The 72,089-nt window shown below is 38.4% G+C and overlaps 1 protein-coding gene and 1 long non-coding RNA gene across 3 annotated transcripts; both read left to right on the top strand.

The window, feature by feature from the left end:
* Nucleotides 1-14,292: 14,292 nt before the first annotated feature.
* Nucleotides 14,293-48,880, top strand: cdh26.1 (cadherin 26, tandem duplicate 1). Of its 2 annotated transcripts, XM_082145079.1 has the most exons (20): nt 14,293-14,548; nt 17,910-17,993; nt 22,075-22,128; nt 22,894-22,989; nt 24,486-24,641; nt 24,790-24,937; nt 25,558-25,733; nt 25,815-25,943; nt 29,007-29,192; nt 29,671-29,951; nt 30,506-30,648; nt 34,921-35,145; nt 37,915-38,136; nt 38,754-38,881; nt 39,538-39,594; nt 41,480-41,548; nt 42,264-42,323; nt 44,413-44,448; nt 44,701-44,775; nt 46,282-48,880. In XM_082145079.1, the coding sequence occupies exons 2-20, from the start codon at nt 17,958-17,960 to the stop codon at nt 46,489-46,491; spliced, it is 2,487 nt and encodes an 828-aa protein (XP_082001205.1). In that variant the 5' UTR covers nt 14,293-14,548; nt 17,910-17,957; the 3' UTR covers nt 46,492-48,880. The 2 variants fall into 2 exon arrangements, with proteins under 2 accessions (XP_082001205.1, XP_082001204.1); XM_082145078.1 differs by lacking the exon at nt 14,293-14,548 and having other exon boundaries at nt 17,459-17,993.
* Nucleotides 48,881-57,800: 8,920 nt separating this feature from the next.
* LOC309480721 lies at nt 57,801-67,946 on the top strand. The gene is made up of 2 exons (XR_014199755.1): nt 57,801-57,995; nt 66,886-67,946. It is a non-coding gene; the product is annotated as an uncharacterized lncRNA (long non-coding RNA).
* The last annotated feature ends 4,143 nt before the right edge of the window (nt 67,947-72,089 follow it).

Genomic DNA, 72,089 nt, shown 5'->3' with positions numbered 1-72,089 from the left:
TCATTCTTTAATGGGCTATAAGGAAGTGTGGCAATCTAATCTAATAAGGGTGAACCCGCATACATTTCCCATCATCATTGCCGAGAGCTATTTGACAAGTTCAGACCGCAGTATGTGACAAATGCATTTTACAAATCTATCAGAGTCATATAATACATGTTTTAATGATAATCTCATAAGATATCTGTGTAAAGTCAAATGCTGGCAAACATGTCTGTCCCATATGGAAGAAAAAAAAAAAAACACGAATCTGCCTCACCCAGGATCTCTCAACATATACTGTAGGATGTACATTATGTTTCAATAATGCATGTTTTTCCAGGCTATAGTTCTCTCTTTTGTTTAATTTTCCCTTGCACTGATGCCGTGAGAAGGGCAGTGCAGACATTTTCTAAAGGTGGAGTTAAAAAATTAGACATATTTTATCCCAAGTGTAACAGCTAACACAATGCAACAGGTGTGTTAAAATACGTTCCTTAATGCTATATGACCGGCCTGTGTACAAGCACATTATACACTTGAAAATATGTTGACCCAGGAATGCGTCTAACCCCTGCGAAATCAGGACGTGACTATGTATTAGTTTGGAAGTGGCATGATTACCATGTATTTTAAACCATGTAATTTCCATTAACATGAGCGACGGCCCTGTTTGTAGATATACTGTAGGATAAAAAGGTCACGTTTGGACTATTGACTGAATTTCTCATAAGTGTGCAGAGCTGGAATTTAGACAAAAAAAAAGCTAAAATTTAAGATGAACATTTTTGTTTAATGCATATTTTCCATTTGTGTTATTTTAGAAGTACAGAATGTACAGGTGTCATTTGACTCACAGGGGTAATTATGTGTGTAAGCATAATTGTTAATTGCGTAACTGAAATATCAAACAACTGGTTCAGAACAGGTTCATTTAACGATGTCTCTGGCACCATATGAATGCAATAATTCAAAACTATTTACACTATAATGCATAAAATGACAACTTTAACATGTAAAACATGACACATTAAGACAAAGACAAATGGCATTTTTATGTAAAGGAAAACGAAAAGCTACCAGAGTAACTGTTGAACAAACTCTCATTTTAATGGTATTGTCAGGGATCCGCCAATGACAGGCAGGAGCAATGAGTCTTTTAATATATACATCACACATATTAAAAGCATCTTTGTCTGTTTCTGTATCATTAATAAAAATGCAAGAATGAAATGAAATGAAGGGATCTAGACGACTGTGCCGATTGAATTCAATTAATTGTAATTTCATGACTAATGCCATTTGTTTTTTTGCCAGGCTATATTTAACATGATACTAAAACCTACACCCTACAGTTTTGCTAGAGGCTCAAGTCAAACAATAAACATGCAACCGATGATTATCAGAAAAAAAACATCATAGTGAGAAGATGCCTATTTTGTGGTGTGTATTGTCCTTAAAGCTACACTGTGTAATTTTTTGTTGTTGATTCTTAGCAAAAAACACTTAGTTCTTTCAAAAAATATATGTGCTCATTAATGTATATTTACTTCTTTCAAGTAATAAAGTATTCTCGTAAGTTTATAATCTGCCATTGAAAGTACATACGGGTGAGGGGTTCGAATGCCGGTCGCCATGTTGCCCCTCCATCTTGAAACTACATTAGCCAAAGAGGGACATACCTGTAAATTCAAGCTTCGCCTTTCGCGCTTTACACTCAGTGACACAGAGACGAATGCGAGGGGGAGATTACTCGCGACTGACGGCAGATTTGAAAGATTGCTGATGGAGGATCACGCCTATTCTCGAGGACATGTAGCAGAGTCGCCAAGGAAGCGAAAGAGAGAATTAAAACGTCAACGCGACAGGCAAATCAGCAAGACCAAAGTCAATACTGGAGTAACTTTTCCCAGATGGAAAGAGCTCGAGGAGCAAAGATTTTAAAACGGACGCCGAAGTTGCCTGCTTTCCTCTCGAGAGGTAATCCAGCCTATTTGTGTAAATTTGAAGTTTTATAGTTGGTTGTCTAACCATAGGATGGTTGTGCATAACGCCAGAACGACCTCTAGTATAACTTGCGTTACTTTTCCTCACGTCAATGGTGAAAAAGTATTGTTTACCTTGTAACATAAATCTGTGCTGCGACGGATCACAGGTGATAGTTTTAAAGGCGCAATTGGACGAAGTCGAACTGGAAGCCATGTTAATCGCTTAGTTAAAACACCCTCGAAATTGAAAGGAACAGAAACTAATATTCACTGGGTAGTCATATACAATTTCACAGCTAGATGGGGGAAAATATCACACAGTGTAGCTTTAAAATACATTTATTATGCATTTAGGTTACATTGTGCCGTTGGAACTTTGGAGGAATTTCTTTTCCGGCATGACATTACCTGTTTTCTATCCTGTTCAGAGTTTTTATTCCTTTATTGATGCACCCACACCAAACTAAAAACTAGCTGCAAATTGTTTCAGGATAGTATATTTAGAGATGTCATTAAGATTATTGCTATGTGTATTGATGTTTTTTTTGTGTGTGTTTCTTATTCCTCCATGCTTTCAGCAAAGTAAGGGATAATGACGCGAAATATTGATCTGAGTATAAATATTTTATAATGTCTATGCAAAGCTTCAGCGGAGAGAGCAGTTGCTAGTAAGCGGCAAGTTCAAACTAGACGGACATTTAAGAGATATGGTATACAGTCATACCTCTCATTACACAGCATTTCGACACAAATAATTATGGGGATAAGAGATTAATTTGAGATTATCTATTATTAATGGATTACTGCAGTTATTGCAGTATGTGCTGTTTGATGCTCCAACTTTTAGGAACACATGAGCTTGCATTATATGTATTCCCAGAGATATATTTTTTATTTTTCAAAAAATCTTCATTTGTGTTAATCTGAAGAAGGAAAGTCGTATATATCTTGGATGGCATGAGGATAAAACATGAGTAAATGGTGAGGGCGTATTTCTGGGTGTACTGCATTGTCTTTTAATACATAATACAGAATAGCAAGAGACATGATTTCTTCTTCATATTCATCAGTGAAAAGAAATAAAAAGAAGAGGAACAAAAGGAAGAAGCCAAGCAAGAGAAAAAAGGGGAGACAAAAGGTGCTAAAAATAACCATGCAAGTTCATCATATCTTCTCCATCCAGCGGAGAAGAAAACGATTGCAACTTGCACAGTAACATTTGACACTCACGGATCCATCAACGACTTCCATTTTCGACCGCTTCAAGAATTGTGTCCACGGCACAGCCATGAAAGTATCAATTTAATGAGGTGCTCTGAAAATGATAAGCTGATGGTTCTTTTCATAGTTAAATAGATCTTTTCCATAGTTCCATTTCCTGCTTCCGGTTCCATTCTATCACTCACCATTTTACCTATCCATGTATGTATGTATGTATGTATGTATGTATCTATGTTTGTTTAGTTTAGTTATGTTTGTGATTTAGTTAATAAAACTTGTGCACAATAATTATGTATTTGGTTCTGATTCTCTGCTTGCAACAAAGTCCATTTTACGATCTTGATCTTGTTACAGGCTCTAAGCGCTGTACATGCTAAGAAATAATTATTTTTCGGTGGCCATGAAAGATACACTTTTCTTAGAATAAATGAATAATCAAAAGAGTTCATTGAAACTGATTAATTGATTGTAATATTAATTTAGCTACCTCAAGTTAATCCAATTAACTGACCCAAATATTAACTGGGTGATGGTTTTCGGCTTGGGTGAGGAGGGGTGAAATAGATTTTGATTTAAAATCCTTCCACTTAGTTTTTTTTTTTTTTCGTTGTAAAAAGAGAGCTCTGCTTTTGATTGCGACTTCTTTAAGGTCAATATTCTGAAAGAGTTTACAAAGCAAATCATTAAAGTGGACTTGTTTGGAAAACTTGTGAAAGCTGGTATTTTGCCAGGACATGCAGATGGCAGTGTTGAGGAACAACCTGAGGCTACAGTTAAGACTGTAACCAAAGAGGTTCTTCCCAAAACTGGGACAGAAAAGAGGGGATGAGACACCAGTGGTGGGTACTGCCCAACCTACTCGTCTGTATCTACCATTCCCCTGTGAACACACGGGGAAGCACACTAATGCAACCCTTCAACTCTCATGGAGGGGGCGTCGGATAAAAACTGCCTTTCTCCTCGGAAAGTGTATTAAATGTAGTATAGTTCCTTTGGATTCAGATGAATGTGATTCTTTCTCCAAGTGCAAATACTGGAGAGGCAATCGATCAAGAAGTGGGACACGAGAAGGACTTCCAGCATGTTTAGTCTTATGAGTAGTTTGCCCAACACTGACAGTATTATGCCATCTTTTCTGTCTATTAGAAAATAAAAAGTCAAAGTTTACATATGTTGCATACATTTTTTTTTTTTTTTCTGGGTATGTGTATGTAACGGGTCAAATATGTGCTTCACTTGCTACATTTATTCTCATGTATAGCCCCTTTAATTGCACTCTCCGCCCAGATCTGGTAGTATGATGAACTGGTTCCGGTAGGGTAATTTAGATTCGCGCCAGCCGAGAGAGTGAATGGCTGCGTTGAGTGAGTGCTCCATGAGTAAAATACAGTATATTGTAGTAATTGTATAACCATTTTATGGGTTAATACTGAGTTATACGTATGTTTAGAAGTATGTTATATGATTTGGGTTCGTGCCACTGCTATATGTATTGTAATATCAAGTTTAATGTTCACCTCCATTATAGAATATACACGAGGGTGATTCCTGAATCTGATCACCGCTGTTCTATGTTATCAACAGAATAAAAATCCATCATAAAGCATCAATTGGTGTCCATCATGAGTTAAACACAACACAATGCAGAGACAACACTGTTACATGTAGATATCCACAAAGCACAGCTCTTTGCACCCTAATAGTCTGATGAAAAGCAGAGAAATGCCATTTGGATTCCACGGGAGAAGACTGGGGAATAGAGCTTGTGTAATGGTCTGGATTATGTCACATTAAGTGTTAACGATAACTAATATTATCTTCATAAAATGCTGTAAATGAAATGTCTGTTAGGAGTGAGGACAGGGTGGTTGTGGTGTTGGCTACACCCACAAATATGTTATACATATTTGACATATTTGACTTCAATTATTATGGATAAATGTCAGCAGTGCTACGTCAGCCTGTTTTCCTTTAGTCAACTGTGAAGACTAGTAACCACACCTCAATAACTGTCAGTAGCTTGATTATATAATGGATTATGTTGGATGCTTTACTGGAGTACAAGTATTTGATAAAGCCAATCTTGTCAATGCCAAGCCAATGTTCTTTTTTTTTTTTTTTGCATTGAAGAAATTGACATTTCATTCTGTGTAAGCTTAAGAACAATAAGTAGCACAGCCATAATGCCATTTTTTTAGATCAATCATGCTGCTACTAGGCCAACATCAGTCAGTTAACAGGCCCTTTTGTGGAACGACCCTATCAGAGAAGCATCTAAAATAAACTAGTACAACACAATAAGACCATTAAGAAGTTTTCAAATCAATAGACTCGACTGCCTACGTATTTCCGCTAAAATCTCAGTGTTACTGTACGTTCACACCGCCGCCGACTTGAGCTTCCAAAGTTACCGGAAGTCATTCATTTTCAATGGAAGCTGGCTTCTCTCAGCTGCAAGGAGCGTCAAATCCATCGGCGTCGCGTTTTGGGCGTTTTGAGCGTCAATCAGAAAGTTGAAAGTAGCTCAACTTTATGGTAATGAGCTATGACGCGGTTCAGCGGCAAGCAGCGGCAAAACGCCAGAAACCAATCAGAATATAGACGTCCTTCGCGCTGGCTGATTCCGGAGAAACATACGATGTAAACTTTCGTTCCTACCAAAACATTAGTTCCGAGAAAATGGAGGAGAAGTTGATCATCGCCGTTGCTGGGTTTCTTATCATTATCGGATTAATTGCACAGTTTAACCATAGAGTGATAGTTTATCATTTGCATGTGTTTTTAAGTCCTGTCAGTTTAACAGGGCTTGCTTGACAGGGCATATATGTCACGTAACAGATGAATATGAGACGAGGATTCAAATGCAGAGGAATTTATTGATGACATGCAGACAGGGTAAAAACTCAAAAAACACAGAGCTCCAGGAACACGCAACAAGGACAGGTAACTCGGACAACGAACCAGCACAAGACTACAAACACAAGGAGGCTAAATAGGGGAACAAACAAAGGAGGGTAATGAGACAGACAGGTGGGACAAATTAACCAATAATCAGATAACAAGATGGGAGGGGCTAGACAATAGACACGAGCACATGGCCCAAAATAACAAAACGGCCATGTGCAGCACAAGACAGGACAGGCATGTGACATTACCCCCTCCCTACGGAGCGGCTACCAGACGCTCCATAAGACCAGGGCGGGAAGGGAGGGACAGACCAGGGCGGGAAAAGGGGAATGGACCGTTCAGAAGGCCAGGGAGGCACACAAAGTTCGGGAGTCCAGGGCGGAGCAGACAGTCCATCGGGCGGCCAGGGCGGAGCAGACAGTCCATCGGGCGGCCAGGGCGGAGACGACAGTCCCTCGGGCGGCCAGGGCGGAGACGACAGTCCCTCGGGCGGCCAGGGCGGAGACGACTTTCCCTCGGGCGGCCAGGGCGGAGACTTTCCCTCGGGCGGCCAGGGCGGAGACTTTCCCTCGGGCGGCCAGGGCGGTGAAGACCCCTCGGGCGGCCAGGGCGGAGACTTTCCCTCGGGCGGCCAGGGCGGAGACTTTCCCTCGGGCGGCCAGGGCGGTGAAGACCCCTCAGGCGGCCAGGGCGGTGAAGACCCCTCAGGCGGCCAGGGCGGTGAAGACCCCTCGGGCGGCCAGGGCGGTGAAGACCCCTCGGGCGGCCAGGGCGGTGAAGACCCCTCGGGCGGCCAGGGCGGTGAAGACCTCCTCGGGCGGCCACGGCGGTGAAGACCCCTCGGGCGGCCACGGAGGTGGCACTGGAACTGGCACCACCGGAACTGGCACCACCGACTCAGGCACCGGAACTGGCACCACCGACTCAGGCACCGGAACTGGCACCACCGACTCAGGCACCGGAACTGGAACAGACACCACCGGCCCAGGAACTGGAACAGACACCACCAGCCCAGGAACTGGAACAGACACCACCGGCTCAGGAACAGACACCACTGGCTCAGGAACAGGCACCACCGGCTCAGGAACAGGCACCACCGGCTCGGGCTCAGGAACAGGCACCACCGGCTCGGGCTCAGGAACTGGCACCACCGGCTCAGGCACTGGAACAGACACCTCAGGCTCAGGAACAGACACCACCGGCCCAGGAACAGACACCACCGGCTCAGGCTCAGGAACAGACCCAGGCTCGACTGCGGCCATCTTGTCAGGGGACACAGGCTCGGCGAACATGACGTGTACACTCTCGGCGGTGGCCATCTTGTCCGAAGACCCAGGCTCGGCAGGCGTGAGGTGAACAGGCTCGGCGGCGGCCATCTTGTCTGAAGACACAGGCTCGGCAAACGTGACGTGAACAGGCTCGGCGGCGGCCATCTTGTCTGAAGACACAGGCTCGGCAGGCATGACGTGAGCAGTCTCTGGCTGGGCAGACGTGACGTGAACAGTCTCTGGCTGGGCAGACGTGACCTGAACAGTCTCTGGCTGGGCAGACGTGACCTGAACAGTCTCTGGCTGGGCAGACGTGACCTGAACAGTCTCTGGCTGGGCAGACGTGACCTGAACAGTCTCTGGCTGGGCAGACGTGACCTGAACAGTCTCTGGCTGGGCAGACGTGACCTGAACAGTCTCTGGCTGGGCAGACGTGACCTGAACAGTCTCTGGCTGGGCAGACGTGACCTGAACAGTCTCTGGCTGGGCAGACGTGACCTGAACAGTCTCTGGCTGGGCAGACGTGACGTGGACAGTTCTGGGAAACTCTAGGATCTTGTATAGTTTTTCGAAGTAATCCAACAGAGTCTCAGCTGCTCTGTCTATCTCAGACTGCACCGGGACCTCCGAGACTGGGACCACTGGAACTGGGATCACCGGAACTGGGACCAACGGAACTGGGACCAACGGAACTGGGACCAACGGAACTGGGACCACCGGAACTGGCATGGAGGAAGTCTTCCTTCTCCTCCTCCGTTTCGGGACCACCAGAACTGGGACCACCGGACTCGGGGCCACTGGAACTGGGACCACCAGACTCGGGACCACCGGAACTGGGATCACCGGAACTGGGACCAGTGGAACAGTCACGGAGGGGTTCTTCCTTCCTCTCCTCCGTTTCGGGACCAGCGGTGAAGGCTTGCCTTTCTGCTGACCATCATCTGCCATGGTCCTCTCCTCCTCCATAGTCCTTTGAGCACATTTGGCGAAATATTCAAACAAGGAAATTGAAGATCCCTTATCCTCACCAGAAAAAATTTCACTCCGCTGAATCCACATATTTGGCTGGTTCGTTCTGTCACGTAACGGATGAATATGAGACGAGGATTCAAATGCAGAGGAATTTATTGATGACATGCAGACAGGGTAACAAACTAAAAAAACACAGAGCTCCAGGAACACGCAACAAGGACAGGTAACTCGGACAACGAACCAGCACAAGACTACAAACACAAGGAGGCTAAATAGGGGAACAAACAAAGGAGGGTAACGAGACAGACAGGTGGGACAAATTAACCAATAATCAGATAACAAGATGGGAGGGGCTAGACAATAGACACGAGCACATGGCCCAAAATAACAAAACACCCATGTGCAGCACAAGACAGGACAGGCATGTGACAATATATAAGAACGAACAGAGAGAGAGAGAGCCCCGGCCGCGCGCGCACTCACTATTAATGATAATAATAGCTCATTATTATTTTTTCCCGACCAAATGTGACCAAAACGGTTATAAAAATGCTGTCATTATAACATTTCATGGTGTGACACAGACTTCAGAGCGGCCAAAGCGTCAACAAGCTTCCCCGTACTTTTTGACAAGCGTCCTTGACAGGGCGGCCAGAGCTTCTTTGCAGCTCAAGTCGGCGGCGGTGTGAACGTACAGTTACGCAAGCTTCCGGTATAGTACTCTCCCATATAGCACACTGTGGTAGCAATCTCTTTCTGTCCTAATTATAATAACTCTCAATCACAACTAATTGTATCATAATAGAGTATATTGTATAGTATATCATTAACTATAGTTAACATAACGTTTTTTTTATTAATTTATTTAAAAAAATAAAAGGTTATTAATGAATTCCAGAAGCTCTAAATACAGTACCTTCATAAAGGTGGATCATATCAATATTGCTTTGTCCTGTTGTGTGATTCATCCTCAAGCAGAGCCGATCAGCCCTATACGCACACTACGCAAGGTGCGTAGGGCCCCGCAAATTACTCAAGGCCCCGCCTCCCCTCGTGTCAAAGCGCGTCAATCAATGTTTACAATATCGATGAGAAAAGGAAGCGGAACTATCTTTCTGGTCACGAAAAGAGAGAGAAAAAAACACCATGAGAGTTAATTGCGGCAACAGTTATCAGGTAGACTTGTGTGCTCTCCTCTCAAAGTTTGATGTCAGCAAAGAACAGTAGGCTAAAGTTAAGTTGATGTGCGTTGATTTATTATGTTTAATAAACGACAAAGGACAACGGTGTTTGTTTATAAACTGCAGCTCGGAAAAGATAACCGCGTCGCGCGTTAACATGCGATCATATGAACGTGCATGAAATGAAACGCGCACTTTCCAGCAGAAACATCTGTTGTGAGTTGGGACCAGTACAATATGGGCGTGATGGCACTCCTCATTATAGTTTTAAAACAAGACGATGATTATCTAGTCGCTAAGTCAAGGTTTAGTTACAACTCTGCACTAATGCAATATGGAAAGCAATGTATGACATTGACTATTGATAGGCTCCATTGAATTTAAAATGTTGATTGGCTGGAGATTCTGGTCAATATGGATGCACATCCCTCAGTAAATAATAACCATCAAGAATCAAGAGTATCAAGAATTACTTTTATCATTTAAAAACACAGTGACATGCTATGGCGCCATTTTAGCTTTTATTCATTCACAGGATATGCATTTTTGATATCAATAATTCAATTTGTACTATTTAAAATGTGAATTCTTGATATTAAGAATGAACTTTTTACTAGTAACAATGTCTTCTGATATCAGGAATTACATTTTCACTAGAACTAGTTAAAGGAGGGATTGTAGTGGGAACACTGGGGTGTCAGGTGTGACTGTGTGGCAATGGCAAATAGTTCATGGGTCACGGGTCAGGTATAAGGGCCCCTAAACAGAATTTTGCTTAGGGCCCCAGGGAGGTCAGGATCGGCTCTGTCCTCAAGATTTAATTTTGCTTAGTGATACATTTTTTCACAATTTCCATACACTGCACTGCACCGGAAGCTACGGTGGCCAATGAGGCTAAATGAAGAAGCGGTGGTGTATTGTACAAATTTTACAAATTTCAAAAATTCAAAAATATTTTTGCCTTTGAATCAATGTAGCCCATTTCTAAATTGCATTCGAACATCAGCAGAATACAATTTTCAGTTATTTTAGATTGATAGATACATGAACATTTCACCAAGAGAGGCAAAAGTCAAGTTTCTTCCCCCTCCCAGGGAGTGATAGTTTGATTAATATTCATCTTGAATGACACTGCTGTCAAAGGAGACTACTATATGTTATTGTTTGGTTTGGGCATAGTTTTGTAGGTGTGTATGTAGAATAAAGGGCATGTGTGACACTGCTGAGCAGCTTCGTGTTGTGCATGTAAAGGCAGACTTGTGATGTTTGTGAACGTGCTTCAGAAATTATGGAAAATGGTTCAAGGTTTTAGTTACAAACAATTGTAAAACCTATACACACTTAAAGGAACATATAACTTTTAATCTCTTAAATTTTTTATTTATTTTATGCCATTTGTTATTGTTTTACAACACTTTGGTCTAGTTTTTAAAGCTCTTTATGAACTTTAAACTCTTAAAGGAAGAATATTAAAGAGTCCAAACATCATTGGGCCCCATTGACTTTCGTTGTATTGTTCAAAATATCTTCTATTATGTTGCACAGAAGAAAGACATACAGGTTTTTAACGACAAGAGGGTGAATAAAGGTCAACTGGATTTTTCTCTTTTTTCTTTTTACTCCTTTAATGGTGTAGTCCTTTAATATCAAGAGGGGATAGAAGTTTTTCCAGCTCGTAATGTTTGAAATAGCCTCGTGTGGTTTTTACACTTTCTCTTTTTAACTCAAGATGGAAGACTCATCCTTTTTGTCTGGGTTGGGGTTGAGAGATGAGGCGATGGGCTTTTTATTTAAACATAACATGAAACAAAAAGAAACAAAAACTACCCTGTAGAGGAAAATTCAGGATCCAGAAAACCAGCAGGGTAGTGCAGAACAAGGCACGACAGGAACAATGTGAATGTTGACAATGAACTGGAATAGGACTGCAAACACAAGGAGAATAAATAGGACACAATACATGCGGACAGAATAAAGTAATTGGTCGTGCCAAAAAATCGGAAATGGTCAAAAGATCGGATCTGTGCTTTAAGACTTGTAACACAGGCTCACTGTACGACGTAGGACTACCGTTTAAAACCACGACCACAGAAATCGCCACGATTGGTCATCTTTCGTCTGGGACAGACCAAAATTGTACAATGTGTACAATGCATTAGGCAAGCTTTGCAATTTTTGGATTTGAAAAGAACAGACTCCTAATACTAAATTTTAGACTTTGGCACAGTTTTCCCACATATACTGCCCTACAGATATTTTACTTGTTTAGGGCTTGCTTGTTTTTATTTCCAAAGCGATCAGACATTCAATTTTCACTTGTTTTTATAGGCTTTCTTGTCAGTATAATTGTCAGCAAATACGCAACACAAGAAAACCACTCAAAAGACCTAAGCAGTGACATAGCAACACCCTGCTATCACCTACACCTTTTTTCACACGTTGTGGATGTGACTTTTTTATGACTGCATAACTCAACTCAATATCTTTTACTAGCAACACCTTGGGACACTTAGCACATTTACCATTCACTGTACATTACATTTGCAACATCTAGTCTCATCCAGTGTGATCTTTTAATCCCTAACCACAGCTTACATCCCTCATGTCACTGTTGGGCAGATTCCTATTTTACCAAAATATTCCAGAATACAATACTTCATGACATATTTAGATTGACAATTTAATTAGTGCTATAATTGCAATAACAAATGTTATTTATTTGTTAGGGATGCCAGACTGATGAGATGGGCTTTCCCAGCAGAGTCTCCTCCCAAAGTTTCTGCCTATCTACTTTAACATCTCAAGTAATCAGTTTTCACTGTTGTCTTTGGCCAGTTTAAGGGGGGATTCGTAAGGCTGGTTTGGAATGATTTGGATTATGAATCATGATGCACACTACAAATACATTTGAATAGAGTTTAAGCATTATTTTAGCTGCACAAAAGTTGATGAGTTATTAGGTTATATGGAAAAAAGCAATGCCTGAGGTTTTAGCTGTTACACACAGTTAATCACATCATCTAACGCCAAGTGTCCAATCCTGTGAAGGGCGAATATTGCAGAGTTTAGCACTAAGTTGCCCTAAACACACTAAGTTTCAAGTAATCCCGAAGACCATGATTAGCTGGTTCAGGTGTATTTAATTGGGGTTGGTGCTAAAGAGTTTCGAGTTCAGCTCATTACATAACTTTTTTTCAGAAGAATCTGAAGTCACGTTCTGAGTCACAATATCTGTTTGTACCAACCTTAATTTATTTTAATTTTTTATAGTTTTTAACTGTCATAATCACTCTTTTGTCAGTGCTAAGGTGTGCACATATATAATTACTTGTGTAGCAGTGCAGAAAAGTAATTAAAAAATAAATAATAATAATAACAATTAGAGTGCATTAGGGTCATATGACCTGAGTTAACTGCCAAACATCTATCCAGTAAACAATATGACTATAAAAAACAAACTCAAATAAACCCATGTGACCAGAAATACAGGTGTTCTCAACCTTTGTTCTCAACCTTGAAGGTCCACCCCATTGTCCACAGCAATATTTGAAGGCCCCATGGCATGACCTTTCCACTTGTTTGTGATTTACTGGATAAGGCTTAAGGATAAGGATAAAATTGTACTCACAATTTCTAACTGATAAAATACTTTAGAGCAGTGGTTCTCAACTCCAGTCCTCGGGACCCGCTGCTCTGCACATTTTGTATGTCTCTCTTATCTGACACACTCAAATCAGTTCATGGAGTCTCTCCTGACGAGCTGATGATCAGGTTCAGGTGTGTTAAATAAGGGAGACATACAAAATGTGCAGGGCAGCGGGTCCCGAGGACTGGAGTTGAGAACCACTGCTTTAGAGTTTGGCATAAATACAAAATGTTTTATTCATAAAGTGTATAAAAATGCCCATGGGTTTATACAAATTTACTATGACTTTTCTAGGTCTAGAAATCATACTTTTAAATTTCCTCAAAGCAAAAATAAATTATTTTTATGCAGTTTTTGGGTTATTGCCTAAAAAAATGATAGGTGGAAACACAAAGATGTGCATAAATTTAAAAAATCCATATAAAACTTAAGTGCTCAGTTGAGGAGCATAATTGTTTTATTCGATTAGGCATGCACAAAACCTATGATGGAAATTTACCCAATAATTCCCTTGATCCGCATCAACAGAGGATGTGATTGTCCAACTGGACTAACCAGAAGGCCAAAGTCTATCATCAAAATGGCTTGGGTAAAATGACCTCCCAGAATGTCTCAGGTTACGTATGTAAACCCGAGACGCTGCGTCATGGCTTTCATGCTATGGGAACGCTTCCGTGTGAGCCAGTGTCCGAAACAGGTCTACACACACCAATATGATTGGCTGAACGTATGGATGTATTGACGTAGCGCAACACAAATTTCATAAATATGTGCCAGAACATGGATCGGGGCAGCGAGGGCTGCCTGGTACAAATATAACATACAAACATGCATAGGCCCATATGTATGCATGTTTAAACATTAAAAGATCAGGATCTAGATTCAAACACACACGCAACCTTATTCCTAAATGGCAATGATTCCGCTATGTCTATTAAACCTTTGAAATTACCATCACACTGGAATATCACAAACACCACAGTCAACGAGAACAATCAGACAAAGACAACACACGAAAAGGCTGCTTATAAAGGGAGAAGAAATAGTGTGCAGGTGTCGCATTAATCAGACGGTGGCGGGAAATGAGTAAAAAGTGTTAAAAAACTACAAAACATGGCGGATATGCGCGACCGACGGTGAGAGGTTTAGATACAGGTTTGAGTGACTAATCAAAGTTTAACCTGATAAAAAAAAATATATATATATATATATATATTTAATGTTATCCATGTTATATTTCATCTGCAATAACAATGTGGACTTTTATAAAGATCCGTTTGACCATCAACTTTTAAATGCATCATTATGCATTAATATGAGAAGAGTTCTCCACATGTAAGACCCGCGACTGCAGATCAACGTGCTACTGCATTTCTCTCCGATACGGTAGGAAATAAAAATGAAATGAAATCTTAACTGTCAGAAGATGATTGACAGGCCAGTTTACTGTGACAGGACGCGACAGAGAGCAACCGTTAAAGACGCAATTGTATGACGTGATAGTATGTCCCAAAGCTTGTGTACTCTTTCGCTACACACTCAAAAGTTATTTTAGGGTGTAGTCAGAGAAAGTCTAATGAGGGGAGAAGTGCCACTCAATAAACTTCCGGTTGCAGTTCCACTCTTGTTCCATATGAGGGCGCTCACAGGATGAGTGCAGAATGAATGGAGGTCTATGGCGCTATACCCCTCAAAATCCACTTTTCTCAGGATATAATTTTTTGTCTAGTAATTTGAATGTTTTTTTCGAAAGGGGATGCAAAGAAATTACACATTGCTTGGTGTTAGATTTTTTTAGAGTCACTTATTTGCTTTAAAAAGTCTTTCAAAATGTCAATGACGTCATACACATCGTACGACCAGAGATACTGTTTCACGGCAATCCTTCAGTCACTTTGGTGCTTTCGTGCTCTGCACTTTCTTTTCTCTCGAGGCATCGACAACACAGCTGACACAGGTAAACACACAACACAGCCGACACAGGTAAACACACAACACAGCTGACACAGGTAAACACACAACACAGCTGACACAGGTAAACACACAACACAGCTGACACAGGTAAACACACAACACAGCTGACACAGGTAAACACACAACACAGCTGACACAGGTAAACACACAGCTGACACAGGTAAATACACGTGCTAGAAGAGTTTTTGTTTGTTTCTGGTCCCGCTTCGGATGCCACGATGCCATCAAGCGGCATCTCTGGACGTAATCAGTCCTTTACTGACCATTCAGCGTTCATTAGCAGAATGCTAGCGTGTTATGGGCAACAACAACTCAACCTGTAAGAAATCGAAAGGACATAAGTAGCCTACTCGTTCATTCAACTTTCGACCTATAACCCATGTTGAACTTGCAAAACCTACAATCAAATCTGAGATTTCTCAACGGCAATCGGGTGAAAGAGACAAATTTAGCCGTCTAGCTCCATAGACTCCCATTCATTTTGCACTCATGGCGAGCACCCCCAGTGGAACTCTGATTGGAACTACAACCAATAGGACTTAATAGGGTGTTGGAGTGAACAGGCTTTCCGTAGACGGGCTTTGGTGTAGTATAAGTAGGCGAATTGAGACACAGCATGTGTAAACCATACTTGCATACATTCTTATTGCATATCGCCACCTATTGGGCAGCTGTGCAATAATCTTATCTTTTAATCTTTAATCAGTTGTTTATTACGTAATTGAGAATGTTTAAATAAGTGAATGGAATGTTTTAAAAACGTTTATCATAATCTTGGAAAAACATTAAGAGAACGTTTATATAACGGGAGAATTGAACGTTCTAATAACGTTTGAATACCGTTCCTATAACCAAGTAAGAATGTTAATACAATTTTTGTATAAAGGGAGAATTGAACGTTCTAATAAGGTTTTGAATAACGTTCTTAAAACTAAGAAATAACGTTAATACAACGTCTAAAAAACTAGATGTTTTAAACGGTCCTAGAACCAGGGTTCTCAAGTTTTATCAAAAGCTTGGAGTGAGATCACATGCGGTTAGGGGAGGAGCCCTAATGGAGGCCCGCCCCCGCCCCCCAATTTTACCCATTGTTCATAATTAACCAGCACAAATTGAAATTATAACAATTGGTAAATCTGATAAATGACAGAGCAATTCATCACATCAAATATACTATTTAATGTTATATTTCAAATTACAAATATACAAAAATATAACAAATTGCCCCCCATGAGAAAATTTTGTGCATTTTAATGTTAAATCCATCAATCTGGTGCACTTTGAGAGTTCAAAATTAAAAGCTCCAAACTATATTCAGTGTGCAAATTAAACAAAGAAAAATGTAAACCTCTTTTAGTTACAGTGTCTATTTACATTACACCTACTACATAATAATAGTTATAATATTAATCCTATGACCGTAATAGCCATATTTTGTAAAAACAAATGCACAAAAAAATAAAGGAAACTTTCATAATTAGATTTGTACCTATTTCTATACTTGAAAGAGATAAGCACATGATCTTTTATTTTGACGCAAACTGCATCAAGCTTTTATTTTGGCGGAAAACATGGTTTACAAACGCCTCTCATAAAATTTCTAGTGAATTGCGGTAATCGTCAAATATGCAGATATGGAAATAATCTGTAACTGGGTTATGGGTTCCTACACTCATGACATGGCCTAAGTGTTTTGAAAGTAGTTATGCTTACCGCGGATTACTCATCTCTCTCCTGATCCTCCTCACTATCATCATCATCACAGGAGCTGATGAAGGGCAGAAAACATACTGTATATAAGCAGACAGTTTACAGTGTCTGCTTTAAGGGCCAGTTTCTATTGTTTCACGCTATTTCTCTGCACATTCCTTGCGTTTCTTCTCCATATCGCTGAATATTTTGACAGATGCACACTGACACTGCTGCACGCTCGCTCACTCGTTTAAAGTTGTGATTGGGCCAGCCCAGTGTCAATCAAGAAAAGAACCAATGGGCCGCTGATCTACATGTTTCATGGGCTGGTCTGTCAGAAAAAAAAAAAACTACTTTTTTTGACCAATGCATTACACCAGCACAAACCCAGCGCGTTCGCGCGATGTTGTTGGTTACCTAGTAACGAACGTACGGTGCGTGTGCGTGTGCGTGCACACTTTGTGTGGGTGCGCCTCGTACACAACGTTATAAAGCTTGCAGGACAACTTGGTTGGCATTGCCTTTTCAGCGTGAGAAATACATGGTGTGGCGTGTGAGCGTGTGAACTGGTTGAGTTGCGTGTGTCTCACGGCCAATGCGTGAGACTTGAGAACCCTGCTAGAACATTCAGAAATCATGTTTTTATAACTTAATGGGAACGTTATGGAAACGTTATTATAACCTAAAATTGTTAGCTGGGATTTATTAAGTTGAATGAGTTGATCTGCACACATTTAAACAGTGGATTACCTCCAAAAGCACTGCTTATTTTCTCTTGGCAGATGGCAAGCCGAGCCTGCTTGTCCTCTTTTTTTTTTTTTTTTTTTTTTACCTCTGAAGGTAGGCTATACATGAGGTGGAACCTAACTGGCTGTTTTCTACAGAATAGCCACTCCCAGGCGTCTGCCCTAAGGGCTTTTGTGTTGGTAGATGACTCATAGCATTCAAAGACACTGTTTACACACACACACACAAACACACGAACATCCCCATAGACGCTCCAAATTGCACAAACACACACAAAAGGTGTGAGATGGCTGTCTCGTTTTACACCTAATCCAAGATAAAGTGGTTGCAACAGGTGCTGATCTGACATTTCGAGAGCACCAGCTAACAGGAGTTTAGCAACATGACCAAGGGCACTTTTTTCCTGTTTCTACTTGCGGTGAGTAAACCTGAGTCAACTTTAATCACCACAATCAGCTGTAATGAATTATTAACATCATACTTAATCATTTTATTTGATAATGGTGACTACTGGACTTAATCTAATCTTTTTTTAAAAGTCATTATTTCTTCTCTTATTGATAAAGTTTTGAGCACTGTCTAATTGGAGCTTTTACAAATCTCACATAAAACAGATTAATAATATGATGTTAGATTGGGAATGACGTTAAAAATATGACCGCACGCGTATCATGCAAAGTCGAGGTATAAGAGAAATTGGTAACACTTTATTTTGATGGTCGCTTTTGAACATTCTGATGACTATCTGATGACTATAAGTAGCCTAATTTTGCAAATTGCAACTACATGTAAACTAAGTATCATTAGAGTATAGTAGACTGTCTGCATAATATCTTCTAACTCTTTATTGTGATGGTCCTCCAACAGACATTCTACTGACTATAAGTAACTTTGCATAGAAATTCACATTGTGATCTGTGTGAAATATAATAATGGTGATCCAAAAGGTAGTATATGTCATGCAGCAGTTAAAGTGTGCAAGTGTCATAAACATATTAAAGAGAAAGTAAATTACAGTCATGTACAGTATGAAACACAGATTAATCCGTAGTTTATAAAACACATTTGTTGGTCTTATCAAGTGGCATTTCTATGGTGACAGATGACGTTCTTAGGTGATTTGATTACCTGTCATGTTGCTTCCGTGTGTTTTCCATACTGTAGATAGTTAGTGCAGTGTGAGTCTTTTAGTTTTTATGAATTAGCATACGTTTTTCTAAAGACTTCTATCTTGTAGTTCGTCTTTTGCAGATGGTATAAACACAATAGCATTTCATCTGAGGGAAGCAGACTGGTGTTGTTGTCTTGCGGGCACAAACACCATTCTCATTGTGTCACCTATTTAGCTTTTTGAAGGCTTTACCAGTATTTTCATGGATTAATAGGGTATGCATTGATGGCATAGATGAGTCTTAAAACAAAGACCACTCTAGCGATAGAAACATAGAGTCCGTAGCCATTTTCAAGAAATTGATCCATTAATTAAATTTTCCAGAAATTGATCCGACACTTGATCCATTAATACTAACACTTTCTTTTCTTTTCTCTTCTATACTCTACGTACAAATGACGCATGCTGTGTTAGACTAAAGGGGGAAGGGTCACAGCACTTGCTTACTGTTGTCCTATTGTTAGTTTAATTCTCTTCTCATTTGTGAGTCTCGTCTAATAAATTATTAAATGTACATGTAAATGGAGCAAGAACCCTTGATACAAAATGTGTCAAATAGAGCAACAAATTTAACGTACACTTTGATATATCAATATAGATTTACCATACTATGATTACGAATAAGTTATATTATGATAAGACAGTGGAGCAGAACTATGCACATTATTGTTGTTAAAATTGACATTTATGCACATAACAAACAACATGTTATGATAAAAATCACAATTCATTAGTTGTTTGCAGTTTTTGTAAATAATTTTAATGGATTTGCAGTGTCATACATTTAAATTTGTACTAATCAGACGGATAAAAACATTCACCTAAACTTTAGCTACAAGTTTATTAAAAATGCACATTTTAATTTGACTGTCAGTTGGACAAATAAAAGATATAATGTATAACCAAAGGCTCCACCATAACAAGAACATCAATGTACATGAAACATTTAAAGGTCCCATGACATGCTACTTTTTGTAGGCTTTAATATAGGCCTTAGTGGTCCCTAGTACTGTATCTGAAATCTCTTTCCAAAAATTCAGCCTCGGTGCAGAATTATAGCCACTACAAGCCAGTCCCAGAATGAGCTTCCTTCAGACGGGCCGTTTCGGTGTCTGTAGCTTTAAATACTAATGAGGAGGAGAAAGGCGGCGCAAGGTGGAGGGTGGGTGTGGCCTTGACCATCTTGCGCAACGGTAACGTGGCGTGCATGTTTACGTTGGATATAGAAATGGCACGAAGACACGCAGTCGTTCAAGCATTTCAGTTTGACCCAGAATCTGATCCAGATGGAGAAGCAACGGATGAAGAAGTTGCAACTCAGCGGCTCCAGCAGGACGTTTCCGAATGGTTAGTTTAAAATATTATGTCTGGATACGGTACTTTATTCGGATGGTTCACAGTTATCATCATGTAGCTAACGCTAACCTACTGTTGCCTTTTCATGAGAGATCTGTAACGTCTGTATTTATCTTATTACAATTACATCAAGCTCTGCGATCTTGAAATGCGGATATCGCGCACGCCATATAACCAACAGGAAAACGGTTATCCAAATAACAAAGACGTGTACAACACTCGCGTTACAGTGTGTGTATTCACACACATAAACTGCATAGCTGCATAGCTAATGTTACAGCCACATTCTACGTGTAAAATCTAGGTAACCATAAACAGTAAAGCAACACACTTATATATCATTAGTTGACTTACTTGTCCGAGGTGTGTAGCTGAGCCAAAGAGAGTGATCCAGACTTTAGTTTCAGACGTTCAGCAAGCCCAGCTCTGTATTAACCCTTCGGTGTTCATTTGTACATCCAATTATTGAGCAATTATTATGCTTCGCTCGCTCAAAAGCCATGATCTCTCGTGGACAAACTAAAATCGCGCGCGCGCATTCGTACTTCCTAGCGCATTTTCTCATGGGCGGAAAATATTCTCTGGGCGGGCAAAGCAGAGACAGGGGAGGTAACATTTCCTCCTTATGACGTCATAAGGAGGAGATTCAAGATCAGCCCGGTTGAGCTTCCATTTTCTCAAAGGCAGAGAAAGATAGCAAAAGCTCGATTTACACCGATTGAAATTTTTAGAAACTTGGGGACCATATACAGGCTAGGGGAACTCATATTAATGTTAAAAAACCTCAGAAAGTGAAAATTTCATGTCATGGGACCTTTAAGATTATTTACAAGTCATTACTTTTACAATTCATTTGAATGAAATTTCAAAAATATATTGATATGAACCTAGTAATATGAGTATGAGTCTGCAGTTACATTGCGCGTATTTTGACAGGCCATATTTTTGTCTCATGCTATGGTTATTATCACTACGTCAATTGCAATTTCGAGAGTGAATCACGATTTTATATGTGGATGTCACTTCCAAAACTTTGCAGCGTGTAATTGGCCATCGGTCCTCTTAGCAGCATGAAAACAATACTTTTATTTAATGGATTAAAGCTACAGCCTCGAAAGCGAAAGAGCGCTAACAGCCTAATACATATCCAAGTCTGTTTTTGAGTTGGCTACCTTGACTTTGCATATGCAGATATGTCTGAGGTCATAATTTTAGCATCAGTTCTAATCTCACTGCATATTATTTACCTGATTTGTTACGGTTTTGATATGTGAGATTTCTAAAAGCTCCAATTTAAATGAATCAAATCCAGTTCAAAAAGTCAAAGTGAATCAAAAACAGAACAAGCTGTAAGTGTCCTCAGTGCTCTTGGTGCTTACAATGTAAGTGGACTTAAAAGGGAACATCACAATCTGGCAAACTAATGAACCGAGACCTCACCCCATCAACCATTTAGGGGGGTCTGAGACCATTTGTGTTCACATATTGACGTTATATTGGCCTGACACTAACCTAAGTCAAAGTCACCCAAAACAAGTACATACTGTATTGCCATAATTTTTCACTCACATTATGTACAACGAAACTGGTAATGCTTTTTTAAAGCCACATTTAAATGCCATGTATAAATGTTAAGCACTGGGTGTGAGCATTTTTTTATAATGCCACCTATGTGAGTAAGGCATTTGGCATGAGGTTGTTTATGTATTGTTGTTTCTCATGTTGGCCCTGATTCTCAGTCTTAAAACAAGCTAGGCAAGGCAAACGAGACACAGTGTTAAAAGAAAACAGAAAAAAAGTCTCATTTGAAACAGACAATTTTTTTGGACATGGAACAGTTAAGTGGATGTTAACAGTATTATGTAAAAATATTTACACAACAATCATTCCTCAGACGTTGAGAGGGATGCTCTATCACTATTGATTGTATGTTTTTCAATTAGTATAATCCTGTTTTTTGTCTATTCATCAGCTTGTTGAAGTGACCGCTACCAGCAAAAATGATGCCGGCAATCGTGAAAAGCGGGTAGGTAATCTAAAAAAAACTAATTCGAAAGTTATGTTTCAGCTCACTGTCTTGACACAACATGTCCCTTAAAACAACAAATTCCCACCTGTCATCAGACCATAAAACAAGACTTCATTTAGAATAGAATACATATGTATTACATCATGTAACATAAATACAGAAACGTATACAGACACGTAGAGCTAGAAATATGTATTTTTGAAAGACACATTACTATCAAACAGGAGATTTAGAAAATCAGACAAAATCATCAGACTTCATCCATAATGTCTTCCCATATTGGGTCCAATGAGTTCTACAAGGTCACTCAGGATCTGTTGAGCTTTATGTTTTTCTAATAATTTTAAGTGATTGCACTGTATATAAAAAATAAAAAACATCACATTTTCAACCATCAAAAGATTCAAAACAATGGAATTTTATTTTAAATGTATTTTTAATTTCCTTATTTATTTATTTATTTATTTATTATTATTATTATGATGATGATGTAGCATGTTTTATCCCATTTTATATTTTATAAAATTTTAGTTAAGTCTACTTGCCTTTTAAGTTATCTGTCCTTAAATATTTAAGTTAATTCAATAGGAAGACCACATTAGGCGAACTTGGTAAAACAAGTTTTGTTAGGCACTATTACTGAATTAAAATGGGGGAACGAGTTTCCTCAATTAATTTGAGTAGACTCAACTTTTAAGCTTTACAGTGCAAAATCAGAAAGGAAACTGATCATCACTCAGTATATCTCTTTCTATCTCAAAGGAAGCTGTTCTTATTCGTTCAAAGAGAAGATGGGTTCTGTCCACCGTTGATCTTGAGGAGAACCGGCCTGGACCTTATCCCATTGAGCTAACACAGGTAACTTTACACAGTCACTGATTCCAGTGTGGTGAGTTCAGCCTGTTCACAAAAACGTAAAGACCTCATGAAATCTCTTGATGATAGCAGTTTTCTTTTCTGTGTTACCATGCATGTTGGGGGGTTTGGGTATGGATATTTCATAGCTGGACATATTTATCTATAGGGTAATGGTGGTTTCACTACAGTGCTTCAGACTGCAGAATTGCTGAATGACTAAAGAAACGTTAACAGCAAGATGGTATAAAACAGTTTTTGGTTATGGTTACACTTGAATAAAATCGTATAAAACACAGTTAAATGTACCCAGCATATATTTTACCTGAGAGATAGAATGAGAGAGAGAAAGAAAGTAACGAGAGATGGAAGGCAGAGCTCAGGTAGAGAGGAAAAGAAAAGCCCCCAAGAAGAAGAGCCCAAGAAGGGGACCCATGCAGAGGAAAAGAAGAGCCCCCAGTTACAGTTACACTCTTCTTTTATTCCTTCCTTGACCATGTGACTGAAACCCAAATGTGAGACATTCAAACTAACCAATCAGAAGATTGCAGCTGTAATCTAAAGGTATGACAATTAGCAGATCCCCGAGGCCTTGATCACTATCAACACCTCATGAATTCCAAATGCTTCTTTGGAAAGAAAATGTCTTTCTTCATTTTCAAGCCTACAATAGATAGCCCATAGGCTTTAGTTACAGCACATGAATATGCTACTTGCTGATGCTATTAGGAGGAGTAACATTTGGCAGGGCAATCCTGCTCCTGGAGGGACAATTTCCTGCACAGTTTAGCACAAACACACTCGTCTGGAAGTTTCTAGTGATCCTAATGCTAATACTATACATGACCTTAAAGCTAACAGACTTGAACTAAAAGCCATAAATCTCCATTTTGATTTGATAGGATCTTTAAAGGTGCTGTGTGTATTTGACTGTACTAAAGCATAAAAATACCATAATATGTTTGCAGAGATTTAGGAAGCATGCTTAGTACACATACTTGTTTCTCTGACAAACAATGATACAGCCAGTTATTCTGAAATGTGCCGTGTCGGAATATCTGTTTTTGTTTTAGTCAGCGTGACTCCGCCCACTGCCAATTTACCCATTAGTATTTCAACTAATAATTCAACTAATAATTCAACTAATTTCAACTTTGGCAGTTGCCGGAAAACACAGGGTATTGTAGCTAAGGAAGACAGCAAATAAACAGTGTCAATCTCCTCAATCTGGCAACCCATGTGAGCGTCAAGTCTAAGGAGGGAAAAACTCTAATTAATATTTTGAATGTGGACCGCAGTACCCATTTCAACTGCTAGCTGTCAATATTACAGACTGGTCTTCTAAGTAATATCGTGTTATTTGGTTTATTTAAATAGGCTTGATTATCAAAATGGATTTATTTTGAATAATGCATGTTTTGGCTAAAAAGTGAACAAATATATAATCATAAATGGTACATGAATCTAATTTGTGTTTTTTTTTTTTTAATTGATGCTAGATGTTCAATGACAAAAAGGCGGACAACACGGTCAAGTTCCGCCTCCAAGGAGACGGGGTGACAAGAGAACCATTTGGTTTGTTTACCATTGACGAAAACACTGGGGTTGTATTCGTACACCGGCCCATCGACCGGGAAATTAATGCCCTCTTCCATGTAAGATCTCACCTGTGGCAAAGCAAGATTTCAAGGCGGGATTTTGATATGACACTAATGCTAACAAAATAATACAAAGGAATTCAAAGAATGGACTGATTTAATTTATGTTGATGTAGTTCAGAGTGGCATTTTGATTCTTTTGCAGGTGGACTTTGACGTGCTGGACAGGCAGACTGACAAAGAGGTGGACAAAACGCTGTCATTCAACGTGGACATAAAGGACCTGAATGACAACAGACCTGAGTTCTCGCCGGACACTATCCGTGTATCAGTTCCCGAGAACACTCCTGAAGGTTCAGAGAACACGCATTACTGCATATGCATATATTTTTTTTCTGTTAAAATGCTTTCTATAAAGAAACTATTATAAGTTAGCCATTTGTAAAGTGACTTCTCCTGAAAAGTGTAAACATTGACAGAACATTGCTCTAATTGTCTGAGCATCCAGACCAGCTCAATGCAATAACACTGATTAAACCAACGGCGTGATTTTGGGGGAAGAATTAACTATTTTGCTGACCAATGGCAGATTGGGGAGGGGTGGCCTGGAAATCTGTTTGAAAACATGAATTTCATTTGGCAGCACAGAAATTACACACTTCGGCTGTAAAGAAATTGGATGTTGACTCTAGTGATGTTGTGAATTTTAGAATTATGGAATGCAGTTTATTTTTTCTCTCTGACCTTTCTTTATAGATCTTTATAGTCTTATTGATCTTTATAGTCTTATTGATCTTGATCTTTTCATTTGAGATAAAATAATTCACTGTAATTTGCAATTGAAGACAATAACTTAAAAGTCAAAACTTCCTCCCCAGTTCAAAAGGAGCAGTTATTGAAACTAAACTGTTACCATTAAATGCCAAGCATAGATACAGTATGTTCTCTTTTTTAATCATCCTTGTTTGAACAGGCATTCTGCAAGCAACATTACAAGCTCATGACAATGATCAGGCGGATAGTCCTAATTCCCAGTTCACCATGACGGTGGTGTCACAAGAACCTGCATTACCAAAAATTTCCCTGAAGGACTTGCCTGGGACCACTAAAATCAAACAGCTCGCCTTCACAGGATGCTTTGACTATGATGTCAGTAACTAATGGAAAGGCAAATACATGTTTTGAGCATTTTTCTGTATTTTTTTATCTCTTCTGTCTCTTGTATTTTAGAAAGTAAAAACATATAAATTGCTAGTTGAAGCGAAGGATAAAGGGACACCTGCAATGTCTTCAACTGCAACAATTTTTCTGGAAATCAAAGATGCCAACACCCATCTACCAGAATTCAATTCTACCAAGGTGAGTCAGGCTGAACAGTCTTTGTAGATTGATGTGCCAAAAAAAGTGTACACACTGTGACCAGGGTTGCCAGGGGCCCGTACCATGATGGTAGTTGAACAAACTCTGTAACAAAGTCGAGTTGACAAAACCAAACCAAACCAATCCATTCATGCTTTGTTCATTTCTCAATTCATTTCATCGATTCAATTCTTTCTTCTGCAGAAGATTAAGAGATTGAAGAATATGAAGTATATAAATGCATTACACAGCAAGAAGGAAATATGTTGTTATATCAGTGCAAGTGAAAGTTGTGAAGTTAGTTTATATAGTTGATAATAAATATAGGTATGCAGAGACTCGAACAGCACACATGTAGTCATTTTTAAAGCTTTATCTATTGGTTCCAAATCTTATTTTTTATATTGTCAGTAGCTATATATTTATATTCATTAAAACTAAATGCTTAATAATAATTGTTAAACTAAAATTGCTAATGTGTAATGGATTAGGGATATGATAATTATATAAATCATTTATAAATCATATAAATAATTAAATAATCATCACTAAAAGAAAAAATCTTTTACTCTGTAGTGACCTTTAATTTGGATCGAGAGAAACTGGGGGAGTAATTTATACATACTAGTCTTAGTAGTCATTATGCATCTAGTCATAGTTGGGGGCGTGGTCTGGCGTGGTGAGGGTGGAGTCGGCGTGGCCGCGTGGGGGAAAACACTGCGAACATCGCGTGTATTTGAATGACAAAAATGTCGTATTGCGAGTCATTGACGCCTGCCGACCGGCAACGGTACATTGCAAAATTAACTGCAATAGGTTATGATTGCCCTTATTTAATTAAAAACTGGGTCAATGACCCAACCAAATGGCCGGAGGTGTCGTTTCCAGACATATTTTGTTATCTGGTTGAATCTCCAGGTAAGACATCGCGGCAGCTGTAGCGGTAACATTAGCCTATAACTTTCTTATATGTTGCATACTATAACTCCATAAAACCTTGTCACTTACCAATTGTACGTATGCTTCACTCCAAACTATTAATCCTTTTGTAAAACGGTGATCAGAAGTACGAAGTTGCCGAGGGACTATGCTGACAGTTATCCCAAACTCACAGACTGCAGTCTGTATTGAGTGTAGACCTCGAACTACTGAAATGCCGACTGCACACATACACATGCTTAGTCTTGGGATTCCACAACTTCCCTTGATCATCCTCACGCCTTATTGCTTGTAGCCATTTTGTCCTCCTTTCTGGTTCTGTGTGTTTATTAGGAAGGATGTAGAACTTCAATTCATAATTTGTTTGTTTATTGGCGGTACAGAAAACGACACAGCAACTCTTCGGCATGATTGTCCCGTGTATTTCAATTAGCGCCAAGGCAATGTTTTCCCCCACGGGCTAAATTCACATCACGTGACGGGGCGTTCCCGGGGGCGTTCCCAGACCAACCGTCTGTATGTATTGCGTCATGAATGTGTCACTAGGCTTGTTTGATATGCACCTTGCCTCGCCTGAAATGTATGCGAGCCTAGGCGGCTGCAGTGAGGGGAGGAGTGAAAAAAGTGCAGGCAAGACGGACAGATCTCTCTTCTCGCAGTGGATCTGACACCTGTGAGATCAAAGGCGGATATCGCGGGATTCACGATATTCACGCTCGTGCACGGTGTTGAACTGGATGTAATTTAAGTTCTGTTGCTTTTATATGAAAATAAATATAATGAACAAGACACCAAAGTACTTGTTATTTAAGCACATACCAAAGACGTGTTTATCAATCATTTTTACTTTAATTACAGACATATTATAAATATGACAACAATCAAATAACCCATAGGCTATAGAGATCACACTGTTAGAGAGTTTGGGAATACTCACACATAATTTATCCACATAAAAACACGATATCAGAGTTTTAAATTCAAACATTTTAAAACAGAACAATACATCACGGTTGTTTAAACCAATGAGCATTAAGCTGTGTCGTCAGCAAGTCGTTTCCCATCATGCTTTTGATCAGCGCAGTCGGTGGAGAGCAACTGCGCTCGCCTGCGGAATCCGACACATCTGCCTTGCGATCGCGAGAGTTTTTTGACATACGTCAGCATGACATTGGAGCAAGTCGGACCGCACTAGGACACATTTCTAACCGGCATGTATCTCGCGGTGATCACCGGTGATCGGTTCTGCGCTGATTTTACTCATCTCAAACAAGCCTATTGTCACGTTGTGGGTTTTGTTTCTTGTTCCTTGTTCTTGTCTGTCATGTGATCCCCTGTTCTAGTCATGTGATCCTGCCATGTGTTCCCTTGTCTGTTGTGTCATGTTGTCATTGGGTCATTGTTTAATTGTTCACAGGTGTCCCTTGTCCTGTCATTAGTCTTTTGTGTATTTAGCCCTCATGTTTGCCCTGTGTCTTTGTCGAGTACTGAATGTTTCCAGTTTCATGCCTTTGTTTTATGTTTGATTATGTTTTGGAATTAAAGTTGCATTTGGGTTCACTTCAACTTGCCTCCAGTGGATTAATGATGAGGCATGAAACTGGAAACATTCAGTACTCAACAAGGTCCTTTGTCTTCTCAGGGAGTGGTTGTTCTTCAACCAGATTGCCCGACATTTTCTAATTTCTTAAGTCTTACATGCCTAAAACCCTGAGTTGGCGCAAACTAAACTGAAACAGGCTAGCTACCTAAACCGGCTTCATGGTATAGGCCCCAGGTCAGCCAATGGCATGAGTTTAGGGCGGAACAGTCTGTTTCAGGCTGACCAATGACAGAAGGGCAGTGTGTTAAGGAAACCTGTTTGTAAACAGTCAACTGGTTGCTTGTTAAGGCAAGGCAGCATAGCAACTCAAAACCAATCAGAATTCCTCAGCAACCGCATCACACCCATGGGGTTTTTGTCTGGGAAAATCAAGCAAATATATTTTTTTTACAGTTCCAATTGATGCTGCTTGTGGTGCAGAAATGACACACTTTACCCTTACTAAATAGACATCTTTATTGAGTAATTTGGTTTCAAAGCTTGCATGGTATGATATACATGAATGTATCTGTGTGAAACAGTACAACGTTGAAGTGATGGAAATGGCATTAAACAAGGAGCTCCTAAGAATTGGCGTCATAGACAAGGACACTCCGAACACGCCTGCATCAAGAGCGGTGTTCTCCATCCTGAAGGGCAACGAAGATGGAAATTATAAGATCGAGACAGACCCCAAAACCAATGAAGGTGTGCTGTCTGTTATCAAGGTAAATGCCACTGTTCCCTTTAATATTTCATTCACTTCTAAGAAAAGTCTATCGGGTGTATTCAAAGAGAAGACAAGTCGTCACCTCTATTTATATATTGCTAAACCAGTAATGATCAATGATGCGAACAGAATTCAATTCTGCTGTAAAGCAGCTCTAGAAAGACAATAGTGTCATTGTTCAGTTGAAATAAGTTCAGTGTTTATTTGGTTAGGTTCAATAACTGAGTTCACTTCAGCTATAAAGCAGCTAGAAAACATTGATGTCATCATCCAGCTCAGTTCAGTTCTCATCCAATAGTGTTAGTGCTATCAAATCAATAATTTTGCTGAATATTAAGTCATATAAGAATATAGAAGTCATCACTGGGAACTGGTTTACACAACTTCTTATTACAGTAATTTTTTGCCATGCATGTTAGTTTTTTACATTGTGTTGTTGAGCTAAAAAAAACAGGACTGAAAATTGTATTTCACAGGGGAAGGATTTTGAGAAAATTGATATCGCAGAGCTGGAAATAGCTGTCGAGAACGAGGAGAAATTATTTCAGTGTGTCGATGGAAAGGCCCTAAGCCCTAAGCCAGGTTCCACACCAAAGCTTAATTCTGTCAAAGTGGCAGTGAAAGTCATTGACGTGAATGATCCCCCTGAATTTAAGAAGTCTACTGAATTCATTTACCGAAATGAAAATGGAGCTCCAGGAGATGTGTTGTTTGTACCTGAAGTCAAAGATGAAGACTCGAACATAACCAAAATCAGGTGTGGTTGATGCGCAACATCAAATTACACATCATTAAAAAAAATATTTTTTGTGGATTTTATTTTATTTTTTTTATCCTGCTTTCATTTCACTTTCATGATACTATAATATAATTGTGTAAATGTTTGTGGTTCACAAGATTTTTAGTGTTTTTATGATTTTAAATGTTAAGTCTCTTATGCTCACCAAGGCTGCATTTATCTGATCAAAACCACATTAAAAACTGTACAAAAATATTTCAATTTAAAATAGCTGTTTTCTATTGTAATATATTGTAATAATAATAAAAATATATATATATATATATATTTTGTGACATTGTAAAAGTGTTTACTGTCACTTTTGATACATTTTAAGCATTTTCTTTAAAGTAATCTTATTGACACCAAAATGTTTAAAGATACTGTATATGACATAATATATATTATACAATTGTATTATATAATCACACACATACACTGTATAAACATAGAGGCTTATTTAGAGATGGGAAACTAGATTTTTTGGATGATCACAAGCAGATGTATTATAATATCTGTATATATGTATGTAGGTATGAGTTAGTTCAAGACCCAGCCAAATGGGTGAGTGTTGACCCGAAGACAGGAAAGATCACCACAGTTCAGAAGATGGACCGGGAGTCTCCATCTGTCAAAAATGGCACCTACACTGTTGTAGTCCAGGCTATAGATGACGGTAAGCACCAAAATATCTGTTCTCAGTATGTTCAAACAATTCGAATACTATTCAAGATGTGAACTATGACAACATCGAGAATATATCCATAAGATACAGACGTTTTTATTCAAAGTGATGCCAACTAATTGGGTAAAGAGGAGGAAATGTGCAAGTAACGAGGTAAAAAAGAAAGACACAAGAATAGAATACTAACTTCTTTATTAATTTACAGAATACTGCACACTGCACAGTAGGGGACAAAAAACATGGGGATGGTAAAAAAACAAACAAAAAAAAAACATGGAATTCTCTTGCAAAACTTTGCAATCCCCTGAGAAACGTTGTATTCGCTCATAAAATTTTGATATGGAAATATGACAATGGAGAGAAAACATGACATAAACATGAGCACTTGACAGTGACCAAAAACAGACTTGATAAAACTCACCAACTGCAGGTTACAAAGCTAGAAAAGAGACAAAAAATTAAATAAAAATACTTTAAAAAAAGGAATACGGAATCACTTTATTTTGATGGTCCCTTTTGAACATTCTGTTGACTATAAGTAACTTTGCAACTACATGTCAACTTACTCTCATTAAAGTTTTTTTAAAACGTTTTTTAAATGTAATTATATTATAAGCAATATATCTCATTACAACCAATGTTATTATACTTTTGCATTTTTAAATTAGTTTTTATTTTAATATCATTTTCAAATGTCCTATAAATGTCAGTTTAGTTTTAGTTTGTATCATTAATGGTTTTAAAAGTTTTAGTTTAGTTTTTATTTTGTGAACACATTCCTATTTAGTTTTTATATATTTATTTTCGGTTTTAGTAATTATAGTTTATATTTTAGTAATTATTAGTAACAGAACACTTCCAGTTAAAGAAATTTAATTTCAACAAAGTTTAATGTTTGCAGTTTACAGTTAACTCTTGTGCAAACCTCTTAGTAATAAAATTATAATAATTGTTTGAGATTGAACAAAGAACCAAACAAATGCAACTTAAATTAAACATTATTTATTAATTTTCATTCATATTAAAGATGAAATCTTGTTAAACGTGGTGTATAAGAAAAAGAAAAGAAAAATATGCGTATGATTAATATGATTATTCTTATATGGTTATTTATAGGATTAATCCTTTTATGATATGACTTATACTCATATTCATGTGTTATATTCAGAGCAGACATTTAGTTTACTTCTAATCTGAGAAATGCAGGCTACGTATATTTGTGGGCTAGACATGCTATTTGTTTTTGTCCGTTTTCTGCTCAGTGTGGTACCCTGCCTTATATGTGTGGTTTCTTGTTTAGTTTTCACATGAGATGATTATCTTACTTGGAATTAAGGTACAGCTGTAGTTGCATGATGGAAATACTTATATGGCCATTTCTGCTTCTTAGGGCTGGTTCACACAGAAAGCGGTTTTGCTTTGAAAAACGCGACACAGGGAGTGACATGGGGAAAAAGCACAAAGTCTTCAGTCTTTTAAAAGTTGAACTTATTTTAACTTGAGGACCGCGTGTTTAGAACGCCGTGTCATGCGCGAGACTTGATTTTCCAGTACAGGATGAGAGCTTATTAATTACGAAATCGATTATTTATTTTTGCTAATCATTATTCTATTTCAGTTAGGTTTTTAGTAACTGTGGTTGGTTTCGTTTCGTTTTTCATTTATGTTGAAATTTCTTTTCTTTTTTCAGTTTACGAAAATGTTTTTTTAAATTGTTTTTGCTTTATTTACTTTTTTTCAGTTGGTCTGCTGCTAGCTTCGTTGTTTGCTTCTGTTGTGCTTGGCCCAGATAATTGCTGCTTGCAGCTATATTTATTATTATTATTGTGTTCTTATTTGAAAGAAGACACTTGGAAGTTTACTAAAAGCATAGAAAACATGAGTCCAAAGATGCTAGAAATTCAAAGTCATATTTAAAATTAATTTGTTTAAGAATTAGAATTTTTTGTCTTAAGAACAATCTGAAAAGTTTGGTTCCAAAACGCGATGAACGCGAAAGAATAATTTGGCAGGTAAACAAAAAAAAAACATGGAATTATCTTGCAAAACTTTGCAATCCCCTGAGAAACGTTGTATTCGCTCATAAAATTTTGATATGGAAATATGACAATGGAGAGAAAACATGACATAAACATGAGCACTTGACAGTGACCAAAAACAGACTTGATAAAACTCACCAACTGCAGGTTACAAAGCTAGAAAAGAGACAAAAAATTTAATAAAAATACTTTAAAAAAAGGAATACGGAATCACTTTATTTTGATGGTCCCTTTTGAACATTCTGTTGACTATAAGTAACTTTGCAACTACATGTCAACTAACTCTCATTAAAGTTTTTTTTAAACGTTTTTTAAATGTAATTATATTATAAGCAATATATCTCATTACAACCAATGTTATTATACTTTTGCATTTTTAAATTAGTTTTTATTTTAATATCATTTTCAAATGTCCTATAAATGTCAGTTTAGTTTTAGTTTGTATCATTAATGGTTTTAAAAGTTTTAGTTTAGTTTTTATTTTGTGAACACATTCCTATTTAGTTTTTATATATTTATTTTCGGTTTTAGTAATTATAGTTTATATTTTAGTAATTATTAGTAACAGAACACTTCCAGTTAAAGAAATTTAATTTCAACAAAGTTTAATGTTTGCAGTTTACAGTTAACTCTTGTGCAAACCGCTTAGTAATAAAATTATAATAATTGTTTGAGATTGAACAAAGAACCAAACAAATGAAACTTAAATTAAACATTATTTATTAATTTTCATTCATATTAAAGATGAAATCTTGTTAAACGTGGTGTATAAGAAAAAGAAAAGAAAAATATGCGTATGATTAATATGATTATTCTTATATGGTTATTTATAGGATTAATCCTTTTTGATATGACTTATACTCATATTCATGTGTTATATTCAGAGCAGACATTTAGTTTACTTCTACTCTGAGAAATGCAGGCTACGTATATTTGTGGGCTAGACATGCTATTTGTTTTTGTCCGTTTTCTGCTCAGTGTGGTACCCTGCCTTATATGTGTGGTTTCTTGTTTAGTTTTCACATGAGATGATTATCTTACTTGGAATTAAGGTACAGCTGTAGTTGCATGATGGAAATACTTATATGGCCATTTCTGCTTCTTAGGGCTGGTTCACACAGAAAGCGGTTTTGCTTTGAAAAACGCGACACAGGGAGTGACATGGGGAAAAAGCACAAAGTCTTCAGTCTTTTAAAAGTTGAACTTATTTTAACTTGAGGACCGCGTGTTTAGAACGCCGTGTCATGCGCGAGACTTGATTTTCCAGTACAGGATGAGAGCTTATTAATTACGAAATCGATTATTTATTTTTGCTAATCATTATTCTATTTCAGTTAGGTTTTTAGTAACTGTGGTTGGTTTCGTTTCGTTTTTCATTTATGTTGAAATTTCTTTTCTTTTTTCAGTTTACGAAAATGTTTTTTTAAATTGTTTTTGCTTTATTTACTTTTTTTCAGTTGGTCTGCTGCTAGCTTCGTTGTTTGCTTCTGTTGTGCTTGGCCCAGATAATTGCTGCTTGCAGCTATATTTATTATTATTATTGTGTTCTTATTTGAAAGAAGACACTTGGAAGTTTACTAAAAGCATAGAAAACATGAGTCCAAAGATGCTAGAAATTCAAAGTCATATTTAAAATTAATTTGTTTAAGAATTAGAATTTTTTGTCTTAAGAACAATCTGAAAAGTTTGGTTCCAAAACGCGATGAACGCGAAAGAATAATTTGGCAGGGGGTTCGAAATTCGGCACAACACCGGCTGTTGCTTGTTTTCACACAACTCACAGCTCACAGAAGCTCACAGAAATCCATAACATAATCCTCTATGGGGTGATTCCCCTGGCATAAACACAGACTCGCTGGTCAAGCTTTCTGTAACGCTATTACGTTGGAGGCGAGTAGAGTTGAGAACCCATGTGCAGTTTTATTGATAACCATAACCAAAATAAACAAATACATAATAAACCAAACTAAAACATGACAAATATGAGCACTTGACTTAACTTGAACAGACTTCAACGTGACCGCAAAACAGTAGGTTACAATAGCAAAGCTAATCAAGAGACTAAGAAAAAATCAGGAGTACATAAACCAGTGGTTCTCAAACTTTTGTGGTTGTGCTCCCCTTTAAACCTGAAAATATATATATTTTATAAAGTCGTATTTTGTCGTTCTTAAAAATCCTAATTTAATCTCTGTACACAACTTTTTGTCTATGCTGTTCACAGGAAAGCCTCCAGCTACAGGGACATGTACTGTTGTGATCTTCCTGGGTGACGTGAATGATAATGCCCCCTATCTCACCTCCAAAAACGTGGTCATGTGCGGGAACAAGGTCGACCGTGTCAATGTGATTCCAGCAGACCTTGATGGTCCTCCATATTCAAGTCCTTTTACCTTCTCTCTGGGAGAAGAAAAGCTTAGGAAACTCTGGAAGCTGGAACCCACCACAGGTCAGTCACATGCATTTACTTTATTTTAGGGACGTCCCAATCAAGTATTTGGAAACACCCGATCCAAGTCATTGAATATTGAGTATCTGTCAATACCGAGTCCTTATCTGATACTTTGTAGATGTAAACATTTGTTACAATTGTGGACATTGTAAACAGACTGTGCGGTCACAATTATGAATATGGGACTACTGATGTAAACTTGTTATATTTTATAAACTTCTTGTATTTTTACTCGTTAGTCAAGTCAGAAGCAAACCATATAGCAATGCGTTATGCCAATGATGTCTCAGAGTCTGACGGCAGATAAAAATAACAGTAAATAAATAACTTTCGGGTAATTCCTTACAAAAGTGCGCATTAAATATGCTAAACACGAAAGCTTGAACGTGCATGTGTGGTGCACGTGTGGTACTTTTAGACATACACTCGCAAACTTCCCTAATAAGTAAAAAATTGTTAATAAGTTCCATAGCAGATTCCAAGTGATCAAGCCTAGTGCGGCCCATTCAAACACATCGCAAGGGTTAGTAGTGGGCGCTCGTGCAACATAAGCAATAACGTACATCCGAGTGAACGAGACGGAGGGAAGTTAGCGAGGGAAGGGCATAAAACATTGGACTTAAACGCAGTCGTAATTAATGAATGCATATTGAGCTTCTTCTTTTCCTTTTAATGGCGGTTGGCAAACCCCCTTGATGGTGCACACCGCCACCTACTGCACGTCACCTGCGTGACAGCAGACATACAATAAAAAGGATAGGGCTTAGGATAGTCGATAACGATCAGTAAAAAAAAAAGCTAAATCAGCCCCGATATCGATCCTTGAGTTTGGCTCGGGACATCCCTAATTCTTTTACAGTTACACGGTTAATGGTTGAGGATGTTTCACTATTTATCTGGTCCCATCTGTTGTCAGACAGTTGCACTGTAAAAATCATTCTCTTAATCAGTGTTTATGTCCTGTAAAAATATAAAAAATGAAAAATTAATGGGAGAATTGCATAGCTGGGACTTCCTTATCCAAAATATAATTTAGTGAGGTGAATGCTGTAAGATCTCATAGTTTGACACCAGTGTTATTGTAACATAATTGATATGCGGTTATAATTTGTATCAATAGTGTGAATAAGCTTTTTTTTTTTTTTTTTTTTGCTTCGTAAGCACCACTATTACTATATCTGACATACTTCTTCTTCTACTTCCTTCCATTCAAATTTCGGCACCTAACTTGTCACAGACCCATGAATGTGGTGACAAATCGTTCGTTTTATTGAGGACAACACTGCTATGACTTTTATAAGTGATCTGGTGTACAATTTTCATCCAGCAGGTGAAAAATCCCATAGACTTAAAGCAACACTAAGTAACATTTTTTTACCTTAAAATAATGTTTCCAAAATCGTATCAGTGGTTCATCAAGTCGTAACAGGGTGAAAGGCACTTCTGGGTTCGCTTTGCAGCCCTATATCTGCTATAACCACACTATGCAAGTTTACCAAACCGGGTCGCGTTTCTGTAGTTCGAATGAGACATAAGAAAACTACAAATTTGACTTGCTTTCCATCAAGCACTACAATAGTCATTATTTAGTTTTTCTCCGTTTCTGATGTCGCAATACATCATGCTTTCATGAAATCATGCAACATACTCTACCTTGTCTGTGGACATCGTTCATTCAAAGCCGGTGCTTGATAAACAGCGAGTGTGCGTGTGACAGTAGACTGCGGGCGCCGAAATTATTTACGACAGCGGTAATGGACAATTCCGCTTCCAACCTGTATGGCGACCGAAGAGGAAAAGTTCCGTAGTGTTGCTTTAACATTGGACAGAACTTTGTGACATCATATCTCCGCATCAGAGTGTTGTAGAGACTTGTTTTCAAATTCCATTTCAACTTCATAGCCACGCCCTAGCAACCAGGTACAGCACCCTAGAATACACCCCATAGACTTCCATTTAAAAGAATGAGATGGATATCTCTGGATCAGAACATTATAGAGAAATGGGGGTGGGCTCCTTTGTCTCAGACTGCCATGTAGTCTTTAAATGTCACCCTGCCAAGCAATGATTTTAAGGACCCTAACCACTACATAGCAACATAAACAAGTCAAATCTCAGCATCAGAACATTGTATACACATAGGAGTTGGCTCTCTAGCAAACACGCAGAATACCGTAGTAGCTGCCTAGTGCTGAGCTTTGGCACGGCAAGCACCACTCACATTCTCTTCAGAAAATATCAATATCTAGTTTTAGATAAAGTTGAAGTTTAATTTTGTTGTGCTTTTGTTTTTATAAAAAAAAAATGTGTTTAGTTTTAGTAGATCAAGCTAAACTAAATTAAAATGAGAAATGTTTCATTGGCAAGTAGCTGAAATAAAATAAGCTTAAAGTCCCTCTGTAGTCAATAATTTTATCCCGTAAAACTCCAAACCAAAATTACATATTTAAAAGTAATTCCACTCGTTGACGATCACACGTTGATCTGATTGGTTACAAGGTAGTTTGTGACGTCAGAATCACCAGCGATTTCAAACTGTGTTTTTGAGAGTGTCTTTGGTTCACTGCAGTTTTAAGGAGAAAATACTATGAATTTACACATGGTTTGTCTTAAAGCATATTAAAAACACCACATAGACAAACAATATTAAAAACGTGATTTTCACCACAGGGGGACTTTAATGTTTTTTTTTTAGTTTTTTTTTTTTTACTGTAATAACCCTGTTTCACACTATCATTAAAGTTCTGCTGGGTTTATTTCATATAGGAGCAAACACCTCTCTGATAAGTTTGACGTCTCTACCATATGGAAACTACTCGGTTCCTTTGAAGATACAGGATCAACAAGCGGTGGAGTCAGAAGAGGTTCTGCAGGTGGTTGTGTGTGAATGTGTGGGAGGAACCGTGTGTCGTGGGCGTCTTCCTCTCTCCTCAAGGCTGGGTCCAGCAGCCATCGGTCTCCTGTTTGCTGGACTTCTCCTTTTTGCCCGTGAGTTTTCAGACTAAATAACAACATCAAACGTGCATCCTCAACAGACAAACAAATCAAATACAGCCAACTACAACAGTTATAGGTGCCGTTTACACAACACCACTCTCAACTAAATACTTTTTATGCATGTTGGCCATTCATTTATACGACAGCAGCGTATTGGGGGCCTGAAAAGGCAAAATTTAAAAAACGGGTTTCAAAGTGCAAGTTTTAAAAAATTATACCATTATCATCTCCATGTAAACAAGCAAAAACGTGAATTTGTGAAAATGGTGACGTCCCAATCAAGTATTCAGTGTGTTCAGTCTATAGGTGCGTTGTGTTTCTTTACAAAGTCACATCGCCAACTACTGGCCTGGCATGAATAATACAGAGTTTTTAATAGTTTTCACAGATCCTTGTGAATGTACAGATGACAATATTTTCAAAACAATCCCCAAAGGAAAAACGTCACCATTTTTAGTACATTGTTCTCTTGTAAACATACCCATAGTCCACTTATTTGATCATTTAAACAATGTGTAGTTCATATAATATCACTTACTCTGAAATCTGAATGTATGCAGATTAATGTAATACATAATGACACACCTTGTTTGTTTGTTTTTTTGCAGTTCTACTCTTGTGTTTAAAATGTGACTGCCGAAACAAGAACTTTCAACACATACCTCTGAACCTGCAGGACGAGGGCAACCAAACCCTTGTCAAATACAACTCGGAGGGAGGAGGCTCAATCTATAAGGTGTGTGAAACTGGTCTTGTTCAGAGTTCAAAGTTAGAAGGAAGTAAAAACTATCAGCTGTGTTTCTGACTTCTATTTCTTAATAAGAAGTATTATTTGGTATTTGGTGATTGTTTAAGATAATTATTTTAGAACAAATCTAATAAGTATTTTTTATTTTATTATTAATAATTATTTTTTATTAAGAACAATACACAAGCTCATTATATTAATGCACTCTCCGACTACAAATAAACTGGTTATTTGTATGTAACCACAGCGAGTTTTAGGACGCACGTCCTGATTTTGCAGAGTTAGATACATTCCTGGATCAACACATTCTTGCCCGAAAATGTAATACTAATCATCCCTGCCCCTACCCATACACTATCTCTAAAATCAGCGTATAACACTAATGTAGAAGCATCTAATGTTGTAAGCCTAAACTTGACATAAACTGTAAACTTGTCACTCAAATCTGATTGGTTGATTGGAATGTTGTTCCAGGATCAACAAAGATGTTGATCCAGGAACTTGTTGCACTTGGTGAAAGCAGAGTACATTCCAAAATATCGGCAGTTATATTTGCATCAACTTGTTTACCTGAGAATACGAGGAGCAACATCTGTGGTTTAACTGTGATGATTCATTTTGCCTGTCATTTTTTTTCTCCTTAGCTCCAGCCCATGCTTAAGTATGGTCAGATGGAAAACATGAAAATTGGATCTGCACCAGTAGGCTACATACATGTTTTTCTCTTGTTGCTTTTCCCATATCATCATTTATAAATGACAGAGAAATTGCATTTAAAATACAATAATAATATTCAAGCAAAAAAAAAAAAACAGTTTAGTATTATCATATGACATCCCCTTCAGCCAATAATGTACTTGACATTTTTGGCAACACATGTTGAAATTTTCACATGTTATGTCACATGCTGTCAATGCTCTATTATGAGTTAATTTTAGACTAGACTTAAAAAAATGTCATTGTACATCAAAATGTGTTTGTCATTTTTATTAATGCACATTTAGTAAAATCAATGACTCAAAGACCAAAAAATATGTGCGTTCTGTTGTTCATTACTGGTGGCAGTATAATAGCCTTTTTGCCTGTGCTGTAGGTTGATGTTAGTACATTTTATAGAAGTCAGAGGGGAAAAACTGTACTTTTTCCAGAAAGTATTGATTATAGTGATGGCAGTGCATCAGAAAATATGGTCGTAGTAAGAAAGGAAGAAGTTTAAGATCAAGGAGGATAGAAGCAGACATGTTACATGTGGAAAGTGCGGGCTACACTGAAAAAGAAGAGTCTTGTGGATTTTCACTTGTGCTACAATCACTGATGTGGAATTCCAAGAAAGAAACAATTTTAAAGATTTTTTTTATGTTTTTTTTTTCTTCTTTTTTTCACATGCGAGTTCCAAATGAATTTTAGTTGCACAAGATGAAATGGAACGTACATTTTTAATTTTTTTTTATGTTTTCTTCTTAAAAAAAAAACAAAAAACAAAAAACAAAACAAAACAAAACAAAACAAAAAACAGACCTTTTCAGATAGTTAAAAATTGCATTTGAATTTGTGTGAAGTTTCAGACAATTTGCCAAAAATAATTTACCCTTATAGGACAAAGTCAGTTATAAATGACAAAACCCTAAAGGTCAGATTTTGAAAACTAATTTTGGAAAATGATTTTAGTCTTAAATATATGAAAAATATACTTTCAGTTATTTTTTTCTAGCTTTGATTTTAAAATCATTCATTTAGAGGGGTAATATTGGGGACAGCCATAGGATTAGACATGTTGGGTATCCCACTTTGGCACAGTGAACAGAATCTCAAGATGAGTTCCACTGAAAACTAAAGAGCTTCATGTCGCTACATGCACTCTGTATAAGACTGACACTTGACAGCAGCTTGTTAACTCAACTGCATGTTAGTAGTACACACTTGCTATAACTGGGCTGTCAAGCTTCTTTTACATGTTAGGACCTGTTGTGCCAAAATATCATAATAGTCAAATGATTTGATGTGCAGTTACACGGCTCCAAGCACCTTTGTATGACTGGCAGCAATAGTAGGTTTTTCTCACAGTTTTGTGGGGACTTTTACTCCATGTCTTTTAAATTGTACATGTCTTCTAAATTCTAATGCAAAACTGATCAAAAGTTAAGTGACAGAAACCTTTTGTAACATTATAAAGGTCTTTGCTATTTCAAATCAATGCTGTTCTTTTGAACTTTGAATCAAAGAATCCTGAAAATAAATAATATCATGATTTCTACAAAAAATGTAAATCAGTACAACTGTTTTCAATATTGATAATAAATGTTTCTGCAGCATCAAACCATCATATTAGAATGATTTCTGAAGGATCATGTGACACTGAAGACTGGAGTAAAGATGCTGAAAATTAATTAAATAATAAATTAAATGTTACTATATATCACAATAAAAAGTATATATATGCATAAGCATGAGATCTGTAACTGCTCGGATTTGAACTGTAAAAGTAACAACAGGACCTAAAAGAAAGTGATGTGACATAGCCCTTCAAATCTCATACTGTAAGTTAATAACAAGCTACTAACAACCTGTATATTACTGTTTTTGCAGCCTGAGTACATGGTTACAACTGATGGATACAGGAGGGCTGATAACAGTATGCTGAGAAGCTCTGGAGGGGTGAGTGTCAAATCAAGTCAATGCGTCGACTGCCGAGAATTAATCTTAGATCGTTCTGTTGGCATGCATGGGAAAGTTAACTGAAACAGGTTCACTAATAATGAGCAGAGAGGATACTGGGAAATACTTAAGGTTACCGCAGCTCACAGATGCCATACATTTGCCGACCTTTAACTTTTTTCCAATAGCTATTTGCCTAACAGAGTGGGAGTGTGGGAGTGGGAAAGAAAACATACATGATAAAGCATCCAAAAGGTCTCAAATGAAAAGGCAAGGTTAGGTTTCCTAGTTGTTTCACTTCAAATGTGACTAAAAAGGCACTGTAAATGGTGAATGACTCACCATTTACAGTGCAAATTTGCAGTTTCACCGTTTGTGCAAAAACATGATTTTTAGAAAGAAAACAAAGCAAGAAACCTAAACCTAACCATCAGTAGGGCGTAAGAAGATCATACAAATGAGAACGAATTCATACAAATTAGCCACCAATTTGACAAAATGTAAAATAGTTGCGAATTGCTATGAGATTTTGTTGCCATAACTATAGAGGCATAACTAAAAGTGAATGGCTTTTGCAAGACACATGTGACTTTTTTCTTTGTTCTAAAAATTCAAAAATGTAATAATACTGAGTAAATATCATATGTCATGTTCATAAGTAACAGTGTTCTTTTGGTAATGTGAAATATTAACTAATTTATTGCATCTCTCACAGTATCAGTATAACTCTGGGACATTCCAGGAAATGTCCAATGGCGGAGGTGTGATGAGCATGGTGAGTGACTGCATCCATCAAACTGAGATATGGGTGAAATGGGACAGACTAGGAGTTGTTAAAGAAAACAAAGAAATCTGGGATTTTTGTACCTTCTACCTTGACATGAGTCACAGTTTTTACATAAAACGATGTAAAAATGAAATAATCATTCTGCAGTTTTTTAGATTGTTAATCAAATGCAAATAAATGGTAGATTTCCTTGCATTCATTATATCATTGAACATAAGTCTGATTTACAGACCATAGCAATCCATTGTACAATCGAGTTTGTCAGTCTATCTGAACTTTCAGCATCATTACTCCAGTCTTCAGTGTCACATGATCCTTCAGAAATCATTCTAATATTCTGATTTGGAGGTCAGGTAACATTTTTTATTCTTATCAATGTTGAAATTGGTTAAAACAAATCAAATAAAAAATCTGTGTAATGTGTCCTTGCTGAATACATTTATTTCAGTCATGACAACTCTATGGCAATGTTAATGTATTTGGTCTTGGCAGACATAGTATGGACTTGCTACTGCTAATAGAAACACAGACACACTTCTGTGAGCATGTGAGATCTGCTGCTGCTGCATAAATATACACACATAAATCCCAAAGCATATCTAGGCAGGTGGAGCTGGGGAGGAGGAGGGGTTCAGAGGAACTCTGATAGCAGGACTAGCTTACAGCAAACAAGGAATCAGACTATTTAAAAGTTGAGCAAGCAAACGTATTGGCTGTAGGATCAGCAGAGGCCAATCAGCTTGTGCCATGCAGTAATTATGTGATTGCTTGCAGATGGCATGTAAAGGACCACAGATCAGCCCTGCGCCCTCTAGAGTTTCATGACTGAACTAGATATTAATTTTAAAAAATCTTACTGAACCCAAACTTTTAAACAGTAATGTATATACAGTAAATGTATATGGGTAATTTTTGATTATAATGGATATTTAAAGCTGCAGTCCGTAACTTTTTTGGGTTAAAAATTATCCAAAATAAATTGAGCAAGTACATAATCAGCCAGTGTTCAAAACTCTCTGCTTGCCGTAGCTCAATTCAAAACAGTAAGCTTGTAATAATGCTTTTAATTCCAGTTGTACTGGTGGATTTACGCGGGAAATTTGAGCACGGCTTTGCGTCATTGCGTCACATCTGTACACAAAGAAGGAGTCTCGGCTAGTAGGCTATGTTGCGTGTGAGGATGTTGGAGGTGGAGATTTATAGCCTTTTCTCACAGCACTTGATACAGGGTCGGGCAACTTCACTGTCCTACAGAGTTTAGCTCCAACCCTGAAAAAATCACCTGCCTGTAATTTTCTAGTAATCCTGAAGACCTTGATTAGCTTGTTCAGGTGTGTTTGATTAGGGTTGAAGCTAAACTCTGTAGGACAGTGGCCCTCCAGGACCGAAGTTGCCCATCCCTGACTTGATATAATTAAAATCAATTTGATGGCAGATCCAGAAAGGTTCAAACAACAATCACCAGTGACAACTGGAGATTCACCTGTTGTAAAACGCAAAAGACTTTGGACTTCAGAGTGGCTACAGAAAAAGAGACTGCAACCGGGCCAATGCGAAAACAAGGATAAATATCGGAAGGGCTTTTGAAAGGAAAAAATTTGATTATATTCCAGTTTTAAATATGCATCTGATTACAGATACGTGTGTTTGTATTTCAAAGAGAACCAGTTCTAAGGAACAATCATTTCAGACTGCACAGAAATGGAAACTGAACTACAGAGAGCCCTAATACACATTAAATGTAGTCACGCAATGCTGATGTTAACATGAACAATATATAATTTGCACGGTTTGACATGATATAAGCGATCGTTAGATTTAATCAGCTTGATTTACTGCAATGCTTTTTTCCTCTTAGTTGATCAGAACAAAAGTGGATGTTAGACTTGTTCAGACGACAGTTTCCAGTGAAAATTCTTATATTGGTCATACTTCCAAAAAGTAGAATCTGTGAAGTAAAGTTGATAATTCCGCGAAAAATTGCAATTGCAGATTTCGAACAGAGATGGCGACAAAGAGGAAAAACTACAGACTGCAGCTTTAATAATATAGTTGTTTTTTCCTCCTCTCTCTAAAGCCATTTCGTAAACAGTCAACGGTCCGAAGCTATTGGGTAAGCTTTTCAAATGATCCTTATAAATTACAAAAAAAAAGATGGATTTTTAAGAAAAGATTATTGAACACTTATCAACTAAAGGTTTTGAAATTTGTTAATGTTACATAGTCATCATTTTTTAGACCATTTTCATTGTAGCAATAGCTAAACTTGTTTAATACAGAAATAACATATACAATTACATGAACATTTAAAAACAAAAACCTGTTTCAACTAAAGTCTAAATGAAATATCACACTTGTTTTAAAGAGTGGAGGCAGCCAGATGTCCCGGTCATTCAGCTTGGCTCGAACAGAAAGAAACCTGGAAGAACGCATCGAGAGGGTGAGTCCACTACACAAAACACTTAACTGGCATGATTTTCAGGAAACCTGTCGAAAATATGAGAAAATTATCATTTTTAGGTAGCCTATAATTTATACTGATACTAAAGTACAGTTTTTCTGTAAATTTAAGAATATTATTTTTTAACCATATTTTTAAGCAATCCATTTTAAATAATGTTTTAGTGTACTTTAAAAATTTTATTCACTGTCTGACACTAAAGAGTATTGAACTTTGTACTGGATTATCATGTCAACTTCAGTGTGTTAGAAATTACATTTAAAGTTATTTCATTATAAAATATTTTATAGTGTCTTTTTAAGAACTACACTTCCAGGTCAGAGTCTTGTGGGCAGTGTTCTGACAAAGGCCAACAAATACCTTTAAGAAAGTAAAATAGTGTACTTAAAAGAGGAGAAGGAAACGAGATAGAGAGAGGGAAAATCTCATGAGCTGCTGAGAATGTCTATCATTTCACCAGTGAGATGATATTTCACAATGATTCATTCACAACAACCACTTATATTATAATAATGTTTATAGTCCTGTGTGAAAAGAAGGAAATAAATGTATAAATAAGATACTTAAGTGTAAACGGAACGTAATTTTTTCAGGCATTGTATATGTAAACTGCACATATCATAGTTTAAATTTATATTAAATGCAACTATTTGATATTTTACCTTCATTTTGACCCATTTAAGTTGGATTTATGTACATCTTTATCAATAATTTTAATGTCTTTAAATGTTTGGGTTAAAATGTGACTTAAAATATATTTTTATTGGAAGTTGTATGTCGTGTATTAATTATTTTTTTTCTAATTACTCATTTGTAATGACAAATCTGCAATCTAGTACATTTAAAATATATTAACTTGAAATAAAATACTGAATAACACATTTAAAATTATAATCCAGTACTTTAAATGTGCTCTAGTATGTTAGTCAACACATCAAAATAAGTGTACTTCTTTAAAGCATTACGAAAGATTATTAAAACATAATGACATGATTACAAAGTGCACTTTTTAAAAGTGTACTTCAGTATTTCAAGAAACAGTCATGAAAATATACTTTCTTTAAGAGCATTTAAGTGCCTTTTATTTCATTATATCATCTGAAAATACATACATTCAGTGTAATTAAGTGCACTTCTTTTTCACAAGGGTTATATTAGTTAAGGGTATGCTTAAGGGTAAATGCGAATCAACATACAGGTTAATTTAATTAGCTTTTATGTCAGTTGTTGTGGAAACAAGAACAGTTGAAATATTATTGCACTGCATGACTTGCCACTACTGGTGGAGAAGAGACCTTGCTTCAACTTGTTCCGAGTTGAAAATCAAGTGCACTGTCGCCACCTGTCTGCTAGATCCTTCGTTGCACAATGTAATATTAATGTACGGAGATCTTCAGACCGTGTAGTCACCTAGTGAAATCACATTCTATCAGCTATCAAAAGCTTTAAGATTGTTTTTTCTCTTTCCATTATGTCATTTTATAGAAAATCAGCGGATTATCGGTAGACCATCCTGTATATTCCCCATATCTATATGGATATGAGGGGAACGGCAGTGATTGCCAGTCACTGGATCAGCTGACTGTTAGCAACCTTGGTGATAACCTGGACTTCCTTCAGGACCTTGGGCCAAAGTTCAGCAATCTGGGAGGGATTTGTCAACAGCCAGTGGAGCGCAGGAATGTTCGACTGTGAAAATGGATGATGACTTGATGGCTTGGGCAATTCAGCTTTATATCGTTTAATGATTGTTCCACATTTCTATAATGCTTTCAGCTCAGCTGCAAAGGGGTACCAGGGATTTTTTGTACTGTGATTTTTTTTTTTTTTTTTTTTGGTGGACAGTGCTCTAGGACATCATTGCTCAAAGACAAGCCTTGAATTTGAGCACCATGAAACCTGCACAGGAGCAAGGTGATCATGGATAAGCTGTAAACATTACGTCTTCAGTGCCAAGACTGGCCTCAAGGAACTATGTGATACACTATGCATTTGTGCTCATGATATATAAGGAATATATGCATAAGGAAGGATGTTGAGTGTTTGAATTGAAAACTGCTAACTTGACTTCAGCTTGTGCCAGCCTGTTTGATCGTCTTTCATCTGAACTTCCATCTTTTTTCCTCAGCAAATGTAAAGCCACACTTTCCCAACCACACTTAGCCATGCTGATTGTGTAAGTGAGTTTTTGTCTGGGTTGTCCTGCACTTACATGATGCTAGTGGTACGCTGACTTTAGGTACAGTATTGTTTCGTGCACTTTGCTAGGATGACTTTGCATTGCAGAATCTCTTGTGTATTTAAAGGGATAGTCCAGCCAAACATGACAATTCTCCCAGTTACTCACCTTCACGTTGGTCAAAACATTTTGAAGCTTATTTCCAGGTAATTGTGTCTTTTTATCAAGAAATTCTGACAATCTTTTCAGAATTCTGAGTTTACATCTTGCAGTTCAGATTTTGTTTCTCGGAATTCTGAGTTTACATATGCAATGCATCCTTTTTTTTTTTCTTTTTTTTTTACATTTTTATACACCTGACCTGTCCATATGTGCTTGCAGAATTCTGGGAAATTATGAAATACAAACTTGCGGTTGCAAGATGTATACTTGCAATTCTGAGAAAAAAGTCAGAATTGTGAACAAAAAGTCACAATATATATTTTTTTATATTTTTATTCCGTAACGAAAATAAGCTTAAAATCAAACCTGCATGACTTTCCTCTGTGGAACACAAAAGAAGATACTTTGAAGGACACTGGGACTGTGACTAGAGACAATAAGGAAAAGCAGAAACCATTTTGGTGTGAGCAATGAGAGAAAGAAAATGAAGATAAAGATGGGTTATCACTTCAACAGAGAGTCTGGCAGGTGGCAGTAATGAACCATCAATAATTATTACATCTCCCTTCCGTATGTGTGTTCCCTCTTCTTAAAGGGCTTTTGTTCACCTGGGTTTTTCATTGTTGTTAGGCTTTATGAAGAGTGGCTGGAAATTATAATTTTTTGTATTATTATTATTGTTATGCTACATTTACATTTTGTAAGAGTGAACACAAATGCAGTGTTCATCTAATTCTTTTATATTTCTCATTGTATTGCAAATAGTTTTTTTTTTTTTTATATATATTTTTTTTTTTTATCCATTCATTTTTAAGTAAGGATTGATATTTTAAAAAACGTTATCTGGATGGTTTTGGCGCAGATGTGCTGAGGGCCAGGGATGTTGTCTGCAATGCTCACTCTTTCCGTGAGGAACAACCTTTTTTAAAAATGTATTTTAAACATTATCTGAAATCTGAATAAATATGATTACAATGATACGTTAGCATTAGTGAACATTAGTGGGCCAAGCCATGTACAATTTTATAGACAAGACAAGCACCTGTAAATTTGATGAGATTTAAATTTCTCAGTTATTTTTTAGAACTGCCCGTTGTTTTAGGCAACAGTGGTGATAGGTATTTGGCTTCCTATCAAACACCTTGGAAGCTTGATGGTAAAGTAGCTGCACAGGCTTAAGTGTTGTACTGGAGGCTTGTGCCCAGCTAGTCAAACAGAATGACAGACATGGCATGATCATGGCATTAAAATATATAGTAGCTGCCTTTGTAGTTAGACTATTTCTAATATGACGGAAATTTGACAAGTTGAATTTTACTGTGTATTTATTACCTTTTTAATTTGTTTTTTAAATGTTAGATTACAATCAATTATTATACCTAGATATTTAAAATCAGATACCGTTGATAGCTGTTCCCCTGCAATATAAATATTGGGTGTGGGATTTTCTATTGACCTCTTCGTGAAAAACATACAAGCGGTTTTCTTTATTTTTAAATGAAGTTAGTATTAAGTTGTTCTACTGCATATCTTTCAATTACCTTTGACACAATAGGTACTGCTAATTGGCCTGTAGTTACAGACCTTTGATGTATCACCTGTTTTGTGGATCAGTGTTATTATACTGTAGATGTCTTCCATGCTTTTGGAAAAATTCCTTCATTAATGAATCTATTAATAATGTTAATGGACTAGATAAACACTCATTAAACATTCTCAGGAACATTGTGTCCAGTCCATACACATCTTTGGCTTTGGAATTCTTTAGGGAACTTCCCAGCAAGCAATTTTGCGTTTAAAAGACGTCTAATAGCCATCCAAACACAGACCTGATGTCTAGGCTAAAACAAGGCAAAATTTTGGTTATCAGTGAAAATGTAATAGACGTCTAACCATAGCCCAAGAATAGAAGCACAGGCTACGCATAGAACATGTCAAAGAAATGAAACCAAACACCATGTAATCACTGTTGACTGCTTACATGATGGAATATCATACATCTCGCAAGTCATTTTAGACAAAATGACAAGTAACCAAATTCAAGGTTATTTTGGCTAAAAGTGGGTAACTCATAGCCGGACTGTATCGGGTCTATAGATAACCTAGACGGTGAAATGACAGCTATTGCTTGCTGGGTTATTATCATTCTCACTTTAGCTTCGGAAATGTCCTTAATCTCAAATACAGGTTTATTGTGATTTACAGGCATCATATTTAGTGGATTGGTGGATAGGTTATGTATCAGTGTCGTTACTGATTCTACAAAATATGAATTAAAATGTTCTACTATTTGAGCTTCATCCTTTGTAATACTATTATTAACACAGATTTCGAGGCGCTGTTCATTACCATTATGATGTTTTCCTGTCAACTTCTTTATGTTCTCCCAAATCAATTTGGCATTTCGCTTTGCTTGGTCACTGACATTAAGAAAAACATTTGCTTTTGCTTTCCTAGTCTCTCGTTACCTTATTTCGTAGTCTTACAAACTTTAGTTTGTCAGTAACTAGTTTTGATTTTAGGGCTGCTTTCAATGTCCAATCTCGTTCTCTCATCAATCCGTGTATATCACTACTTAACCATGGAAAAGCATTTTTTTTTTTTTTCAGTCAGATTCAGTCGGAGTCAACATCAGAGTCAGACAGTATATTATTCCATTAAATTCCTTTAATTGCATTTTCAAAGTCATTTTGTTGTTCCTTAGGTATTCTGAACTGACTAGGCTTTTTGACACCACAATTAAAACACATTTTTAACTCCAAATGTTAAATTATGATCAGATAACCCAGTGATCATATTGAATGTTTTAACAATTCTCTCTGGTTTATTACTGAATATCAGGTCTATCAGTGTTTTTGAGCTCTGTGTTATTCTTGTTGGTCCTTTAATTAGCTGTGTCATATCAAAAATATCTGTAATTCGTTTAAGGGCACTTCTATTGCATTTAACTTCCCAGTTTATGGTAAAATCCCCCATTAAAATGACCTCTTTTCCAGAATTACCTTTTTTTTAATATACTCTTTAGTTGGTCTAAAAACAAAACTAATGTGGAAGAGGGTAGTCTATAGGGCCTACAGATCAATAAGTCTGAAAGACATTTGTGGAGACAATGTAATATTAAGTCCGATACATTCAAGACCATTGTCATATTGCCACTGGATTTGACGGCAGTTGATCTCTGACATAAAACATTGAGATTTTTAGTTAAAGGTACAATATTTACGAATTTTTTAATAAAATATCCAGAAATCACTTGCACAGTGTGATTATTTCCTGCAGTTGTGTACTTACAATATCCCAAAAGTTCCCAAAGATTTTTAATTTCAGAGAAATTCCAATTTTAAATAATTGGCCGTCCCGGAAAACCTGTTCACTTGTCGCCTGTCACTGACGTAATATCCGCGTTATGGGCCTTTCACACAGGACGCGGTATGCGCGGCGTTGCGCTATAAAACCCATTCATTTCAATGGCTTGCGCCGCGCAAGGACGTTTTGTTGCTGCGTCGACCAAAGCGCAAGCGCAGCGGTGCGCATCATTGGCGTGCTCAAGCGCATGCCGCGGTCAAAGTTCAAAATTGTTTTTTTTTTGTTTTTTTTTTTTTATTAAATGCTTGTAGAAAATAACAGCAAAAAAAATTAAAAAAAAGAACACAAAAACATTAACAACAGTCATTGTCATTACACAACCATACTCCAGAGACCCTCAGTCCAGACTAAGTTCCTTCAGTCTTTCAGGCCAGATTAATTGCCAAGTCCTTAAACACAGCCACTGTTCTCATAGCTTTTAAGTTTTTAGAGAACTCAATAGACTCAAAGTACATCTTCATTTCATGTTTAAATCTCAAAAAAAGAGGATTGCATTTAGAAAATTTACATTTGTGAATGTGAAATTTAGCTAACAGAAGAATAAGGTTAATAAAATAAATATCACTTTTCTTTTCACCTTCATGAAAACCAAAAATGACATTTCTATATGTTAATTCAAAGTTAGGATTCACATAACATTTAACAAAATCACAAATGTCACACCAGAATGTCACTGTGAAAGAGCAGTTCCAAAATAAATGTAAAGTAGTTTCAGGTTTCTCTGAACAAAAAGAACAGAGGGTATCAATGTCATTCTTAAGTCTTTTGAGAAAGCACTTATCTGGGTAAAACCTATGAATTAATTTTAAGCTAATTTCTCTCGTTTTGTTAGTTATCAGGTATTTGTGAGGTAATGTCCAAACTTTTTTCCATGGAATATCACTTACAAAACCATTCCAATAAGAAATTACATAAGGCACAGAGACAGACTCCTCCTGAAACAAGACTCGAATTTTCTTATTGTTTTTGGATTTAGATGAAGAAAGGCATTGTTTACCTATAAATGTCTTACAGAGATCCACTGAGCGACAGAGAAATGGAAAAGAAAATCCTTTATAAAGCATGATAACTCCTTGTGGCACTGCATCAGCCACGATGGCAAACTCTTTTGGAGTAACAGGTATTCCATGCTTTACCAAGAACTCAGAATAATTACAAATTGAACCATTTTGATTGAAAAGTTGAGATACAAAAATAATTCCATTACTAACCCAATTATCAAAGAAAAGAGATTTATGTTTATACAGTAGGTCCTTATTATTCCAAATTATATAAGAGTGAGGAGTAAAATTGTGTTTAAAGATGAGGGACCAAGCTAATAACATTTGCCTATGAAAAAGGGATAATTTAACAGGGATTTTCATTATGCTATAATTACAGGTTAATAAGAATTTTAAACCCCCTAGTTTGGAAAAAATAGCATTAGGGATCAAATTCCAGATAGATGCAGGCTTATTGATGAAGTTTTTTATAGAGTTTATTTTAAAGGTGTGGTTTAAAGTAGTAAAGTCAAGAAAGTTTAACCCCCCCTTCTCAATAGTGTTCATAAGTACAGATTTTCTGACAAAATGAGTTTTATTCTTCCAAACAAAGTTGAGGAGCATGGTATCAATTTTTTTAAGAATGGCGGTGTCAACACTCAAAGAAAGAGCAGCGTATGTTAAGCGTGACAAGCCCTCAGCTTTGGCTAGTAAAATTCTTCCCTTTAACGACAGATCTCGCTGGAGCCATATATAAAGTTTTTTCTGTGTACTCTCAATTAGTGGATTAAAATTTACAGAGCATCTTTCTAGTTCATTTTTTGTTATAATAATACCTAAATATGATACCTGATCTCTAATTGGAATATTACAAATTTGTGACAAATTACACTCTTTGATGGACATGAGTTCACATTTTGAAAGGTTCAAGACTAAGCCTGAAGCTTTGGAGAATTGCTGGATATATTCTAATGCTAACGGAACTTGAGCAGCATCATGCAAAAAAAGAGTGGTATCATCAGCCAACTGACTGATGAGTATCTGTTTGTCAGCAATAGAGATACCACGAAGACCACTATTAGAAACATAAGATGCAAATATCTGGGAAACTAGTAAAAACAGATAAGGGGATATTGGACACCCTTGTCTAATACCACGTGACAAATTAAATCTAGGAGAAGTACCGTATTTTAATTTGATTGTACTATTACAATTATAATAAAGGGTTCTTACAGCCTTGCAAAAATACTCACCGAAACCAAACTTTTGTACTGACTTAAAAATAAAATGATGCTCTACGGAGTCAAAAGCTTTATAAAAATCCAGGAAAAGAATAAAACTATTGTGTTCCACCAAATTGCTATAATCAAATAAATCTAAAACTAATCTAATGTTATTCATTATGTGTCGGTCTCTCATAAATCCAGACTGAGTCTCATCTATAACGCTATCCAAACAATCTTTAAGTCTTTTAGCAAATATTATGGCAAAAATTTTATAATCGTTGTTAAGGAGTGTGATGGGCCGCCAATTGTCCAAATTAGTAAGATCTTTCTTTGGTTTAGGAATTAGTGTGATGATACCCTGCGTTAACGTAGGAGGTAGAGCTTCTTTATCAACACTCTCTTTAAAAACATTTGTTAAAAAAGGAGAAAGTTCATTAGCAAATAATTTGTACAGCTCAGCTGTAAGTCCATCACATCCTGGGGATTTATTGTTTTTCAAGCTCTTGATGGCGCTTTGTACTTCCTCATGAGTTAAAATTCCATCACAACACATTCTATCACTGTCCGAAATAACTTTAACATTATTAACTGTATCCAGAAACAAATTCGACATCTGCTCTGTACATTTTGAGCTATACAGATTTTTATAAAAATTGGCACTGAAATTGGCTATATCCTTTGGATCTTCTATAATTTTGCCATCAACAGATAATTTCTCAATTGTAGAAAGGGTAAAATTTCGTTTTTCAAGCTTAAAGAAATACGCAGAATTGAGTTCACCTTCTTCGAGCCATTTTTTCCTGGACCTTATATAAGCACCCCTAGCCTTCGATAAATATAAATCATCTAATTTAGTTTGCAAAGCTGCAAGTTCAGATTTCTCCTCCAAAGATAGACAACTAAAATTATGGGTTTGAGATAATTTCATGATCAGGCTGTCCTCAAGAACTCTTCTCTTTTTAGCTAAGACCGCTCCAACGTTTCTTAAGTAAACTCCAATTTGAAATTTTAGTAGCTCCCAATTAGTACAAAAAGAATTTTGAATTTTGGCTGCTTTCCAATATTGAGCAATTAATTCTTTAATTTTATCAATTACATCTGGTAATTCTAAGAGTGAACTGTTTAGTTTCCACAAAGAGGATTTTCTATGGCCTGGTGCATAATCTGCCGTCAAAGGGGTATTAATAAAGATAGTTTTATGATCAGTCAAAGGGGTATATTGTATGCCAACATTTAAATCAAAATTGGACATACATTTTGATATGAGCCAATAATCAATTCGAGATTGACTAGACCCACTTTTGTTGGCCCAGGTAAACTCCACATTGTTAGGGTATCTTTCTCTCCAAATGTCCACCAGTTCAAACTTATTCATTAAACCTAACAATGCCGGGCTAAGACAATCAGTCCCCTTTGGTGGATATCTATCCAAATAATTATTTAATGATACATTAAAGTCTCCTCCTAGTATGAAAAAAGCATTAGGGAATTTATTCGACCAATGTGTGAGTTTCTCATCTAACTTATCATAGAAACATTCATTATCCTGAGACGTATTGTACCCGTATATATTTCCCAGAATTATTGTTTGTTGGTTAAGTGAAATCACTAATAAATGAAAGTGGCCCAAACTATCTGAATCTGAACCTAATATATCCCCATTAAACGTATTTCTCAAAATGCTTACTCCAGCAGAACGTTCAGTGCCATGAGAACTCCAAATATCATTACCCCACTGAGATTTCCACCATTTGTAATCATCTTTAGTAGAATGACATTCCTGAAGAAAACAAAAATCTGACTTGTGTTTTTTAGCAAACAAAAAAAGAGCTTTCCTTTTGACACTATCCCTGAGGCCTCTGGCGTTAAAAGATACCAATGACAATGACATAAACAACGAACAATATAAAGAGAAAAAAAATCAAGCTAAGTAACTGAATGAACCACTCGTTCAACTCACTTTCCTCAAAAAGTGCAAACAACCACAAGAAAAAAACTGCCCACCCGGTACTTAAGTGTTATTTAAGTTCAGAAAAATAATAATAATAAAGGTTAAATTTAAGTTTTTGTTTTCAAGTAGTAACCATTTCAAAGCATAACGTAAAGAGGAGGGGAAAAAAATAAATAAGTTTAAAAGCCTTCAATAAAATAATGTTTATCTGTGTTTAAGGAAGATATTAATATAAAGTAGTCTACTGCTTAATACCATGAAGATAATATGTATTTAGGGCAAAAAGAAACCATGGTTTGAATTTAAGAATTCATTCCCCTGCCAAAAAAAAAAAAAAAACAACCTAAGCAGATCGCACGTGAATCATTGAAAGAAACGGTTGCATATGAATAAACGTTACTACTAAGTAGGTTTGTTGGCTAAATCTTTAGCAGACAGTCTTTTACCCTCGATGACAGCGAAGGGACCGTGAAAGCCAGCCCTCTTCCCTTCCCTCCTCGCCCTCTCTACTGTCGGCCACAGAAGAGTCCTTGCATCCTTATCTTTCTGCGAGAGATCTTCGAAGACCTAATCTTCTTCTCCCTGAGCAAGTCGGACGTTTTGGCGTCTTTCCAAACTGTGTCCCGTTGGGAACGCGATGAGAAAAGGACAATTATGCGACGGGAGGACTTTTCTGCAGCAGAACGAGGCCCCAGTCGATGAGCGATGTCAATTCCGAAGTGCAGATCAGCAGCGATGCTTGGGGAAACCTGGCTAAAGAGGTCGATGATTATCCGCTTCACGTTCTCTCCTGAATTCTCCGGAATACCAGCGACACGCAGATTCCACCTTCTCTTGTAAGCATCCAAATCGTTACACCTATCACGAAGTTCAACGTTTTCTTTCTCCAGTTTTCCGATTTTCTTTTGCATCTCGTCAGATTTTTCATTCAAACACTTCACCTGTTCACCGTGGAATTCGAGAGAGCTGATTATCTGTTTAATAGAGTTCGAATTCTCAATCACCTTCTTTTCAACTCCTTGAATTCGGCGCAAAGTTTCTTCGTGCATGGCCTCCATTCTCTGCATAAATCTCATTAGCATAGTATCACTCACCACTGGACTATCAGAACTCGGTTTGCTTTTTTTGGCAGGATTGGGTTCAGGTGTATCTGGTAAAGGCATGAAACCATCAGACTGTCCAGCAACTGTCTCCATATCATTGCTTAGAGTTCTCCTTGCATAACTATGCATAGCTAGATGAGTTTCTTCTTTCTCTTCCATATTCTCAAGTCAGTGCATTAGTTGTAGCAAAAGCACGTGCTTGCACGTCGATAGCTAGCTTGGAGAGAAAAGGTACGTGCGTCTGAAAAGTTTAACAAAAATATTTACAAAGAAAAAAGTCTGTTAAAGTGCGGCTATTCGAAATTATTTCTGAACATGACCAGTTTAAAAGTAAAACCAGGATTTGAGCAAAAGTTTTTAAGAGCTACTGCAAAACCGTCTTGTCACGACGCCATCTTGGCCTCGTCCCCCATTTGAGCTTCGGATGCGTTTCAAGTTCAAAATTGTTCAACTTTTGCCGCTGCGCTCTGTGACGATTACCAGCGCGGCCAATAGAATCGGGGGATCCAAACAAGGACGGAATTCAAAATGGATGAACGGCAAAATTGTATATCTGAATTAAAACAAGAATTATGAAGTCAGCTCTTTTTTTAGAATAAAACATTTATTCAAACATTAAACCTGAAACTAAGAAACAAAAACAGACGTAATAGAGCTCCCGCTAAAAGTTTTTAAAACTCCGCCTACGTCATAGCTCAGCGCAAATCGCGTTGTATCTGAAGGGCAACGCTGAACCCAGCGGCAAGCGCCGCGCATACCGCGTCCTGTGTGAAAGGCCCATTATCCCTGGTTTCCGCTCAAGTACTGCCATAGTAACCATGACGACAGACGTGGACAACAGTGCATAATGAGTGTAGTGCGTAACCTCTGGCTGGATTATCCGCTTCACGTTCTCTCCTGAATTCTCCGGAATACCAGCGACACGCAGATTCCACCTTCTCTTGTAAGCATCCAAATCGTTACACCTATCACGAAGTTCAACGTTTTCTTTCTCCAGTTTTCCGATTTTCTTTTGCATCTCGTCAGATTTTTCATTCAAACACTTCACCTGTTCACCGTGGAATTCGAGAGAGCTGATTATCTGTTTAATAGAGTTCGAATTCTCAATCACCGTCTTTTCAACTCCTTGAATTCGGCGCAAAGTTTCTTCGTGCATGGCCTCCATTCTCTGCATAAATCTCATTAGCATAGTATCACTCACCACTGGACTATCAGAACTCGGTTTGCTTTTTTTGGCAGGATTGGGTTCAGGTGTATCTGGTAAAGGCATGAAACCATCAGACTGTCCAGCAACTGTCTCCATATCATTGCTTAGAGTTCTCCTTGCATAACTATGCATAGCTAGATGAGTTTCTTCTTTCTCTTCCATATTCTCAAGTCAGTGCATTAGTTGTAGCAAAAGCACGTGCTTGCACGTCGATAGCTAGCTTGGAGAGAAAAGGTACGTGCGTCTGAAAAGTTTAACAAAAATATTTACAAAGAAAAAAGTCTGTTAAAGTGCGGCTATTCGAAATTATTTCTGAACATGACCAGTTTAAAAGTAAAACCAGGATTTGAGCAAAAGTTTTTAAGAGCTACTGCAAAACCGTCTTGTCACGACGCCATCTTGGCCTCGTCCCCCATTTGAGCTTCGGATGCGTTTCAAGTTGAAAATTGTTCAACTTTTGCCGCTGCGCTCTGTGACGATTACCAGCGCGGCCAATAGAATCGGGGGATCCAAACAAGGACGGAATGCAAAATGGATGAACGGCAAAATTGTATATCTGAATTAAAACAAGAATTATGAAGTCAGCTCTTTTTTTAGAATAAAACATTTATTCAAACATTAAACCTGAAACTAAGAAACAAAAACAGACGTAATAGAGCTCCCGCTAAAAGTTTTTAAAACTCCGCCTATAGCTCAGCTATGAAGGGCAACGCTGAACCCAGCGGCAAGCGCCGCGCATACCGCGTCCTGTGTGAAAGGCCCATTATCCCTGGTTTCCGCTCAAGTACTGCCATAGTAACCATGACGACAGACGTGTACAACAGTGCATAATGAGTGTAGTGCGTAACCTCTGGCTGCACGCTGTTGTTGTTTCGTTCAAACATTATGGACCATGGCAAGCAGACTTTGGGAAAAAAAGGAGAACTAAAACGAGGATCAATATCAGCGACTAACTTGGACTTGACAGCGCTTCACGAGTCACGACTTCACAGAGACGCAACTCTTGTATGTACTTTATTAGACAGGTGAGCAAATGTACATAAAACTAATCAATGTTTTATAGCTCAACATGATGAAATGTTAGAATATGATCAGTGTGTTATTCTAATGTTGATCTAGCTCACTTCTAGTCTCATACAGACAAACTAACACATAGAATAACACTTTAACACACTGATAGTGTAGAGCAAGTGAAACAGCACTGCGTTACCTCACAAGCTTCATTCGTCTAATACACTGACCTGTGTGAGCACTAATACAGAACTTGCGTTTGGTAGAATGAAATCTCCATTCCTTTATATCCGTGGGACTCGCGTGTGGCGCTGATATCATGATAAAAACAGCAGTGTATTCACTCATCCATAAACATTATTAGATCCATCGGCTTGACGACAAGTTCCATAATTCCGCAGGAAATTTTGCATCATCAACTTACGCCTTTGTTATTGTAAGAGGTTAGCGACCCCTAGCGGCGAATTTTTTTTTACATATTGTATTAATATTTCAATAATTTGTTCTTTGTTCTTTGATGACAGTTGTTGTTACATGACATGCAGGTAATTTTATATATTTTTAAATAATCTTTTTCAGTAAATTAGTTATTTTCAATGCACTTATTTTTTTAAAAGATTTAATTAATTATTAACTTTTTATCAACTCATAAACCCCCATGGGTTCACAAACCGCAGTTTGGGAAACCCTGACTGATATTAGGATAGGCTGCCCTGTGTTGCGTCATACCTAAAGGATTAGTTAACTCCAGAATTAAAATTTCTTGATAATTTACTCACCCCCATGTCATCCAATATGTTCCTGTCTTTCATTCTTCAGTCAAAAATAAATTAAGGTTTTTGAGGAAAACATTCCAGGATTTTTCTCCATATAGTGGACTTCAATGGGGTCCAATGGTTTGAAGGTCCAAATTGCAGCTTCAATGCAGCTTCAATGCAGCTTCAAAGGCTCTACACGATCCCAGCTGAGGAATTAAGGGTCTTATCTAGTGAAACGATCTGTCATTGAAAAACAAAACAAAAACATTTATATACTTTGACCACAAATGCTCATCTTGCACTAGCTCTGTGATGCGCGTCCATGACTTCACGCATTACGTTGGAAAGGTCGGATATAGGCGGAAGTACTGACCTGTATGGAAGTAGAATAAAGTCAAATGTTTTTGAAATAAAAAGCCTGTTGAATTTCACTACTTGAAAAAAATAGGCATTGCATTAATCATGCTTGCATTTTAATGCATTGTATTTTTAGTGCTTACATTTTTATGGGCTGAAATTCAACATGGTTGAATATTTAAGCTGTGAATATTTCAATTAAAAACATTTCAAACACCTTTTCATTATTAAAAATGCAATAATCCATATTCACCTTTCATATTTCACTTCCAAAATATTCAAACTGTTTAAAAATACAACCAATAATATTCAACAGGCAATTTTCGGTCCATTTTATTTCGCTTTGCAAATTCGCTTCCACAAATTCAGTGGTTCAAATTCGACAGTAAATTCAACATTGACGTCCAGGAACTGCAGGAAAAGCAGTAGATTGCCGAGCATACTCTCCATCTGCTGTTAGTCTACCTCACCAGCAGATGGTGCAAAAGCGCTTGTTGCTGACAAAGACATTCATTCATAAAATGAAAATGTTTATCTGTGTCAGTATATGCAGAAAAGATGATAAACACACAAAGCTGTGTTTATGTTTCATTCAATAACTTCATTGTTACTTTCCCTGTGTCATCAGCTTTCTCTACCATGAACAGGATTATAATCGGTTTCCCTCAATACCTCATACTCAAGGATTTCCCTTCCGTTGATAGTGATATGAAAGACCAATCTTGCACCTTATTAGGGAAGTAGGCTGTAGGCTATTATATAGGCTACAGGCAAGCAGAGGGGCTCAGAAAATGAACTTAACGCGCAAAGTTTCATGCTGAGCGTTTCGTGATATACTGGCATAAAATCAACACATGTATACATATAGTATGCATACGTGTATTGCATTAGCTTAAACTGTCACAGCACTTGCATATTGTCCTCCTATTGTTAGTTTAACTGTAAATCGCTTTGGATAAAAGCGTCTGCTAAATGACTAAATGTAAAAATTGGCTTGATATTGGACATTAGCACATTTAGGGACCGTCTCTAAAGTTGCATACAACATTGGCATACACGTTTCTAACTTCAATAGCAAACTTAAATTTATTTGAATAAATATCAAAAATCCAAAGGGTGCGCATTATGCCTGACACTAAATGAACACTTTACAGTTGGTTTTATGATAAGTCGTTCTATTCAAATGCTATCGGAGTTAGAAACGTGTATACCAAAGTCGTATACACTTTAGAGACGGTCCCTAAATGTGCGAATGTCCAACATCAAGCCATCTGTATGCCAATCTATCACTGGGAAACGCTCAGCATTAAGCTTTGCGCGTTATTCTGAGTCCATCTGCTTGCCTGCGAGTTTGGTCTTTTACATCACTGTAGTCCATTAAGCTACGTTAAGCGTTGTATATGTCCAGCAGGGGAATCCTTAAGTATTGAGGGAAACCCTAATAGCCTGCATGCAGCACATCCCCCCAATATAAAGTTAAGGCAACTAAACAACCAAGAGAAATATATGTCAACCTCAAAAATGTAACATTGGATCTGTATATCCGCATCGGGGAATAACATTATAATCTCGTTCACGGTAGAGAAAGATGCATGTAGGCTACACAGGAAAAGTAACCGTGAAGACACTGAATTTAACATAAAACAACCGTCATAATAATCACAAATACACTTTGCTGATAATCACAAATACACTTTACATTGCTGTAAATGAGTTTTATGAATGAATGACTTGTTCTAACTGTTGCTGGTCTTCAACACGCGCTTTTGCACCATCTGCTGGTGAGGTCGACTAACAGCAGATGGAGAGTATGCTCGGCAATCTACTGCTTTTCCTGCAGTTCCTGGACGTCAATGTTGAATTTACTGTCGAATTTGAACCACTGAATTTGTGGAAGCGAATTTGCAAAGCGAAATAAAATGGACCGAAAATTGCCTGTTGAATATTATTGGTTGTATTTTTAAACAGTTTGAATATTTTGGAAGTGAAATATGAAAGGTGAATATGGATTATTGCATTTTTAATAATGAAAAGGTGTTTGAAATGTTTTTAATTGAAATATTCACAGCTTAAATATTCAACCATGTTGAATTTCAGCCCATAAAAATGTAAGCACTAAAAATACAATGCATCAAAATGCAAGCATGGTTAATGCAATGCCTATTTTTTTTCAAGTAGTGCAATTCAACAGGCTTTTTATTTCAAAAACATTTGACATTATTCTACTTCCATAGACCTGGTGTTAACAAAGCGAACCCATTTAAAATCTTAAACACAAGCAATACAATTTTAAAATCAATCCTGAAGCGGATAGAAAGCCAGTGGATCGAGGCTAAAATTGGGGTAATGTGCTCACGCTTTTTAGTCCCAATTAGGAGCTGACCTGCTGCATTCTGTAATAACTGTAAGCGATGAAGAGATGACTGATCCAATCCAACATATAAAGAGTTACAGTAGTCAAGTCTAGACGTAATAAAAGCATAATAAAATAAAAGCATAAAAGCAATAAAAGCCGTTGAGGAGAGACACTAGGGCCGCAAACCATACTCGGGCCGGTCAGAACGGGGCTACTAGCAGTAGACTGACCCCCTCCTGGCAAACCATTTCCAGAACTCCTGGGAGCAGGGCAATCGGGGGAAATGCGTACAGACGTGACCTCGGCCACGTCTCCACCATAGCGTCCAACCATAGCGTCCAACCCCAGCAGGGCTGGATGACTGAGTGAGAACCGAAGTGTACAATGTGTGGTCTCTTGGGATGCGAACAGGTCAGCCTTGGCTCAACCAAAGTTCTCCCAAAGGAGCTCAACCACCTTGGGGTGGAGTCTCCACTCCCTGGGCCTCAGCCCCTGCCTTGACAAGATCTCTGCCCCTTGATTTAAGTACCCTGGGATATATACACTCACCTAAAGGATTATTAGGAACACCATACTAATACTGTGTTTTGACCCCCTTTCGTCTTCAGAACTGCCTTAATTCTACGTGGCATTGATTCAACAAGGTGCTGAAAGCATTCTTTAGAAATGTTGGCCCATATTGATAGGATAGCATCTTGCAGTTGATGGAGATTTGTGGGATGCACATCCAGGGCACGAAGCTCCCGTTCCACCACATCCCAAAGATGCTCTATTGGGTTGAGATCTGGTGACTGTGGGGGCCATTTTAGTACAGTGAACTCATTGTCATGTTCAAGAAACCAATTTGAAATGATTCGAGCTTTGTGACATGGCGCATTATCCTGCTGGAAGTAGCCATCAGAGGATGGGTACATGGTGGTCATAAAGGGATGGACATGGTCAGAAACAATGCTCAGGTAGGCCATAGCATTTAAACGATGCCCAATTGGCACTAAGGGGCCTAAAGTGTGCCAAGAAAACATCCCCCACACCATTACACCACCACCACCAGCCTGCACAGTGGTAACAAGGCATGATGGATCCATTTTCTCATTCTGTTTACGCCAAATTCTGACTCTACCATCTGAATGTCTCAACAGAAATCGAGACTCATCAGACCAGGCAACATTTTTCCAGTCTTCAACTGTCCAATTTTGGTGAGCTTGTGCAAATTGTAGCCTCTTTTCCCTATTTGTAGTGGAGATGAGTGGTACCCGGTGGGGTCTTCTGCTGTTGTAGCCCATCCGCCTCAAGGTTGTGCGTGTTGTGGCTTCACAAATGCTTTGCTGCATACCTCGGTTGTAACGAGTGGTTATTTCAGTCAAAGTTGCTCTTCTATCAGCTTGAATCAGTCGGCCCATTCTCCTCTGACCTTTAGCATCAACAAGGCATTTTCGCCCACAGGACTGCCGCATACTGGATGTTTTTCCCTTTTCACACCATTCTTTGTAAACCCTAGAAATGGTTGTGCGTGAAAATCCCAGTAACTGAGCAGATTGTGAAATACTCAGACCGGCCCGTCTGGCACCAACAACCATGCCACGCTCAAAATTGCTTATCACCTTTCTTTCCCATTCTGACATTCAGTTTGGAGTTCAGGAGATTGTCTTGACCAGGACCACACCCCTTAATGCATTGAAGCAACTGCCATGTGATTGGTTGATTAGATAAATGCATTAATGAGAAATTGAACAGGTGTTCCTAATAATCCTTTAGGTGAGTGTATATCGCTCTAAATGAAAGTAGCTTCCCCAGGGCCCACAGGAGGATCTAGTGAGCCAGCTTGTATAAGGGGTGCAATCACAAACCCCCCTGATGGTTTATATAGGAGACCACCGATGTGTTGTCTGACCGAACAAGCACATGATGGCCCCTCAGGTCTGGGAGGAAGTGTTTCAGAGCCTGGAACACCGCCAAAATTTCTAGACAGTTGATATGCTACGAGAGATGATGGTCCTGCCACAGACCTTGGGCTGGGCGACCACTCATGATTGCCCCCAAACCCGTGAGGGAAGCATCCGTCGTTAGCGTGACATGATGACAAAGAGCTCCCAGCATGGGCCCTTGGGACAGGAACCAAGGTTATTTCCACATGACTATGGCACAAAGGCATCGCCGCGTGACCTTGATCATGCGGAGCGGGTTTCCCCTCAGGGAGAACCCCTTGGTCCTGAGCCACCACTGCAACGGTCTCTTGTACAGCAGGCCGCAAGGTATAACATTGGACACTGCTGCCATCAGACCTAACAGTTTTTGAAACTGCTTTACAGTGGCTGGCCTACGAAAGGAAGAACACGATATTGGTACACTTCACACACACACACACACACACACACACACACACACACACACACACACACACACACACACACACAGGTGTTTTACCATTCGTTGAGAGCTTGAATAATAGACACTCCAGCCCAGTTGGTGGCGGAGTAATGGCGTACCTCACAGCACATCCAATACAAGTCAATGGACATCCAATACAAGTCAATGGAGTTGGACAAAAACTACGATAAAACCTGTTGTAAAGCATCTTTTGCAGCGATTTTTGTGTGAGCATATCAGTGAACACCCCTGACCACTCGGTGAGTTTCACGTCTTTGTAAACGAAAGTTTAATGCGTTTTAGGAAGGATTGTTCCAGTGCACATATGCAGCCATTCTGGAGGTGTGACATCGCTTAGAGCACCTTTAAGTACAGTTAAATACTGACCCTTAAGGTACATTTATTAGAATTGACTTCACCTTCAGGCCCTGTCAGTAGTCTCATCCTGCTTTGATTTTGCTCCAGGTGATGCCAGAGCTAATTAACAGAGAGGGAACTTTAGGGATATAGTTTGTTTGGTCTAGGGTGCAGTATACCCTAGACCGAACTATATCCCTAAAGTACCCTCTGCAGCTGGTCATCCTGTTGGCTTTCTTTTTACAGTTTGTACGTTGAGGATCTATGTCCACTGCTTAGGCCAGTGGCGTAGATCCTCTCAGCTTATGGTCTGTTTTGGTGGCCGCCACAGAGGTAACGTGGTCACCAAGCACTGCATTTTGCATTGGATCACTTCGATCCTATTTAATTCATTTGGATTTTGAGACTTTTAATGTCACTGGTTTAGCCTTGCACAAATGCACATCTTCTTTGTTGCATGCACAAGTTATGATTCACTAATAAAAAAGAGAACTTTTTTTTCCCCTCAAAATGTCACTATTTGTACAAATTGCTACACATTCATTTAATTCTGAATTTTGCAGAAATTTTTGGTTGTGGATAGTAAAACATATCTGCAACATTTATCAAGCTCATGGATAATTGTGTGTGGATGTGTTAATCATTTTGAGCCTAAATTCATCCCATACAAGTCCTCCGGGGCTGATACTGGCATAAGTCTGCGCTCAATAATTGTCAACAGTGGAGATCACACAGCCCTGTGGGACAGGCTCTGAATTTAGAAAATGCAAATCATTTATGCATCTCTGTTCCAACAACTCACTCAAAACGATTGCCAAACTCCTGTCACAGTGTTTGCATTTCTCAGTGTACACAGTGTTATACGATATATTGTGTAATAAGACTTTTCAATAGTCAAGTCAAGTCAAGTCAAGTTTATTTGTATAGCGCTTTTCACAATACAGATTGTATCAAAGCAGCTTCACAGTATTAAATTAAAATAATACAACAAAGTTTGTTTCAAGAGGAATTTATTGATTAAGGCAACAGTGGCAAGGAACCGAAAAACTCCATCAAGTGACCTAATGGTGTCCTAAACTCCATCAGGTGACCTAATGGAGAAAAAAAACCCCCAGGCTCAGTCAATACAACATAACTTCTTGTGTAAAGATGAGTGAGACACTGATAGACTGGTTCGGCTTCTTCTTTGGTTACTCATACCTTCAACGACCAGGTGAGAAAGATTTTTGTCAATGATTAAAATCAAAATACCCGCTTACAGTAAATGCATGAATGAATTTAAATACTTTAGATTATTTTCTTTTTTTTATCAAACCAAACAGGGTAAAATAGTGGTTAGCCAAATAAGAATGGAAGTTTAACTACACAGTTTTGTGACATCAGTGACATGAATGTTGTGAAGTGAATGTTGCCAGTTAACAAATAAATCAATTGATACTGAACCACGTTTTAGATTTGCTTTATTTTCTCTACTGATTCAATCAATTGGTTAAATTTCATTAAAGATCTGGAATGCTTCGAACTGAATGGTTTGACAAATAACAGGTGATAATTTAGGATCACTCAACCTCAACCACTCAGTCACACTACTCAAATTCTCCACACGGGGTTACTATAATTATATAACCAAGTGTATAAACTCAAAATGATTAGTTCACAAAAAAAAAAAAAGAAAAAAAAATTATATATATATATGAATTTTCTGTTAGATAGATATATATATATATATATATATATATATATATATATATATATATATATATATATATATCTAACAGAAAATTCAGTAAAGCCTTATAAAGTGTCAATTTCTTAGAATTTCCAATAATTACGAATGCTAGGGCCCACTTTCGGGGTGAAACAATACACTTCAGAGGCAAACACGGTAGTGACACCCTACACAAACACAAAAAAACTGTCAGCATTTTCATCGTGCATTCAAACACCATTTCACGAAAATCAAATGTAACATAGGCCTACACATGATATTATGCACGTCATTCATATTTGTTATGCACATACACATTACATTAATGACTTACCGAACTCTTTTATAGAGACTTCGTAATGCCGTCACGTTTATCGATTAAACATCTTCGATCATCTCGAACTCTAACCACAAAATACACATTATACATAGACAGGATGAAACAAACACAGCCTATTACACCAGATTAAATGATGATCATCACATTTACTCATATAGAACATCGATAAAATCAAGGATGATCCTCAACTTGACAAACAACTGTCAATTCATCTCCCATGCACTGCTTTTGCCGTCTTTTGCGCTATTAACTATAGACAGTAAAAGAAATGGACACAGCGACCCCATTGGATTCAACGGAGAAAAGTGAAGTCAATTAGAAGCTTCCTGATGGCTGAGCGTACTGCGCAGACTGAAACTGAGCTTGACGACGTACTGTAGATGTGACGTGAGCAACTTGTCTGTCTTCTAGTAGCTGTGCCAAGAGAAATCTGAATCATTCCCTTCCGAAACTTGCAGAGACGGAGAGTGTGAGTAGTAGGTGTCCATGAGCTAGGAGCAGGAGAAACTTTTGCTAAGTATTCTGATTAATTATTTGATCATTTTGCCTCCACGTCCCCCTGATTGCGCGCGAGCTTCTCCTCCTGTCCATACGGTAATTTCTCTACTGTGCGACAGAGAGTCGCTATTAACACGTCATCTTTTTCTTCTTCTTCTTTAAGGTTTTATTGGCGGCTGACAAACAACAAAATGGTGTATTACCGCCACCAACCGGTATGGAGTATGGAGCAAAATGACTTTTTTTTTCTTTTCTTTTTTTCTTTATATCCTTTTCCACAAATTTGATATTCTAAGATATTGAAATATAAATCTATAACATTCATTTCCAGAATTGTTTTGTAAAATATCTCCTAATATAAATTGCATTTTTATTTTTTCTAGATTTTGCCTTAGAATCCTTCTTTCAGACTTATATTTCTGACAGTAAAACATAACATGTTCCACAGTTTCTTCTTGCCCACAAAATTCACACCCGCATCATGGTATTTTATAAAGTGTGCTGTTTAGTCTTGTATTTCCAAATTTCATCCTTGATATTATCTCATCTCTTCTATTTTTTCCTGCACTTCTCATCTCTCCCACTTTCCTTTGAATTTTGTAAAACCACCTACCTTTCTTCTCCATATCCCATTGTTTTTGCCACCTTACCTTCAACCTTTCCTTAATAATACTCTTGATTTCATTCTTACTAATACTAAGGGCCCGTCCACACGGAGACGCGTATCGATGTATACGTATACATTTTTTATCGAATTGGTGTTTCGTCCACACGGATCCGGCGTTTTCGGAGACTGAAACCGCTATTTTTTGAAACCGGGTCCCAAGGTGGATAAATCTGAAAACGCCGCCCTTGCGTTTTCGTGTGTACGGCCAATCCGTATATTTTGTGAAACGATAATGTCGTCACACGTAGTGTCAACTAGTCAGACACCGTTAAGTCACAGCAACTACATTTATGTTTTTTCATATTGTTCAACAAAGTTCTTGATTAAAAAAGAAAAAAGAAAAAAAGAAGCTACTGTGCTTAATATTATTGTTGTATACAGCGCGCAAGGTTTATGCGCGAGCTCCAAGTCTTCTTCTCCGTTTTTAGTGTATGTCTGTGGCAGAATTACAGCGCCACATACTGGTCTGGCATGTATACTACATCGTTTTGAGTCGGTTTCAGTGGTTTCGTGTGTACGCAGATATTTCTTGAGACGACGCCGTGTTTACGGAATTTTTTTTTTGAACGGGAAAAAAAAAAATCGGATAGGGAAAGCTCTGGCTTCGTGTGGATGTGGCCTAACACTTACAGTATATTAATATCTTTGTTTTTAATGGCTTCTTTTGCTGCCTTATCTGCCATTTCATTTCCTTTGATACCAATATGTGCAGGTACCCATAAAAATATCACTGTAAGTCCCATCATTTGAATTCTGTATAATGTTTGCTGTATTTCTATTCAAATGTCTGGTCTACTTTCCGAATGACTGTATTGTAAGCTAGCCAATGATGAACTTGATTCTGAACAAACAACTGATTTCAAAGGTCTTCTCTCCTCTTTCCACTGTATTGCTAACAATAGTGCAATCATTTCCCCTCATCACTGATTATTTTCCTTATTGAAACCTGAAACTCTGGAATAATAAAAGCAACTCCTATTTCATTATCTATACTCTTTGATGCATCTGTGTAAATCTGAACATAGCTATGGTACTCATTAATATATGTCTGCGCATTACATGAATTACATTCCTTTTCCTTATTTATTTTTTTTCTAATAATTTAAAATCTACTATTGCATCTGAAAGTAACCAAGGCTTTATTACTGGTAACGGTACTGTTGGACTAACTTTTAACTGATTCATTTTAAGTTCTATTACAGTCCATCCGAAACTTTTCGTTTTCCTCCTCTCTTTTTTCCAACTAGGCTTTAAAGTGTCTAATGTTGGATGCTTTTGACTATGACCTTGTAAATTAGCCCAATAACTCAGTGATAACTGTAACCTTCTCATTTCTAATGACATGTCCCCCATTTCTACCTGTAGTGCTATAATCGGTGTAGTTTTTATAGCTCCTGTAAATAATCTCAATACCGGATGCTGTATACTATCTAACTTTCTAAGAGACGTATCTGCTGCTGATCCATACACCACACAACCATAATCTAATACTGATCTAATCAACCCATATGGCCTTTAATTTAACACATCATCATCATGGCTCGCTTTTCTTAAAGGGGAAGTACTCTTCTTACAAGTTCAAATACCACCCGGCTACTTGAATGAAGCAAATTGGACTTTTTTTCGACAAAAATCACTTTTATATGGTGACATAAATGTATGCCGGCAATGTGTGTACACAACCACACTATAATGGTAAAAATCCACCCACTCCTCTTTTATCCCCATAAATCATAAGCAGTGTCTCAAAATAAGCAGAATAAGCTGTTTGCAGTTTCTATGCAGTGATGTCACATTGCACAGGCCCCGCCCATGATTACTGACTGACTCCACCCTATTAGCTTAGCTCCTCCCCTCAGTGAGCTGTACACAGTCCGCTTATCTCCCCGCCAGAGCATTTAACAGCAGCATTTAAGAAATGCATTTTTATTAAAGCAACTAAAGTTTATTCAATCAAGGGCAGTGAGAGACTTTCTGTTTTTCTTTTATTGTTTGATTCATATTAACAGCATATATAGCAGCTGCTTTCACTTTAATACACAGATCTGATATACACATGTGATTTCTTTACATGATGTTTACGTTCACAGTAGGCTTGCTACGATAGTCGGTGTTACCGGTGTTGTCACACATCGATTAACAGCATACAGACATAGGCAAGATGGCTCGTGTGCCTATTGGCTGTTCTGCGGCAACTGCAGCAGCCTATCGAGCGAGGTCTAGCGTGACGTCAGACCCAATGAGGGTGCTTCGCGCCCACTGTGTCACGTCCCGCCGAAACGGGCGTGGCTTAGGCCTATAAATACAGCTCGCAGGCAGCTGATATCTGATTTTTCATCTCTTCAGCGAAGCACACGCATCGCTGGATCCGGAGAGAAGCCGCGCCGTCTGAGGAAGCACTTGCAGCGGGACGAGTCGTCACTGAAGTCGCTGGCCGCGCCGCCTTCAATCGCCTTCCTGCTGCGCTATCCGGCGCCTATATCCTTTACACTCTCTGTTGTGTGTGTGTTCACCGCCGCGACAAACACTGTCTAAAAGAGCTTGCGTCTTTTTAAAGATGCCTTCCTGCGGCTCGTACAGAGCCACACTCAGCGACGGGGACCGCCACGTTATCTGCGTTTCCTGCCTGGGTGAGGATCATGCAGCTCTCGCGCTCGCTGACGGCGGCTGCCATCACTGCGAGCTACTGCCTATGGCGATCTGAGGACTCGCCTGGCATATTTCACTGAGACTGCACCTCTGCCCGCTGTAGTGCCGCGCCGTAAAAAGCGCCGTGCTCAGCCGGTCCCGGAACCTTCCCCCACCCGTCAAAGCTCGCCGGTTCGCCCGCCAGCTTCACCGGCTTCGTCAGTGTCTCTTCCTGACGGACAGCGGCCGCCGTCTGCCGCCGCTTCCGTCGATGACGCTGATGAAAAAGCCGCATTGGGGGAGGATGATTCCTGCTCTCTCCTGGCATCGGGCAGTGAGGATTGGGCGAGCTCTGTGGATCTCGCGCCCTCTGTCCGCGCATCGTGAGGCAAAAGAGCTAGCATCGAGTCAGAGCTGATGCGCATACTCGCACAGGCCGCGGCGAGCCTCGGCCTCGAGTGGTCTACGCCTGAACAGCCTGCTCACAACCGGCTGGATGGATATTTTCTTCCCGGGGAGCGCGCTTCGCCTGCGTCCAGACCAGCGCCCTTTCTTCCTGAGTTACACGAAGAAGTCGCTAAGTCTTGGAACGCCCCCTTCTCAGCTAGAATGCGCTCTTCTGTTTCGCTAGCATTCTCCGCTGTTGACGATGCTAAAAACAGAGGTTACCATTCGCTGCCGCCGGTCGAAGAAGCGATAGCAGCCCACCTTTGCCCGCCCTCCGCTGGACGGCGCGCTAAGCTGGCTCTGCCTTCAAAAGCTTGCCGCATGACGTCAACCCTGCTCGGTCGCGCTTTCTCCGCCGCTGGGCAGGCTGCGGCAGCGCTGCATACTATGGCCACACTGCCAATTTTCCAGGCCGATCTCCTCCGAAAGCTGGACGAGAAAGGACCAGATACCATTTGCGTGCCAGACTTGAGAAGTGCTACGGACCTCGCTCTCCGCGCTACTAAGTCTGCTGCACAGGCCATAGGACGGAGCATGGCCTCTCTCACTGTGACTGAGAGACACCTATGGCTAACGCTCTCTGAGATGTCTGAGTCTGAGCGCGCCGCGTTCCTCGACGCTCCGCTTTCTCCCGCTGGCCTCTTCGGAACTTCCGTCAAAGATTTCGCGGAAAGATTCGCAGAGGTACAGAAAGCGTCACAGGCTATGAAGCACTTCCTGCCGAAGCGCTCCAGTTCTGCAGCAGGCCGTGCAAAACCGTCTGCTCAGAGCTCACAGCCTCAGCCTCCGCCCCCACGGCCGCCACTTCGCAGCGCCGACAGGCCCGAAGCGCGAGACCGCGCTCTCGCTCATCTGGCCGCCGCCCCGCCCCGCGTGGGCCGCGGCCCAGGATTGCGGTAAAGCCTGAGGTCCCGAAGTCATCCAAGCACGCCTAGGGAAACGACGGTGTCCAAGTCCCGCTGCGGCCGGACTTCCACCAAAACTCATCACTCGTTCAGTTCCAAGAAATTTGACTGTTCCAGTGTATTTTGCAGTCAACAAGCCGGTTCCACTGCCCGCTTGCCTGCACACAAATGCCGTTTTTACGGCTACCCAGATAAATCCCATAAAGAGTGTATTTTCTGGTGTCCCGGCCACGGCCGATGGTGTTATGAGTGTAGACAAAATGCCCACTGCCCAGTGCCCATTCCTACACACAAGCACAGCCCGTCACACAGGGCTCGCGCACATAAAATCGACCCAGTTCGATTGCGCATTAAACGTAGCAGATGTGCCCACTGCCCAGTGCCCACAATCACTACGTCCTGCATGTCTCGAGGGAGACAATGCTCTCGGTGTGGTAAATGTGCCTGCTATCACACATAGACATGACAAGTCCTACGGGACTCGCCCAGCCCTCCCCCTCTCGGTTAACCACCGCAGAGGAGCCGAGCGCGGGCAATTCAACCCCTAGCCATTCATGCAGATGCATTGGCGAGGCTACCCGGGGTTTCGAAGTGGGTGCTAGACATTATAAAAAGAGGCTATTCGCTACAGTTTCGCCGGCGCCCTCGTCGCTATGCGACGCGCGTCGAGACCACGGTAAAAACAGAAGTAGCACACCTACTTCGAGCCGAAATCTTGAA

Source organism: Leuciscus leuciscus (assembly GCF_965113295.1).
Source record: "Leuciscus leuciscus genome assembly, chromosome: 18".
Lineage (NCBI taxonomy): Eukaryota > Metazoa > Chordata > Actinopteri > Cypriniformes > Leuciscidae > Leuciscus > Leuciscus leuciscus.
The sequence above is the reverse complement of the archived record's forward strand: the minus strand, read 5'-3'. Positions and strand labels throughout refer to the sequence as shown.

What these genes read in the sequence shown, in the direction of transcription:
- cdh26.1 (XM_082145079.1), top strand. Translation starts at nt 17,958, where the DNA reads ATGACCAAGGGCACTTTTTTCCTGTTTCTACTTGCG. An exon ending in AAATTAATGCCCTCTTCCAT is followed by an intron (nt 24,642 to 24,789) that starts GTAAGATCTCAC and finishes ATTCTTTTGCAG; the next exon opens with GTGGACTTTGACGTGCTGGA. An exon ending in TGGAAGAACGCATCGAGAGG is followed by an intron (nt 44,776 to 46,281) that starts GTGAGTCCACTA and finishes GTCATTTTATAG; the next exon opens with AAAATCAGCGGATTATCGGT.